Here is a 72,089-nt window from a genome sequence, read left to right as displayed (position 1 = left end):
GGTGCTCACGCTTTGGTCTGTTTTTTTTTTTTTTTTTTCGTTCTGTTTTGTTCTGTTTCGTTTTGTCTGCTTTGTTCTCGTTTCATGAAACATCACAACAGGACGATACAGTACGTGTCCCTTTAGAAGGAACTCCTCCTCCTCCTCTTTAGAAGCTGTAGCCTGTAGAGGAGGAGCCTTTATGACTCATTAGAGCTTAAATATTTCAGTCCCTTTCATTAGTATTGACTGGATGCAGGTATTACTGGGTCTGGCTGGAGGCTTGCGTAAGCTCGACGGCGTCAATTAAAATTTCACGTCCCGCTCATGAAGACTGCATTAGGCCTGGATCCTACGAGAGCCGGAACAAACCAGCTGACGCGGTGGATGATTATATACGCGGAGAGCGCGGCAAGCAGGAGCGTCTGGTTAGCATTAATACGCGGTGGTTAATGACTCGGCCGACAGTCGGCGTGGAGCAATTTGTTTGGAGAACGAGGGACATTAGGCACTGTGACGTAGGAAATTCGTTATCCTGACGGATACGGTTCCCATTGGAGACGACGCTCTTCGGGCCTCTTCGGGGTTTCGCGGCTTTGTATTTATTTTTCTGTTTTTTTGTGTTTCCAGTGCTAATTTTCCTCTCAATCACCGCACTGTAGGTGGACGGAAGCAGAACAAAATGGACAAGTATTTACATAAAAAGGCTTCATTAGAAGGGAATAACATTTGGAGGGCTTTTGTGAGTGTCTGACAAGAGCGCGCCAGGATTTATGTGGCGGCGCTAATGAAAAAGATAGCACGAGTGTCATCCAGTCCGCCACTGCAATGATCCAATAATACAGTATGTGTTAAGCAGCCTGGCGAAAAGCTGCTTCTAATAGCCATGATCACACTGAAGGGCCATTATGGGGTTATCAACACCGCATTAATTCCCCACATGGCCGCCGAGATTTACGCCGCCGCCACTCGCCGTCTTATTAAGTCCAGAAGAGGTGCTTCTGCCGATTTGCGCACGAGTGCAAACATTTGGAGGAGGCCGAATTAGCCAGACGTTCGCGGATTTGGAATCGGCCCGAGGGAGGGTGGAATGTCTTGGCTGCGTTTCTGCCGTCTCACAGCCTTTTCTTCCGCCTATGCTTAAAGGCATTTCAGACGAAAAAAATAAAAAGAAGAAGAAGAAGAAGAAGAAGAGGCAAAACCGCTATGCTAATGGTGAGACAGCAAACAAAAATAAATAAATAAAAAAAGAGAAGTGGAGCACATCTGCGGACATGGAACGGTCCCTTATGGTTAGCTAATGGGCCAGAAATAATGGCACGCCCTCGACAAGTAGAAAACAATAAGATCCATTGAGTTGGCGACACGAACAAGAGAGAAAATTCAAACTTTCTAAACATATGAGCCATATATGGGGAATACAGGCTTTTCCCATTGTTAGCTTTGGAAGTTGCAGTGTGGTTTAAGAAAAACAATTAAATGGTGATGATGAATAATTAAATGGGTGTGTTTAATATCATTGATTAATTGAGTTGCTAATTGGTCAAGAAATGTTGGATATCTATTGCTTATGTAGCTAATGTAGCTAATATAGCTAGCAAAACAATAAGCTTACTTAGCCTGTTACCAATCTACCAATGTCAAAAACAAACGTTAAGTTAAACAAACCAAAATACTCAAATACATACTGGTTTCTGAGGCTGGTAACTCTGATAAAAAAAACTTTCTTTCCTGGGGTGGTCCTGATGAGTGCCATATTCATCATTATAATGTTTTTCAAGGTTTTTGCAGTGACTGCACTTGAGGATAAGTTCAGAGTATCGTTCAAAGGCATAATATGGATTAAAGATTAGAGCATTACTCAAATAAAGAAGTAGAGCTATTCACTGTATACCTGTAACTCTACCTCTTCACTACTTTACTTAAACTGATGCTCTCAAACACTTTATTAAGAGACAAGAAATTCAAGTAATTAACTCTTGATGAGTTCAGCACAGCTGTTAACTGAAAGCCTGAATTCCAGGTGACTCTACCTCATGAAGCTGACTGAGAAAATCCAGTAGAGATGTGTAAAACTGATCATCTAAGCAAGAGAACCTAAAATACTGTATAAAAACATATTCTGGTTTATTTAACACCGTCTTTGTTTGCTAAATAATTCCATAAGTTTTTCTTCATAAAAGAAAAAGTACATGTCAAAAAATTTTTAATTTTAAATTAAAAAATGCATCAAAATTCTATAGAGTGCTAGTCCACTTTCAAACTGGACCACAATGCATGGGCCTGGGTTTGGGTCCAGTCTTGGTTCTGTCACTTAAGCTAAAACTGAAACTGTGTTTTTATTTGGGTGAAAACTCCCACTTTATGGTTTTAAATCCACTTTCAAACTGGAACACAATGACTTAAGTGTAATTCATGGTCCTGGGTCGCAGGTTCGATACTTGCTCTAGCCTCTCTCTGTCTTTAAGGAACTTGGTGGAATTTGGGTTTCCTGTACGTTTGGGTTTTCTCCAGGTATATCGGTTTCTTCCCACCAAACAAAACCAAACCAGTAGGTTAATTGGCTTTGCTAAATTGGCCCTTGAAAAGGGTGATACCCTAAAATGGACAATTGCTCTTTTTGTGGTGTATTCTTCCCTTACACTCGTCTCCAGATGCTGTATTTCTACCAACAGAGATAGAATCTTATTGTACATATAACCAACATGCTAGGTCTATTAAACACTAGCAATATAATAATTAGACTAAGTTGTTAACTATAATGTTAGACTAAGACTCCTCTTTTTAAGGATTTAAGGCTTAAACCAGGTTGTAGATGTCCAAAACACAATGTATAAGATCTTAGAATATGGTTATCATAAGAAATACAGAAGATAGAGGCGTATTTTTAAGCTAATAATGGGAAAAAAAAGAAAAAATGCCTGGTTTTTCTCCTATTAGCAGAAAAACAGGGCCAAGCATTCTTGTGGCAGCAAGCGCAATTTAAGGGGAGAGTTGAAAGCAATTCACAGCCATTAAGGATTGCAGTGCTCAGTTCTCCAAAGGAATGAGAGAGCACCAGGGAAAAAAGACCCCGAGCCTGTTAATTCCTTTTTAAATCACCACTATTTCATCCGGCCCCCTCTTCATGCGGCGAGAGCCTTTACAACGATCATGTCCCTAAATCAAACAGCATCGGCTATAAACCTCAATTTCACCCAACACGGATTTGATTTGCATTCGCCTTTTATGTCTGCGGCATACAAACGTCAGGAGACGTGTCTATACGTTCCCCGAGATACGTCCTCTGAAAGCGCGTGGACCCGTCTATTAACCCCTTTTAATCCGTTCACAACGGGACTTTTCTTTCTGACGGTGCGTTTTTATCATCTTCTTTGTTTCTGCTATTGGAAGCGAGACTGTGGATCAATAATACAGAGCAAAACTGTAACAAGTACAATTGATTTGCGTCATTCACTCCCTTTGAAATAAAGGCACAGCGAGGGGCTAAACTGGCTCTTAAATCTTAAAAAATGATGGGCAATTAATGCACGTCAAAATTTTTATTTTAAAAGATAAATTGAGATGGTGCTTTAGAGTCATTGCACTACAAAGTAATGCAACAGAATTTGACTCAATTGCAACTACAGTTTTATCAGTATTAACACAATAAGTTTCATTGGTCCTACAGTAAAACCCTGTGGAACACCACACTACAGTTTCTGCACTACAGTTAATTCTGTGGATAAATAAGCTATTGAGTTCACTGATCGGCTCTCTTTTTGTTTATTTTCCTCTGTTTAAATCCTGTAGGATAAAATACTGCATTTTGAAGAGAAAGATATGATATGTGATTGTTGTATTTGTATATGTTTGGATTATAAGTCTATCTTACTGTGTATATACAGTAAATAATGGCTTGTTTCAGTCTTATTATTGAAAAGTTTGAAAACATCTATGCTTAAGACCTCCTTAAAAATCATTAATAATCAGTTATAACACATACTTAGAAAGAGCATCAATGACCTGTTGTTTGCCAAATAGTGAACCCACAGCCGTCTATACTGTTGGCCTTTCTACATATGTGTTATAACTGATTATTAATGCTTTTTAAGGCATTTAAAACCTAATTAGTAACCATTTATAAACTAATTGTAAACCATTTATAAACCCTTTATAAAGGTAGTCTTATTTTGAAGTGGTACCGATATATCTCATCCGTACAGTCATCATCTCCAAACAGCAGATTGAGCTTTTGAGAGAAAAAACTGGCTCTCCAACAAAATCCAGACACTAATTAGACATGTTCGGGATTTCCAGAAGCACAACTGAGCAGATTTCTACAATGTCACCACAATTTATTACAAACCAGAACTTGGGAAGATGCTCTGCCACGTACTCAACACACCGCTGTCACAACTCCAGAATGCTAATTTACACAAGAGACAATCAATTTACGAGCTTTCACATATGGTCCACAGACCCTCAACTACTGGAGCCATAGTGAAAAAAAAAGTAGATTAAAGTATCATAAGCATTAATATGCTATAGTGCACTAAAGTGTTCTTGCAGCCACATTATTATTAATCAGTATATATATATATATATATATATATATATATATTTGTACTTATTATACTGTAATTACAGTATAAAAATAGTAGAAGAAGCGTACCTAAATTGTGCTAAGTGTACTTAACTATACTAAAACAGAACTATTTTAAATATACTTTAAAGTATATTTTAAAATATATTTAAAATATATTTTTTTAAACATACATAAATTACTTCATGTATGTAACCCCATATACTAAATATACTTAATATACTAAATATATATATACTAAATATACTAAATATATATATATATATATATATATATATATATATATATATATATAATACATTTAATGATTAGAGTATTACAGCTCAAGTATCACTATTATTATAGACCAGGTTTATTAGGAATGTACTAAGAATTGATTGATGTTAAATATATGTGATCCATTTACATTACAGTACAAATATACATGCTTCTTGTTCCTGTCTTTTGTAAGTAGCACACTTCTAGTATACATTGTTGGGTATAAAAGTATATTTTATTTTATTTTATTTTATTATACTGCACTACAATGTTTACCTGTTACAAATTTTAATTTTAATTTACTTTTAAAAAAGTTACGATACATTGTATTTTAAGTGAACTACTGTAACAGTTGTTTTTACACACTTTGCTTAAAAATATATAAAAGTATATTTAGAAATAAGTATTTTAGAAGTATATTTTTATTTAAAATACACTATATTGTTTATTTTTAAACATTTGACGAGAGCATAATATTAATGTACTTTTAATATATTTAGGTAAGTACATAAATCATTTCTCAATATATTTTAAGTACAAATAAGTTATTTTTCCATCCTGTAGACGTTTCAGATCATCTTAAGCTGAAGACGTCTGTCATCCAGTGTCGACTGCGGGTGAAACGTGCACAAAAGCAAGTCCAAATGTACGATCGTAAACTAAACCCATACCAGAACCTTGAGGAACGCCGCTTTGGATTTCAGCTGTGTTACGCGGAATAAATCCCGCCCCCACTAAAGCACAGAGCCAGAGAAGCTGCGCTTGATGTTTGACAGCTGTGTGCTCAGGAGTGCCACATAAAACAAAAAGTGCTGCTTTCTTTTATTTAGCCTTGGAATTTCTTCAGAGGAAAAGTGCTGAAAAAAAGATTGTTGTTTTCTAGTTTGTTTAAGTGCTCCCTATTGAGGCTGTCATTTCTAGGGCATGAACCGAGACTCCAAGCATGCATTTTAGAGATGTTAACAGGTTCTACTTTGAATGTGGCTTTGTTCTCAGCTCTGATTTTTCTGAAATATAGACTCTTCACAGGTTTTGCTGTGAATACAAATTAGTCCCAGCGCTTTTAGCTCAACGGTTCGGCGTAAACGGTTAGTATTCACAGAAGCGTGGAGTTGAATTGGATTCTCCTGGGTTCTTATGGGTTTCTCACACATGGATTAGTGTAGGGCTAAACTGGGCTTTGCTGGTTCGGAACAAGCCATCAGCATGTGATTAGTCGGGAGGAGACTGAGGAGTGGGGAGGGAACTTGGAGAACTTTCTGGCTGGAGCTCTGAGTGATGCAGCTTGACATGCATCTTGCCATCAGCTGCTGGAGCCCTGAGAGAGAGCACAATCAGCCTTGCTCTCTCTGGATGGGCTGGGTGGGTACAGTACAGTACAGTAGATGGCGCTCTTCTTTCCCCTTATCACTCCTAGGGTGATGTGGATCAGCACAAGGTTGCGTCTGTGAGCTGATGTATCAGAACCCAGTCGCTGTGCTTTTCTCTGAGCGTCCAACATATTGAACTCTTAGTTATGTTGCCTGGGAAACGACACTGTGAATTTGCAGGTCTTTTAGAGCAATAAGAAACCCAAATCCCCATCGCTGGTCCATGGTTAGTCCCCCTCAGACCACCGTAGGTAGGTGATACAACGGTGTCTTTCCGTTAAAAGATGCACAGACACAACTGTCTGGTCATGTAATTGACACATGCACAATTCCAATTGGCTCCAGCCAATTCTCATACTATACTCAGCAACCGGGGCGTTGGCATAAGTGAATTGTCAGTTCCTGTAGATGATGTTCTGGACATATTTGTTGGAAAATTTGGCAAGCGCTGAAATCTCAACTACTTTGACAAAGGCTAGACGACTGATTTAGTGATTATGGAGTGGTCAGTACCTACCAAAAGCCTGCAACACCCCGTTTGCCGAGTATATTATGCGAATCAGCCTGCGCTTCTTGTACCAATACCGCGGTTCCTGAGTACAATATGGGAATTGACTTAACACCTACTTGTCCCAAGACCCCGGCTGCAGAGTACAGTATGTGCTGCTTGTGCCAATACCTTGGTTGCTGAGTATAGTATGGGAATTCGCTCAAACCGTTGTGCCAATACCCCGGCTGCAGTGTATAATATGGGAATTGGCTCAAAATGCTTGTGCCAACACGGCAGTTGACAACTATAGTAAGGGAATCGGCCTACTCTACTTGCGCCAATACCCCGGCTGCTGAGTATAATATGGGAATTGGCTCAAAATGCTTGTGCCAATAGATTGGCTGCTGAGTATAATATGGTAATTGGCTCAAAATGCTTGTGCCAATACCCCAACTGCAGTGTATAATATGGGAATTGGCTCAAACCGCTTGTGCCAACACGCCAGTTGACAACTATAGTATGGGAATCAGCTGCGCTGCTTGTGCCAATACCCCGGCTGCTGAAGATAATATGGAAATCGGCTCAACACCTGCATTAGCTAATACCCTGATTGTTGAGTATAATATGGGAATCGGCTCAAACTGCTTGTGCCAATACATCAGCTGCTGGGTATAAGCCAAGGCTAGCAAACACCAATCACTTGAGCCCAGGCCGCTTGAGGATCTGTTGGATCTACACACTGCCAGCAGGAGAGGAAAAAGAGGATACAATTTTAAAACTAAGCATGGCCAGTTTCTGCTTAATCCCCCTGTTGTGTGCTGTAGGCTTGGAAGTAAAGCTCATCCATCCTAATACTCGTGGATACGTAAACAGTACACTCAGGAAAGAGGGCCATCTGTGAGTTTTGGTGGGGGATTGCTAAAAGACAGCTCGCCCTTAATCATCATATGCACTGAGAACCAGCGAGCGCCACGATCTGTAAACTATCACAAGGACGAACCGGGGAGGGACTGTGGGAGGGACGTCTCTCACATGAAGAGAAGCTTAAAAAGAAAAGGCCATAAAGAGGAAATTTAAAGGAGAACTCCAGAGTAAAATGGACTTTTGTTGTAGTAAAACATGATAAAAAAAAAGGTATAACCTTTGATGAATAACTAGCACACCTCCGTTCTCCCACAGCGTTCAGAGATCCAGAAATTTTAACAGTTTGTCCAACAAACACCCTTCAGACTGGGTGACATGGGGCATAATTTGCCCTGAAAAATTTGCCCCACTTTGCCTCCTTACTAGAATCCGAGAGGAGAGCCCTGACATTTAAAACGAGGCATTAATAACTTAAAAAAAGTGCACAAGAAGCTTATTAAAAACCACTGTTTTACATTCTATAACACTACTAGCTTCAGCTCCGAGCGCCGCCATCACTGTACTGATAATAACATAGACATAGACATATATATATACATAGACTCCGCATAGGTTAGCAGCCAGCGCCAGGAGTAATGGCGGTTTCTAATAAGCTTCTTCTGCACTTTTTGTTGAGTTATTAATGCCTCATTTTAAATATCTGGATTCTAGTAAGGAGGTGTGGAGCTACTTTGAGCTGGATAACGGTGTAAAAAGTGGGGCAAATTTATCGGGGTAAATTATGCCCCATGTCACCCAGTCTGTAGGGTGTTTGTTGGACAAACTGTTCAAATTTCTGGATCTCTGAACGCTGTGGGAGAGCGGAGGTGAGCTATTCATTAAAGGTAGAGCTGGGCGATTATGGCCAAAAAAAAAATTTGCGATTATTTCACAAAAAAAAAAAAAAAAAAGATTTTTGATTACGATTCGATTTTTCGGATGCTCACCATACAGCGATGACGCTGCAGTTTTTAGAAACGGTAGGATCAGGAATTCCACACCGCTGAGGTAATATTTCCACTGTTTTTTTGTACAAGCTCGGTATGCTTGTCTGTGGGAGGTGATGGTAACCAGGGTAAGATGAAAAAACATTTAAGAATTGAGTAGCGTTTTCGCATATTTTAAATAAGAAAAAAAAAAGTCTGTATATAAAGATGAAAAATCGCGAATACCATTTTAAAAATCGCATTAAAACTGCAATTCGAATAAATCGTGAAAATCGCCTAGCACCAGTGTTGGGCTCGTTACTTTGAAAAAGTAATTAGTTATAGTTACTAGTTACTTCTCCAAAAAACTTTTTAATTGAGTTACTCCACTATAAAAGTAACTAGTTACCAGTAAAAGTAACTATGGTGTTACTTTTGTGTTACTTGCCCCCGTAACTCCCAAGGGCACCCACCTACTCAGAGCTTGTTTCATAAGCCAGGTGTATAGAGTGCACGACAGCAAGGACAACAATCATAGCTTAGGCGGTTATCTCACCCTCCCCTCGCTTGTGACTCACACACACAAAGCGCCTACACACACACACACACACACACACACATTTGCACCATATCTGTATGCGCAAAGTTAAAAAAAATAATAATAATAATTAATTGAGCGGCTAAAATAATGTGCAGTAACAGGGTGTTGGAAATGGTAAAGGTGTTATAGTTACATTATTCCTATCACTGCTCACCAGCACTAATCAAAGGTAAGTACTTTTTGTCATCTTTTTACACCAGGGTTCTGCTTTAAAATAAACAAAATTCACCCAGGTCCAGGTTAGGCACGTACGTCCCAACAGCGATGAGCCGAGAATCCGAAACTGCTGAAGAAGCACCTCAATTAAGTTGGGTATCTCCCAGGACGTTCGCCTTTGAGTCTGCGAATCCTCCAGAGTCGCCCTGAGAGTTCTGCTCATCAACTCTGCCATTCGAGAGAGAGATACCGCCGCCGCCGCCGTCGCCGCCGCCTCAAACGGCTCTGAAATCTCCGCAGGAAGTGTTTGACGGAGTGCGTTCTTAACACCTACAATACTGTCCAAAAAAGGGGAAGAAAAAAGCCCACTACATTCACGTTCACAACAAAGAGCAGCGGGGACTTTTATCTTTCGCTCTGTTTGTTGGAAAAGAGGACACCCGCCCTCCGCAACGTCCTTATTTTACCATCCACACAAAGAAAGAGCACAGGTAGAAATGGTAATCAGTTCCTTTGAGGGGGTAAAGCGTCAGGGATCTTATTTGTGTGGTATGAAAGCAGAAGAAAGGCGAGGCCCCACTTCAGCTTCCCCACTGTTTAGGGGTTTCGAGGCAGGTTTGGGGAAGGTTTGATCTCATCTGGGGATCTGCACCACCTTCAAAAAGAGGAAAAAGTTGGAAACTCTCAGGGAAAAAAGGGAGTTACTGTATGGAAAGTTTATAATCATTCAGGACAACGAGGGACCTTCGAAAAAAAGGAGAGGTTATAATACTATAATGTATAATATATGTTTTATTATGATGTTTTAAGTATAGATGGTTTCTAGTAGGGATGTAATGATGCATCGCAATACAGTTAATAATCGGCACAAATATGCCACGACTAAAATCGATTGCAGGCAGATATAGAACTATACTACGGAATATTAATTTATATTTATATAAATGTATATATTTTTATTTATATATATATATATATATTTATGCATATTTATTTAATTATACAATTATTCACAATTTTATTTGGGATTTCTTTTGTGCATTTTTTTATTTTACGTACAAAAAGAAATGCGAAGCATTGTTTTTGCATAAATTGCATCCTACCTGAGAAATAAAAGAGGATTCTTTACTTTAATAAGAAAAAGAAAAGATGTGCAAACCACAGCATAATGTGTGTTCAGTTTGATTTTGTGAACAATTTACAACACAGCCGGACACAGCACCGCCCACTGTTAAGCATGGTGAAGGTAGCATCATGCTTGAGAAGGGCCTATCTATCTTTATTAACAAATATATAACTAAATGCATTATAATGCATGTATTTGTGATACTTGCAGCATTAGTTCAGCCTAGTTCATCTTTAGTGATGCAGTGTAGTGTATGATTGGCGTGTTGTTTAGTTAGTAATCCATGCAACAATTTTATTTAACTTTATGAAGATAACAACATTAGTGTTTATAGTTACTTAAACTTAGAAGTGTGTTTTTCTACAGGAAGTAAAAATATAAAAAAAAAATAGGTGCATTGATTCTATTACTAAAATATATGGAATTTGGCTCATAATTTGGGCAAATGTGTTTTTTTAGATTATCTTTTTGATTAGATAATGATGTAGATTTTAGATTTTTATTATTGTTCTACTAAAAAAAAAAAATAATTAAACCCTGGTCACATTGGGAGGGCCCAGATTTTAGTATCTATAAATAATAATTGTTAATGTTTGTAGATCTGTATGTGTAATATTCACAGCATATAAATACATAAATTATAAAAAAAAAAAAAAAAAAAAAAAAAAATTATATATATATACATATATGTGTGTGTAAAATGCCTAACAAAATTTTAATGCTATGAAAAAATTGGGTAAAAAAAAAAATATTGATTATACTGAACCTGAGATAAGAAACCGTTTTTATTTTTTATCTTTATTATTTTTTTTAAGGCTTAACTAATCATTTATCAAAAGGGAATGATTAAAAAGACAATTTCGAGTTTTTTTTTTTTTTTTTGCATTAACAACAACAACAACAAAAAAAAATCCTTTTAGGAGTCCTTGGGCAAGACTCCTAAAACACTAAAACAGGAATAACCTCGCGAGTCACTCTGGAAAAAAAAGAGCATCAGCTAAATGCCACACATATAAAATGTAAATATAAATGTTACTCTGATATAACACTGATTTTTTCTACTTTTTATGTCTAAATGCAATTTTTTCATGAACAAAGCCCCGCAGCAGGAAGCATCTGGCAACCATTAACACAGACGTTTTCTTTTTGTTGGTGAAAACACTTTTTTTAATACAAGATTCCAACATACAGTGTCTAGTGGCATAAATTAATCAATGCTATTGAACAATGAAAGAAAAACAAATGCATTTCGTATGCATTCTCCGTATTACTCCGCACTCGAGCGTTTATTCCACCCGCTCCTCTCGATCGTGAGCTGCGGTAATTAGCTGTAATTGTCGGGTTTCAGCAGAAGTGTGAACGAGCTTCCCGGTTCTGCTTTATTGTTCTGCGTTATCTCTGGTGCTTCGCTGTGCACTAGGGTCCAAACCTCCCACACAGCCCAGGTGTTAAGATTAAGTTTAAATCAACTTAAAACCAGCCGAAAACGAGCAGAACAGTGAAGAACCTCCCGTTTTATTATGCAACACAGGAAGAGAAAAATAAAATTAAAAAAGCAGAAAATAAAAAGCAGGGAAATAAAATGCAATTCCAGTCAATTTCCCTTAAAAAAAATATGATTACATTATAAAACAGACCATCTTTCTGTTTTTCAGTGATCAATTACTAATTTTGTTATCAATAGTACCAAGTTACCAAATTACAGATTTATGAATTCTTCTCCTTGTGTTTGTTTTGCTAAAATAAAAAAATAAAAATTAAAAGAAATGTAAAACATGATTTTAAACAAAAATAAAAGCAAAAACATAACAGAGAAATACAGCCATGAAAGCTGAAGAAGACACACATGGTTTGATTTGACACATTTTCTCATCACCACCATCAAATAAAAATTCAACTCCAGAGAAATTAGCTGAAAATATGATAAAAACAAAAATTTAAAACATTCAATATTTATTGCTGTATTGCAAAAATGAAAAGTTTAGTTGTCCTTTATTTTGTTTCAGTTTCAAAATGAACAGACCAATAGAAATGCTCTAAAATGGTTTAAAACAAAATCTTCAAAAAAGAAATAAATAATATATTTGTTTCTTTTCCAGTGAAAATACTAGGAATGCAAAAAAAAAAAAAAAAAAAAAAAAAAAAGAGCAAACAAAATTATTCAATCAAGAAATCAGATTAGAAAAATGGAGATCATTTTTGATTGCATGATCAAATCAAATTGATAAATATCTTACATTTATTTTGTCTAGCTTTTCATAGAAAAAGCAATTAAAACTACAATTTAGACACGTTTTATCTAATTTGTTGAACACTGAATGTTCCAGCAGACGTACCCACACATTTTTTTTGCTGTAGTTTTATTATTATTATTTTTTGTATTGTATGAAAAGCAAGACAAAATAAATTGAAGTTATTTAATTTAATTTATTTAATTAAGTCTGAAAACTTGCAAAAATAGAAATATATATTCTGCATTCAAAAAAGTATTTTAAATTTTGTTCAGTTTTCATTTTGATCAAAAATGTCTTTTGTGCATTCTAAAAAAAAAAAAAAGATTTTAAGGTTAAGTTTTTTTTTATCTCCTGCAAATTAGATTTTTGCATCACAGCAATACTTATCATTTGTTCTGTGATAAACAGGCATGTTAACGCTATTGTATTGTGTTTTATATTAGTTTCACACTGTTCCGTGCTACAACTCGTGAAAGTGAGGCAAAATAAAGCGTATAAATGAATAAATGAGTTGCATAAAACAAACAAACAAAAAAACCCACATCTGAACATTTTTTTTCGTTAGCTGCTGAACACCATTTCACATTTTGCATCTTTGGTTTTTTATCTAAAAGTAAATTTTGCCAGGCAGATTAAAATTACAGTAGAAGTTTGTAAGAGTGGAAAGACGAAGCTTCACTACATGAGACTGATTAGTACAGAGTGCGATTTTTTAAAAGAACAAAAAAAAATAATATGAACTTTTATTTATATATAAAAAAAAGGCCACTAAAGAAAAGGCAAAAATGAACTAAATTCTAAAATTTAAATCTACTTTTTTGATTGAAGCAATGAAAAAAAATTAATCCAACATTTTAAAAATGGAAATAACAAAAAATATATATATTTTTTTGTTATTCGTTATATTTCGTGATTTATGACTCTGAGGCTAAAAAAAAACAATGTAAATATGCATGTAAATTATTATGTAAAAATGTATGCAATTTATTAAATTATAAAAAAGGCCACAAAATAAAAGGGAAAAAAATCGAAAATGTAAATCTATTTTTTTTAAAATAATGTAACAAATTAACATAAAACTGAAGATTTTTACGCAGCGGTTGTAATTTTACGGATTACAGATTAGCTCATGGAGGTAGAGAAAATGATGACACTGCTGTTTTTTATTTGCTGTAATTTTTTGCCCGCATTCAATCAACCATGTAAAATAAGAGAACTAAAGTGAACTAAAACAAACGTACTAAATTCTATTATATATATTTCTCTTGTTCAAAGCAAAAAGGTGCTAAATATTAGTTATTAATTAAACCCATTGCAGGAGCTCAGTAGGCCTCACTGGTAAAACCAAAAATTTACATACATAAAAAATAACACATTAACCAGCTAATGTGAATTAATTTGCCGTCAGACACTTTATTACAAACAGAAACCAGTGAATTTCAACAGATGCAATCAATATATCGGGGTAAATGGAAGCATTCTGAAAGTCGATTACAATAAAAAGCAAATCCATCAAAAGAAAAAAATAAAATAAAATAAAATTCTAGGCTACATTTATAACATGCTGCGGCTAAAGCTTCAGAAACTAAAAGAGCTCACACAAAATAATCAAACAATCATTAAAAATAATGGAGTTTATCCACATTAGTGTTGATTGGGGTTGATTTCTTTCCTAAAATAAAAGTCCCCCCATGGAAAAAGTCAGTTTTTACTTACATTTCTGATCTGAATACTAAAAACTGTGCCGCATCTTATTATTATTATTATTATTATTATTATTATTGCAAAGGGTCACTTCAAAAAGCAAAATTCAGAATCAATTCGGTGAATAAATTATAAACGTGGCGTGACGCAGTTTGTGAAATAAATTTGGGAATATTTAGTGTAAATCGCTCATTCTTTTTATATGCATTTTAGAAAACCAAAAATTCAAATTATTATAAATGAACAAAACATGATTATTTTTTCCCTGTGTATGAATCTGAGGCTTTAAAAAAAGGTTGGTTTTTAATATGTTCAAAAATAGAAAACAAAAAATGGCACAATTTTTAAGTTTGCATTAATATATACTTTTAAAATTTACCTTTAAATTTTTTTTTTTTAACTAAAAAAAGTGATAAACGCTCTTTTTCAGACTTTACTTTTGAAAAACGTACTTCATCCCACGCTCTACATCACTGGTTGCAGCAATTTAGCAACATTTTGGAAGGAAAAAAATCGGCCACTTCAGCTCTTTAGGGCTCTTTAGAATAAGTACGATTTACGCAATAAATTATTTTCAGGAACTTTTATGTCAAAGCAACTTAAAAAAAAAAATTGTTTTTTTCTTAATTTACATTATTTAATTTTAGCATAAATGTACAGGAAAATGATGACAACCAACTTATTTAAAATTTTCCGCCTCAGTTTCATACGGAAAAATAAATTTTTAAAACTTTTTTTTTTTCTGATTTAGGATTATCAATTGAGTATGAAAAAAAAATAAACGATATACTAATTTTGCATCATTTTTGTCTGTATTTCTGTATTACTTTTTTTTTAGTTTTCTTTAGCACCGCTAACGTAATCGTTTCCAGACCCTCAAAAATTAAGGTATTAAAAACTAAAAAACTAAAAAAAAAAAAAAAAAAAACTAAAAATGAGAACGAATACTGTACACTAAAAAGATGAAGAAATGCCTAAGCTAAGCTCTTACAAATCGCAATACACTATTTATTTATTTATTTATTGTTCTTCTTAATAAAACAATTTTGAGGTTGTATCAAAAACTTCATAAAAAATTAGACTGTGATTTTTAATCAACCCTTTATTTTTTTTGTTCGTTTTTTGTATTTTATTTTTTTGTTTAATGAAATCAAAAATCTTCGACCTTTTTTCTTTTTAACCGTCTGACTTTTTCCCAGCCGTCTCAGCTCCGCCCACTGTATCGTTTCTGGTTCCCGGATTGTGAATTTTAGTACAGATATTTATTTTAATAATTATAGAATCTGATATATTTTTTCCACCTCTCTCCATAAACTTGAGATCGAGAGAGTCACTACATAAAAAAATAATTATACCCCTTCTTTAAAACAAACTGTAGCCCCGCCCCCGTCCCCGCCCCCTCCCGCTCCAACCCCTATATTTGATGTACACACTTCTTGGACTATAAATACAGAATTATATCCACAGGCAGAATATTATTTACAGAAGACACTTGCTGCATTACCACCAAGGCAAAAAATGGCATTCAACTGCAAATATAGTATGACCGATACATTTAATAAATGTTTAGAGGATGGTTTAGTTATCAAAATCTTCAGTCTTTATTTTCAGTTATTTTGTGTCAATCCAAGGCATACACTCCATAATCATTATTGAAGAGTTAAAAACAAAAAAAAAATAAAAATAAAGAACAATACAAACCAAAACATTTTAAAATAAGAAAAAATAAAAGTAATCTGAAAGCCTAGCTGAGATTGGGCCTTTTGAGCCTTTTAAATCATATGAGCAAAGCTGACTGAGCAGGTTCTGATTCTGACTGGTGCCGAATGCTTGCGGTGAAATTTGTTTTATATATATATATATATATATATATATATATATATATATATATATATATATATATATATATATATATATATATATGTTATGAGTTTGCCACATTTCTGATTCGCCTGATTAGCGTTCCCTTCAAACTAAAAACCAACATGTCATCTAACTACACACACAAAGCTCAAACTCTGGTTCCAGGCCTCTCTTTTCTTTGTTTTAGTTCAATTTTTCCGAATAAATGCAAAGTCAGAATACAACAGAAGCGTTTTTCTTTACAGTAGATCATCGCTCACGTACATATCGTACGTATCTGTGATTTCCCGTTAAGATCTCCAAAAATCTCCAGCTCCAAAAACGTTACAGGACCGAAACGAACGCTCTCTAAAAACAGCCAGAATTTACCCATCGACCCAAGTGACTTATTTTGATTATTATTCATATTATTATTATTTTTTTTATTATTCTTATTTCAGGGCACAACACCAAAAAGATTTGCTTCGTAGAATCTTTCAGATTTACTTTAAAACTTATGAAGAAAAAAACAAAAGCAGAACAAACCTTTCCAATATACAAAAAGGTTCTATCTCTCTCTCTTAATCGAGCTTTTTGGCTACCTCTTGTTATGCTCATCTTTACTAGACGTGAATAAAGATAAAAACAGTATAATTAAATGTTAAAAGGCGAACTGTATTGAATCGAAACAGACAGCCTGTAATCGTCTGCACGGCTGTTCAAGTTCCTCTAGGTCATCATCAGGTTTTTCTCCTCATTCATAGAATGTCCCTACGAAACACTCTCTCTCTCTCGCACCTGCAGTCAGTTTACTTATTGTCTTTATGTATTATTCAAAAACACAAGAACGGTTCAGTTCAGAAGATAAAAAGAGGGCTGTTAGGCAAGTAGTTTTGATTCTGAAGTCAGTCGGAAAGAAATAGAAAGAAACGATAAAACAACAAAAAAGCCCATCTAGACACAAAAGCGCTAGGATTGGAGGGCACATCTCCCAACTGTTCAGCAGTAGCCAGAGTAGTCAAGAGGCTGAGGTTGCTCTTGGTGTCCTTTGCAGACTACCTAGGTACATCCCCCACCCTCACCCTCATCCTCACCCTCATCCTCACCCTTTCCCCAAAAGTCCAGTCCAATTTTTTTGTTTCATTTTTTCGATTTTTTAAAGAAATTACTCCCAACCCTCCCGTCGCATTGTCCCAAACTGTGGAGCCCCTCCAACATCCAAAAATGCAAAGAGACAACAATGGAGTTGGAACTGCACAAGTTCCTAGTCCTCCACAACCGGAGGGATCAGCAAACATTAGGGTGGCACGTAAGGGGGTGGGGATCTGTAGGGGGTCATGTTCTTGGGGCGAGACCCTTTACCCTCCATGGGAGTGGAGAAGGGTGGAGGAGGCTGGTAAGGAGGTGCATTAGGGTCCTCATCTTGTAGGCCTGTGTACTCGCCCATCAGGTCCTGGTTTAGAGGCGTTGTCTCTGGAATGGGCATGTTTGGGTACTCAGGTGGCGGAAGAGGAGGCTTCTCCTCTTGAAGGATAAGGGGCATGCTGGACGATGGAGGGGGCTTGGAATCGTCAAGTTCATCCGCGAAAATGATGGGCACCCCTTTCTTGATGAACGTCGCCTGGTCTTCAATGGTAAGCTTGCCCTTGCGCTTCTTGCGATAGCAAATCATGGCAATGATGCCAGCGATCAGCAGAATTGCCGCAACAACCACAGCTGGTATGACCGTGTGAAGGTAAACGTCGTCGGTGCTCTGTCGCCCGGCTCCCACGGCAGGAGTAACTGCTGGAGGAAACGTGTCTGGGATCTCTCCTGGGGGAACGAACATGTAGTTGAGACAACTTCCGGTTCCTTTGATGGTGATGTTGATGGGTCTGAACTCCGGCTCCATGGCATTGTTGAACGTCTGCGACGGCCTTCCGTCAGCATCGGAGATCCGTCGACTCATGGCCTGGATCTGCTCCTTCGGGCACGGGTGCTGCTGGAGGCTGTTGTTGGTCCACTCCACTACAATTGAACCCTTGGTGATATTCCTCAGAGTGATTGAACTAGAATTGCGATCGCCAAACGAATAGGCCAGCTTCTTGACGAGAAGGATCTTCTTGTGGACGTCATTAGTAACAGAATGAGGTTCCCCTTGGAATCGGGCAGCGAACAGGACTGGTGACTTGAAGTTGTTTCCAAAGCGATTCACCCGGACCTCGAAGGCATCCGTCGTGTAAAGACCACCTTTGTCAGTTGCCTGCATGAAGTACTCATGTTTGCCTACATGCTGCCAGTCAGGTAATCCATAAAGCAACTGACTTGTGCTATTGAACTGAATCCAAGAGTCTTCTCCCACGACGTCGTTGTTTCTCCTCAAGGTTAGTCTCAACTTGTCCGTTGTACCATCTTCTTTGTCGAAGAATGTGTCCGATGGAATCTTCACTTCAAAGTACGTGCCGATGAATGCCTTCACCTGATCAATTGGGTTACGCAACTCTGGTCTCACATTATCACTTGGGAGAACAACTGAGGGGGTGGTGCGTCTGGGCGGCTTGGGTGTGGTCGTCTTAGGCTCTCTTGGCACTGGAGTGGTCTTGGGTTTCCTGGGCTTCTTGGTTGGTTTCCTTGTAGTTGGTGTTGCTGGAGTTACAGAAGGACCAACAACCACTGTTCTGGTCATTGTAGGCTGAATAGCAATTGTGCTGGTGGTGTCCATAATTTTTGTTGGTTGAGGGGGCCCAATTGTGGGAGTGTGGGCAATCGATTCTCTGGCACGTTGAGTAGGTCGCACAGGCAATGGTACAGGACCTCGCATAGGAGGTGCAGAAGTGTCCGAAGCTGGTCCAAACGATGGTGACGTAGGTGTGGGCACAATGCGGGTGGCCGGCTCAGGGTACGTTGTCGGAGGAAGCAAAGAGGGCACGGGTGTAGGAGTGTTGTTAAGCTGCCGCCGGACTCTTTTCGGTACGTGAGGCTTCTTGTTAGCAATGTGCCACCCAACAACAGGGTATCCCAACTGTGCTGACATTGTCCCTTCCTTTGCAGGAACCTGAACGCTGCTGATGTTGGGAATGTTGCTTTGATCCAGGGCACAACCCAGTTTCCAGGATAAGAGAGCACCGTTCTCCACTACCTTCTTGGCATTTCCTGGTCCAGCCATAAAAGCGGACATGTCAAACAAACGGTTGTTGACAACAGGCAAGATCTTCATGTGCTGGAGCCCCACCCCTGAGAACTTTTTCATCTTGGCCAAAAGCTCCACTCTCTGCTTGGAACTCATCTTGGTAAGATCCGCATCCAGGATGACGGTGAGCACGGTGACGGGCTCTTCGTTGCCGCAGACGAAAGGTTGAGAATCGTTGATGTCGGACTGGACTGCCAACTGAATGGGATCAGTGTCAGCATGTTCCTCTGGATGAACCTCAATGGAGAATACATCTGGGCTCTGGGATACACGACTTGAATTCGTAATGGAGATGGATATGTAATGGACACCCTTGTCTACCTCCAGAGGAAGTCCTTGAAGGGTGCTGCTCATTGGTTCCCAGTGTAACCATGCTGGTAGGGTGTCTTTGCCTGCTTCCGTAACCTAGAAAGAAATGAAAAGAAAGAAAAAAAGAAATCAATTACGACAAGATAACTATAAAAATGGACAGATACCAGAACTAAAACTAATACAAAGCTATAAAAAATAAGATTTTAATGAAATGTGTAAAGTGTGTAAGTTTTGAGTCTTTTCAACATAAGATGCACTAAAGCAGCTAAAGGGCACATAGTTACGCATCTATGGAGCATAAATTCTGAAAAACACATTACTTATAATCCAACCATGTTTACAAACGCTAGGTAATTAAAAGTGTGCTACTTCTCAGTAGTTTAGCCATCGCCGGTCACACTACTGAAGAGATGATGTTCAATGAGCCCTCACAGTCAGAAAATGCGTAATAATGAATCAATGTAAAGTGATGGTACATTAAAATAAACAAACTGCACTACAAATATAAAAACGTATCTTCTGCTTCCAGTGCCTTAATCTGGTGGCTAATAAATCCTGGATGATAAATAATGTAGAGACGATGCTCCCGAGACAGATCATTAACGCTCTAACCAGTACACTGCAGTCGCTGGGGGAGCGGCGGCGGCGACGGCGAAAGCAGCTGGGCTTTTTATTTCTGCCCTTAAGCTTTCGAGCTTCGAGAAGCGAAGCATCGTCCGACACGCCTTTCGGTGCCTCGTCGTTTACGGGGACGTTTTCATCATCCGTTGTGATCCTAAATGCTGTTTTCCAATCAGTGCACACCAGCGACTACCCACCAATTTGTTCACGTAGAAAGATATTAATAATTCAGGTGGGAGTCTAATTATAGGCTGATCCATAATCCAGTTGATGAATAGTGTGCTTAAAACACCAACATCGCTGCGCTGGGAAAAAAGGTTCAAGCCCTGTGCAGGTGCCATTTCCAAGGATTAAAAATAGACCGGAGACAGAGCTATCATTTAGAGGATCGTATTAAATCCGGGAACGCTGGGAGTTATTGTTTACGCTCCATTACAAAACAAACTACAGTTGAGTGTGCTATTTATTCTGATTTTTCTATTCGCTCAGTGATCCCTAGACACATTTTGAGTCACTACAATGACAGTGTTTCCACTCCATACTATATTTTACATGCTCAAAGTGTTATTCAATGCTTTAGAATTTTATGCCGTAAAATATATTTGCAAAACTCTGCAAAAAAACAGACAGAGAAACAAATGCAATGTCCCAAAATCCAAGTTTCCTCTGCTAACGGCCCTAGCCAGGCCTGAAAACACTGTGGAAAGACATTATTCCCCATTGCTATTTGGTCTCAGGTTTAAATATGTATAGTACTAGGTTAAGTTCAGAAATCAATATTTGGTGGAATAACCCTGGTTTTTAAAATCACAGTTTTCATGCATCTTGGCATCATATTCACCTCCACCAGTCTTACACACTGCTTTTGGATAACTTTATGCTGCTTTACTCCTGGTGTAAAAATTCAAGCAGTTCAGTTTGGTGGTTTGATGGTTTTTGATCATCCATCTTCCTCTTGATTATATTCCAGAGGTTTTTAATTTGGTAAAATCAAAGAAACTCATCATTTTTAGATGGTTTCATTTTATTTTTCCTGAGCTGTATGTCCTTAGATTCAGGTTTAAATTTAGAACTGCACCCTAATACTGTATACGCTCCTGAAACCAAGAGCAAGAAATCAGCATAAAAAGCGCATTGCCAAAACCCATAAACTCACTGACATTTAAGCTACCAGAGTTTCCACACTGATGATTCATGCAACCCACTCTGAAGAAAGCGAAGCCTCTGCCAAAGGCGAGCCTTTCTTGAATTAAACGAGAAAATGTTGAAAAATGAGAGGAGGAAAAAAAAAGTGAGAGTCAGAAAAACTAACATGGCGACGAAACAAAACATCTGGGTTTTAAACTCTTACAGGCCTTGCTTTTATTTTTAGATTCCAGCGGCTGTGATGGAAAGGGTTTGAGGAATGGGGCAGGGTGGGGGTTCCCTGAATATGTCCACTCTGTGGTCCTAACCTTCACAGTTCGATCTTAAAGAACATAGAGCTATATTGGGGCTGTAAGATGAATGATTGTATAGTCATGTCATTGCTATTATTATTATTGTTGTATGATAAACACACATTACCCAATTGAGGCAGAGGGAGGCAGAGCTGGCAGAGGAAGAGCAAGGTGGAGTAAGGTTAAGCAATATATAGCAAGCCAGAGGAAGGTAAAGTGAGGTAGAGCTAAACCAGAGGGAGGTAATAAAGACTTAGAGCATGGTAGAGGAAGGTAGAGTGAGGTAGAATGAGCCAAAGTGAGGTAGAGGGAGGCATAGGGTATAGAGTGGTATAGTTAGTAAGTATAGATAGGTAAAGTTAGGCAGAGTAAGGCAGAGTGAGCCAGAGGATGGTAAAGTGAGGTAGAGTAAGTAAGGCAGAGTGAGGTAAAGTAAGTTAGAGCGAGAAAGAGTAAGATAGATCGAGGTAGACTAAGGTAGCCAGAGCAAGGTGAAGCGAGGTAGAGTAAGGTAGAGCAAGGTAAATTAAGGCAGAGTGAGGTAAAGTAAGGTAGGTAGAGTAAGTTAGCCCGAGCAAGGTAGAGTGAGCCACAGGAATATATAGTAAGTCAAAGTAACAAAGAGGAAGGCAGAGTGAGGTAAAGTCAGGTAAAATAAGGTAGTGTAGGACAGATAAAAGTAAATTGAGATAAAGCAAAACGAGGTAGAGTGAGCCATAGGGAGATAATGAGTAATAGAGAGGAAGGAAGTGCGAGGTGGAATGAGTCAGAGTAAGGTAGAGGAAGGTAAAGCGAGGTAGAGTAAAGCAGAGCGAGGTAGAGTAAAGCAGAGTGGGGTAGAGTAAGTAAGGCAGAGTGAAGTAAATTGAGATAAAGCAAAACGAGGTAGAGTGAGCCATAGGGAGATAATGAGTCAGAGTAATAGAGGAAGGTAGTGTGAGACGGAATGATCCAGTGTAAGGTAGAGGAAGGTAAAGCGAGGTAGAGTAAAGCAGAGCGAGGTAGAGTGAGCCATAGGGAGATCTAGTGAGTCAGAGTAAGGTAGAGAAAGGCAGAGTGAGGTATAGTGAGCCAGAGCGAGGTAGAGTGAGCCATAGGGAGATCTAGTGAGTCAGAGTAAGGTAGAGTAAGGCAGAGTGAGGTATAGTGAGCCAGAGCAAGGTAGAGTGAGCTATAGGGTGATCTACTGAGCCAGGGCAAAGTAGAGGAAGGTAGAGCGAGGTAGAGTAAGTAAGGCAGAGTGAGGTACAGCGAGGTAGAGTGACTACTTCTCATCCTCACCAAATGACGAAAAAACCTTCTAAAATCTTAACCTGATTTACAGTCTTTATTTATCAATATCAGAATACATCCAACAGCATTCCTGCTCCAGCTGAACTACAGGACCGTCCTGTGATCTCCTGAGAGAACCTCCGTATCGCCGCCCAGCGAAGAGCGAGGAGAAGAACAGAACGTTCCCCCGACATGAAGGAATTAAATGGCAAGAAATGAAAACTCCTTCGTGAAAGATGAAGAAAGGACTCCATTGTTAGCATGTTCTTGTGAAGGAGCCCAGCAGAAAAAAGGCCCCATTGTTGTGGTGTGAAGACAGCTGAGGAGATAAGATTGAGAGTTTTGAAGGAGTGGGCTCAGGCATGTCGTGGAGATATGAGAGTGAAATGGAGACTGAGGAGACTCGGGGGGGGGGAATTGGCAGAGCAAAGTCTTTCCAGTGGAAAATTTCAGGAGGCCTGACGTTTTTGCCTGAAGCTGCTGTTTACTTGCAGTCTACTTTTTACTGTTGAATAAATTACATTTAATTACAGTTCGGGTTTTTTAAATTTTCTACATATAGATTAAAGAAGCTAGCACTGATTTAAATTTTTCTTTTAAACTGAAATTAGTAGAATTGCTGAGATGGAAATGACAAAATACAGTAATTAATGCCATTAAAGTTCTGTAAAGCTGCAACGATTAGTCGATATAATCGATAACGATGCTGATTATTTAAATTAGTTGACTACAAATTAAATCATTTTCGATTAATTGTTAATTTGTGACAGTACCGCATTACACAAAGAGCTGGAGACAGAAACACAATGGGAGAGAAATGGGGTAAATGGCTCAATCACACAGTTTACACTCAGTTTACACTTAGTCTACAACAGATGACATATTTAATCACTAAATAAACAAAATTCAGACATTTAAAAGCCCTTTAAATCTCACGCTCATCTGTTTCTGTCATCATTAGAAGTGGAGGACATGGTAGAAATAATCGTCGACTAATCGACTAATCGAAAAAATAATCATCAGATTAGTCGACTACAAAAAAAAAAAAAAAAATCATGACCTAAATTATGATTAATCACAGAATTGTTGTGCGACTTTTTTTTTTTTGTATTTTCACTTGTATTTAAATTGAACTCATTTATGTCCATTTAGTACTTGTTTATTTTGCGATTAAAAATCGGTTGTTATACAGGTGTTTCAATAATAATAAAAAATTAAGGCTCTCGAGCACCTTAATGTAATATCTCGAGATATTCTAATACAGTAAAACTACCATGAGATACTATTAAGTAAAAAAAAAAAATGTAGTCTAAATCTAGTCTGTCAGCCTTCATAAACTACAATACACTGTTATTATTATTATTATTATTTTTATCCCCCTCCAAAAAAACCCCACAACTATTAGCATTTTAACAAATTTATCATGATCTTAATTATGATTAATCACATAACTGTTGTTGTGTGACATGTTTTAGTTTGTTTATTTAAGGAAAGATTTATATTTAAATGAAAATTATTTGACAATTTAGTACTTGTTTATTTTGTGATTAAAAGTGGCTGTTTTGATACTGTTGTTTCAATAATAATAATAATAATAATAATAATAATAATAATAATAATAATAATAATAATAATAATAATTAACCTTAATGGACAACTTGCATGTGTTCTTTCTTTTTCTTTTTTTTTTTTTTTTTTTACTATTGAGACTTTCCAGTAGGCCTGCATCTCTAAATAGACAGAAAAATAAATTCATGATTAAAATGGCACTGCTCAGGGAATTTTATAACGAAAACATCTCCACTGAGAAAAAAAATGTATGATAAAATAGCATTTTTGAGGTAAAATCGAGATTAAAATTGCACAGCAGAGGTAAATTTATAATTAAAGTATAATTTCTTAAATATAAAAAAATAAATAAAAATCCAAACAGGCATTAAATGGCTTCCACCCACATATTTCTATTCGCTTTATAAAAGTAAACCCTGGCTGTCGAATGACTGTTGCTTGTGTCCCGGTATTTCTCCTCCACAAAGGTAAAGTAATAAAGCGTCTCTGGGAGAAAAAATAGCAGCAGTTAAAGCAGTTTAAACTGTATTTAACAGAAGGGGGGGGAAATGGATGGTGCTGTTTTTTTGTTTTTTTTTTCTTGCCGGATATGAGAAAGTCATGTATTAGCAGGAGAAATCGTTCAGAGGTAAGAAGAAAAACACAAACATGTATCTGCAGGCGCTGGACTTTGGACAGACCGGATGAATTTAAAGCTCTTTTAATACCTAAACTAACAAACATCAGCAAATCTGCTCGTCCAAACGTCCACTGAGGAATCGGTCAACCGATAAGTGTTCAGCAGCGTCCAAGGGGTCACGTCTTTGTACACAAACATGACTACAAACAGGACGCACTGAATATTTGGCAACCAAAATGATCTAGCTAAGAACGGCACAACAAATAAATAAATAAATAAATAAATAAAAATATATGTATACTGAACGATTACTCATTTATCATTTATCTTACTGCAGTGTTTCCTCTAAAGTTAGGATTTTTTTTTTTTTTTTTTTAAAGCAGCAGCAGGTCTCCCACCCGAGCCAAAAACAGTTTAAGTTTAATCATTTTTATGCTCTACTCTCATAAATAAAGCAAATTAAACAGTTCATCACCATTTCACTATTTGTTTGTTTTTTTTTATTATCAAAAGAGTGGCTGCCTTTTTCTGTAATTGTACATTTCACTGAAATGCAACTTGAATACCACTGCTGATGTAAATACACAAACTAAAATAAGCACAGCAGAGGTACAGTCGTGATTAGACTAGCATTGCTGAGGTAAGTTCATAGATAAAACTGCTCTACTGAGAAAAAAAAAACATGATTAAACTAGCATTGCTGAGGTAAATGCACAACTAAAACTGCTTCACTGAGGTAAATTCATAATTGAAATAGAATTGCTGAGGTAAATTCACGATAGAACTAGCATTGCTGAGGTAAAACCATCACTAAAACTGTTCCACTGAGGTAAATGTATGATTAAAATAGCATTTCTGAGGTAAAATCATGATTAAAATTGCACTGCCTGAGACAAATTTATAATTAAAATAGCACAGCAGAGGTAAATGTATAATTAAAGTATAATTTCTGAGGTAAATTCATTACTGAAATGTCTCCATTGACATAAATTTATGATTAAACTAACATTTATGAGGTAAATTCACTGCAGGGACAAATTTATAATTAAAACATTTCTTCTAAAGTACAAGTATTTTATGCATTGTTGGTTTGCCTACTGGGATAATAAAAGGTTTCAGTGTTTAATAGGGGTTTTTAAATTGTACTTTTGTCATTGCTTTTTTTCTGAGGACAACTCAATTACATGCAACCTATTTCCCTTATTAAACAGTGAATAACTTGAATTACACATGAAGGAAAAAAAAACTGTTTAATATTCAGTACACAGTATTTGGCTTTCAGTTTGGCCAAAATAAAAATGCTGATTATGGTGCATCTCTAATCTCTAAAGGGGTTGAGGGCTATAGGTAATTTATAGATTATTTATTTATTTTTTATTTTTTTTGTTTGTTTTCTACTGATGAGCCATCTGTGAGCTACAGTATATGGGCGTGCTGCAAACTAGGGACACTGAAAGAGACGAGGTAAATACAAAAAACGAGGTAAATAAATATCTTTATCTGTAGCCACTAAAAATAAATAAATGAACAAACAAAATACAAAAAAAAAATATATATATATATATATATATATATATATATATGAAGGACAGAAGAGACACTCCTTAACCAGCTTATTCAGCTCTCGGCACTGCCCTCTTGTGGACACGGAGGGAATAATAAGTGAATACATGAGCAGAAGGGTAAATCTGGGTTGTTCTCTTTTCCTGCCTCGTTTCTCGTTTCCACAGCTCGCCGTTTGTGTGTCGAGCTAAAAAGCTAAAAAGCTAAAAAGCTAAAAAGCTGTACACGAATGAAACCAGCTTCCAAAAATGACAGGCCAGTCAGAGCTCCAGAAATGTTCCTCAAAAGGGCACTGAAGCATGAGGGTAATGCTAGCCTGCCACTCGACACCGGCACCACAGAGCTGGTTGCTATGCACAGGGTATATCACAACACAAACACGGGGAAGAACCCCGTAACTCCACTGCTCGAACCCGCCGTGATTTATTTTAGGCCGTAAACGCAGGATGACTCAGATTTCCAAGTCGTTTCTTCTCCTCCTTTCCTTTTCTCCTCCAGGCTGCTGGAGTACGGAGCTATCTGCTACCCGCCGCTGCTGCTGCTGCACGGCCGCCGAGGCTAATTAGATTTCAGCCCCAGTCTTTGTGTTGAAAAAGGGAGGGGCTGGGGAATGAAGAAGGATCCTGCCGTCACGGGCGAATGTGAAGGCATGGGAGGAGTGGAATACAGACGCAGGGAAAGTGGGGATTGGACGGTGGGTGATGGTGGTGGTGGTGGAGGATGAGATTCATGAGAATTTACATTTCCAGTAAAGCAAACAAACAGACAATGGCAAAATATAATAAACTAAATTAAATAATCTGTCGCTACTCCATGAAGAATTCGACACTAGCCTACTGATAGATAGACTAGTCAACTAGTCAACGCATAGCTAAAACTGCTCCACTGAGGTAAATATATGATTAAAACTAGCACTGCAGAGGTAAATTCATGCTCGAACTAGCATTGCTGAGGTAAACCCAATACTAAAAAACTGCTCCACTGAGGTAAATTCATGATCAAACTAGAACTGCTAAAAGAAATGCATAGCTAAAACTGCTCCACTGAGGTAAATGTATGATCAAAATAGCACTGCTGAGGTAAATTCATGATCGAACTAGCATTGCTGAGGTAAACCCAATACTAAAAAACTGCTCCACTGAGGTAAATGTATGATTAAACTAGCATTGCTGAAGTCAATTCATGATCAAACTAGCATTACTGAGGTAAACCAATCACTGAAAAACTGCTCCACTGAGGTAAATGTATGATAAAAATAGCACTGCAGAGGTAAATTCATAATCGAAATAGCTTTGCTGAGGGAAACACATAGCTAAAACTGCTCCACTGTGGTAAATTTATGAGTAAAATAGCATTTCTGAGATTAAATCATGTACACTTCTACACTATTCACTACTACAAAGAGTTAATAAAAACTACATTATTTAGACTTCTACATCTCGCAGACTACAACTTTTGGTATAAAGTTTGGTATAAATGAAGCAGATCACTTCCAAATCAAAAACTCAATTCAAACTCAATTCTAAAATCAGAGCATTTCCCCACGTTGGAGCACAGTCTATCCGAGAGGACACACCTGAAGGACAGGAAACCAGACACCTGCCTTATTAAATCATATCATATTATTAGCCTACACGACTAAAGGGTCGACTCGAACAGCTCCTCGTCTCAGTAGAAGAGAGGAAAATGGGAAAGAAAGTAAAGCTTCAGCTTGACGTGACTAAATTAATACTGTCGATCAAACCTAGCAGCTTTCATTAAGCTGGCCTTCGTTTAGCCCGTTCTGATGCTTCGAAATGAAAAGAAGAATTCCTTTATGTTTGGCGTAAAAAACTGCCAGCAGACGGCCGATTCGTCTCGTCGGAGGTGAGAATGGCAGTGCAGAATCGGTTCAGGGTGGAGCACCAGAGACAACAGCTGTACCCTGTTGGGTCTTAGCGTTCTTTGGCACAGCTGTCAAGGGGAGATTTTCCAAATATGCACAAAGGGGCTCGGGGTTCCAACTTAAAAATGCGCTTGACAGGGCAGAAACGATCCTGTGAATGTGGGATTACACGGCAGGCTTGGGAAAGGCTCCTAACGTTGACATGGGACGGAGGAACACAATGACGAGATATGCGCCAGGGTCATGCTTTTACAACAGTTGACATGGGCTGGTTGAACGGGAAGAGTGGAGAAAAAAAACGAGAAAATGAGAAAACAACCAACAACTGTTGGGTAGTTGCTTGGAAAATTTGTCGAAAAACATCTGGCTAAGGATTCCACTGCATAGGTAAACAACTAGGCCCGTCACTGTAAAAGATTTTTTGCGAACTGTATTTTGTCCCAAGAAAATTATTGCGATAAACGCTATTGTTGGCATTTTTAGACCACGAATTTGGCAGTAATAAATAATAACATAATAATACTGTAACAAATGAATTAACCCTTTTAAAGACAATACAATTTGGATAAATTTGGAACCTAAAAACACGCAGCCCCGGTCTGTCCCAGCTAGCCCGCGTTGAACCATTGTAAAAACCCTGCCTCAGCCTTCACGACTCGAGATACGCTTATTTGAGTTAAGCTTTAAAACGATTGGTCATTTATTGAACGATAAATCGATAATGAAGCTATTGTAACCGGCCTATATACAACAAGTCAAGCGTTACATTATGACCATCTCTTAGTTTGGAGTCTATAGAGACTAGAATGTGTCCACTTCTCACTATCGACATCAAGTATCGGACACTCCTACCTAGCTGGTTCAACTTGTAGATAGTTGTTGAAGTCAGAAACAGACTAAAGTTACTGACAGTTTGTTTTTGATGGTCATCCTTTAGTCAAACAGTGACAATAAACCAAATCAAATTTGGACGGGATTAGTTTCTCAGGGGGTCCTGGGGTAATTTTGTCTTTCATGGAAGGTCCTCTTAGATTTTATTCCCATTCAGAACAACCATATGTGTGTTGTTCTTAGATGTCCTCTGAGAAAACAACTACCATTACTTCTATGTGATCATAGAAGTAGCTGATAGAAAAAATCTATACAAAATATAATGGAATAAGAAGCAAGAAGGTGGTCATAATGTTACGCTTCAAATATGTATTTCACAAAATCTGAAAATCTGCAAAATATGGACGCAATCGAGCCTCAGTACACTGACTGAACAAGTTGAGCTGTCTGCTGTACGGAGTGGATAAAGGGGAAGAGCAGACAGTTCTATACATAGACTCATCCACCAAGGCTGCAGACAGACAGTCGCCTCTGGTGCTGATAATGTATTAAAAAGCACCATCACCAAGTGCCATCAGCAACCAAGAGTGTACTTTAAACAACAGCTGTCTGCACACTGCAACACAGAAAAACAGATCGTGCGAGACGGATCCAGTAGTTGGAGGGCAGTTTACAAAAGCAGGATTCCCCTTTCGCAAGATAACCCACGGCAAACGCCTTGTTAAATCGTCATACTTCACATTCAAGTTTCAATGAACCAGAAGGTTTTTGAACATTACCAGTTGTAGTGAACATTAGCTGGACTTATAATGGGTAATGTCCAAGCAAGGCCATGTTTGAATAGAGTAGGTGGTTTCGGGAGAAATTACATTGGGTAATGTCAAGGGTAATGTTGTGTCTCCTGCATGCACAAAACAGGCACCACCCCTTGTCTAAACCACATGGAACATGGAACAATCTCTGGCTGTACCCTACATCTGCGATAAAGAAGCTTAGGGTAAAGTCTACAAACATTTGTTTTGTAGATTTCGAATGCAAACATGGCTACAGATAAAGTCCCAGACAGACATCCTTTACTTTGGGCTCAACTCAAAAGAAAAAACCTTGCCTGTTTTAATAACCAACCAACCCTCCCTCCCTTCCCCTCACTCTTCTTGATCTGCATGCAGGGTGGCTTTACACCCAGCGAATTCTTTAAGAGCCTTGGCCCTTGGTGTGCACGAGTCTCGTGGTAAGGCTTATAAGTGGTGTTCTGTTATTACAGGGACTGCTGTCTTTTATGGGCCATCACTCAGAAAGGGAAGCGTGGAGTAAGTTTCGCTGAGAAGCAGCGCTAGAGGCAATGTCACTTCTCGAGCTAAGTACACTGGCTGGGGGAACGTAGCCTAATGCAGAAGCGTCTGATATGCAAAGCGGGGAACGAGGGAGGGGGGATGAATAAAAGTGGGTAAATTCCACTTAAATGCTTTTGCATACATTTGCAACTTCATTTTTTTTTTTAAATTGGGGGTATGGAGGATATATGGTACTGCATGAACGAAGGAAATGGAAACAGAAGGACTCACCTTGACTATGCTACTCGAGTCCTTGGCTTTGGTGGGGATTCGCATCTGGAACACCCGTCCCACCACGGCGGAGGAGTCCGGGAACCCGCTTGGTTGCGATGCTTCGGTTGCCGTCGCTACAGCCGCTTCTGCTTCCTTGAGGTCGGAGAGTACCGCTGAGTGCATGGAAGCCTCCAACTGCCCGATGTCCCCCAGTACTTCCACAGGCCCTTGCGGCCATGACGCTTGGGCCCCTGCTAGCATTACCGTCAGCAGGAGCAAAGCTGGCGTAGTCCTGCCCCCAAAACTCAGCGTGGGGTGGCAGCAGCAGGATCCCGCATCCCGGAACTCTCTTAGTTTATTGAGCATACTTGCTTTTGTTTTCTTGCGCTGGCACAAAAGAGGATGTCCAGTTGAGGGGGCAGCATGCACACCCCCTGCCGGGCCCGAAAGGACTGATCCCCTTTTGAAAAGTGCCTCCAGCTTCCCTGCAACCCTTTCCTTTTGTTCTCCTGACTTGCTCTCTTCCCTCGTCTTTTGTCGCAGACTCTTCAGTACTTCTGAAATCCCATTGTTAGAGGTTGCCTCCGAGACCTGTTGAAAGAGACGGGAATTCATTAGTGTGCATTTCAATACCAAAGGAGACACTGCAAATGTCTAGTTGAGGGACCTAAACAGCACGCACAATAATGGCGCTGCGACTTGCATTCGGGTAACGGTCCGGGCGATTCCCCTCACTGCTTATTCCTTATTGCTTATTGCCTATTCCTTATTCCACCCCCTCCTACAGGCCGAGCGACGGGCGCTCACTCTCAAACACTTACTCTTGGCTCCACACACACTGTTCACACAGGTGGATAAGCCTAATCTGATTAACATTCACAGCTTTCTCTCTCTCTGGCCCGGCAAACTCGCTCAGCCATTACCAAACATGTCCCCTGAAAAAGCAAAAGCACCCTTTCGCAGAGTCGAGCAGCAGGCCTTCTACGTGCCGACAGAAATGTGTTGAGACAGAGGGGTCAGTCCGCAGTGACCAAACGAATACTGAATCACTTCTGAGGGGGTGGCCAGAATGAATGCACGCTTTCTCCCCCACTATTGTCCCTCGACTATCCCTCTCGTGGGGGAGGCAGAGAGAGAGAGACAGAGAGAGACCACTGAACTCTGGGAGCTGGGAGTTTGTTATTCATACAGGTCCTTTCATGAGAGTAGAGGGTGGAGAAAGAAAAAAAAAGGAAAAGCTCCGACCAAGAGAGAGAACGGGTGGTATAAAAGAAGGGGAGTGGCCAGCAGCAAGGCTTATGCGTTGGAAGGGGAGTTGGAGAGGGGGGGGTTGCTGTTACAGCTTCAAACAATACAGCTGATTTCCCAAGAGGCCGTCCCCTCAGTGCCACTCTGGCCGGGGTTCAGCCTATGAACGGGTGAGGCGAAGAGACCGAGGCAAGAGAGGAGTTGGCTCTCACGCTCCTGTCGGAGATGTTCATCCCCAGCGAGAACAGAGGACAGCTTCTTTAGCGCTTAAAAAAAAAAAGAGAAAAGAAAAAGAAAAACACTCCTGTACGTCAAGCATCAAGCTCCCCCCACTGATACCTTGTTGTGTTTCATTCTAGATGCCAAAAAGCCTGTTAGTTCTAAGCAAGATAAAATAATCATAAATCTTTATATAAAATTTTATATAAAATAAAATAATCTTTGAAGTCTGCTTCTTGTTAGCCTGCAACCAGACACCTGCACAAGGCAGGTCTGGAGTGTTGTTGAATCAAAGCGATATGAGCGGAAGAAAAACAGGATTACTACTGGGATGCTGCGTGGAATAACAACAGTGTTCTTCATGTTTCGGAACCCTGCGGAGGTTCCAGATTAGGAGCTGATGGAACATGATTGTCATATTGTTGCTCATGCAGGGTTACGTAACAGCTCACGGAGCCAAAGGGCCGCCAATGGCCAATGGCCAATGGCCAGGCATTATCCTACTATTATGCTGCTGCTGCTGGTACTGCTACTGCCGCCGTCGCCACTGCTATCTCTGCAGTGGGTTCCTGTTCAGATTTGAACCCGTTTTAACCCCAATGTCAACCTGCCTGCCAAAGCCTTTCTACTCCTTCCAGGACAGTGAACATATCGGTCACTGAAGAGCCACAACAAATACAAAGACTTTTTTTTTTTTTTTAAAGTAAAAAAAGTTCTGGACTTGTTCTCTTCTTGACTTCTCTGAAATCAGGAAAACACAAGTATAACAAGTATGTCAGCATTTACCAATGTCTCGCCAGCAGCTCAGCAAACTTCTTGTTTTTACCACAAATAAAAAGAAAAGCTTGTGGTGTAGAGAGTAAAGAGTAAAGAGGAACTGAAACATATAGTGCTGGAGTTGCATGCAAAAAATAAACAAACAAAAATAACGAGTACAAATTAAGACTATTAGTTCCTCTTTTCAGCTTCATTTTATACATGATGTTTTCAAACGGAACAAAAAGCTATTTTTTATTAACTCCTAGTCCTAAAATGTGCAAGTCACTATGCCTCTAAAGCAGCAGTGACTAACTGTGGTCCTGGAGGGCCAGAATCAAACAGTTCGGCTGAAAAAAAGAGGTTGAATTTCTCGTAACACAAAATAAAATATCGTGAAAACACCAAACTGTGCATGAGTCAAGCCCTCTAGAACTAGAGTTTACAACCATGGAGCTGCTGTATTCATCCTTGTTCTGTTTCTCGATGGCCTTGCAGTAGATGAAGGTAGATGTTCCTTCTTTCCCAGTTTCCCAGACAGGGATTAAGTCTAGTGTTGGACTAGTAAATAGCCTTTCAAATTGAGATTTTCCACTATGAGGAAAATAGTCTAAATAGTCTATAACTGAATCAGCTTGTTAGATTTTGCTATGTATACGTAGATGCTTGAGTAAACTGAACATGAAAAAAATTGAGAAATGACTGAAATAACAAAAAAGATGCAGAGCTTTCAAACCTCAAATAATGCAAACAAAACAAGTTCATATTCATTAAGTTTTAGAAAAAAGTTCAGAAATCATCGAAAGTTCAATATTTGGTGGAATAACCCTGTTTTTTTAAATCACAGTTTTTAATCATGCATCTTGGCATCATGTTCTCCTCCACCAGTCTTACACACTGCTTTTGGATAACTTTATGCTGTTTCACTCCTGGTGCAAAAATTCAAGCAGTTCAGCTTTGAGGTTTGATGGCTTGTGGTCATCCATCTTCCTCTTGATTATATTTTTTATCACTTGGTTTTCATCATCATTTTTAAGTTTCTACCTTAATAAAACAGCTTTTAATGATCAAAATGATCCAATTCCCACTAGAACTCAAAGAAGCTTATGGACCAAAGCCTGACCAAGCCAATTCATGGTCAACTGCCCTAAAAAAAAGGCTTTGCAATGAAAAGTCAGAATGGAAAGTTAGAGTAGAATGGAAAAGCTGAATGATGGCAGTCCAGTCAAAACCACTCCACCCCACAGCAAAGAAAACAAGACCGCCCTGTCGATTTAAAGACACGGACAGGTTTTAAGTGGACAGCGCTAGGAGAACATTCGCAGTCACGCCGTTTCAGCAAGAGTGTCCGATTGAAAAACTGGCTGGCGAATCTATTGATTAACAAATAGCAGTGATTCCAGGGGAAGGGATGGTAAAAGGAAGGGAGGTAGGGATAACCTGGGACCAATCTTTGCAGAAAACTGCCATCATTTTGTTCTGCCATCGTTCATTCTTTCCCTTCCATCCGGAAACTCGAGTCTTATCAGACATCATCGAGATTGACAGGGTTGGGCAGCGGTACAGTAACTGCCATGGCCCTTTTTCACCCCGTCCCCTCCGCACCCTGGAGAGCCCCAGTTTCCAGCATTAACAATAAGCCTGATGGAATTGGAAGTACATGAAAGGAGTTTAAAGCCATCTCCGGTTGCAGATAAAGACATCCTTTCAGCACTCCACTCAAGAATTGAGGGCTACTCACAAAAGGCAAAAAAGGCACAAAAAGAGGAGAAAAAAAAAATGCACCCATAACTGCATTCCTCTCCTGATCGGCCTGGCTCAAGAGGCTGCGGCTGTTCAGAAGAGTCCGAAATTTGTGTTTTTCTATGTAGTCAAACACAACTGTGCAAACATATTGCAATTGTACAATTGTACAACCGTATCTGATCTGCTGTCTGATTTTGAAGAGGAAGACACTTAAAACGTTTCTAAACCCCCTGATTTTTGCTGACTTCACCCTCTGCTCAAATAATGGGAGGGGCACTGGGTTATGTATGGGTTTAGGGGTGGGGCAGCAGGGACAGCTGATTAATCTTACAACACAAAACAACAATTCATGCTTCCCTCTGCTGACAACAACCTTCATGAAGATGCAGATTTCATTTTCCAGCAGGACTTTTTAAGGCTGCCCAAATATTTAAACTTTGAGACACTGACTTTTGAGTTTTCATTGGCTGTAAGCCATAATCATCAACAATAAAAGATAAAAATAAACACTTAAAATAGATCAATCTGTGTGGAACACATCTATATTATATATGAGTTCTTTACATAAGCAAAAATGGTATACAGCTGGGGATGGTTGTGCAAGTAAACTTATAAACTATAATGTATAAGTCATAAGATTTTGCCCCTACCAACTGAGAAATACTACTGATTTTAATGTAAAAACAACAAAAGAAAACAATTCAAGGGTCTGCTTCCCTAATAGAAAAAAAAAAAAAACAGCCAGGGAAAAAGGAGGCCTAAAGCAGGTCCAGGTCCAGCAGGCGCTGCATGTTCCGACAGAGAGCTATTGTGCAGGGGGACTGAGGCGGTCTGCAGGGAGATTAAGATTTAAGAGGGAGGAAGGAAGATTTCAGGGAGCAAGGTCTGGAAAGACGGCTGCTGGAAACAGGAGCGCTGACAGGGAGCGAACTCTTTCCTCCTGGCACCGCTGCGACACCCTTTGTCCCGCAACGCTTTCGGGAGAGCTCACGCGCCATTGGACGGGATTATAAAGGCGGAGAGTGAGTCACACTCCCGTCTACAGACACATTCCACTCTGAGGGACTCACTGGACCAGTGAAGCTCGGAGCCTTCATTTCAGGAAACCAAGGAGAGGCGAGGCGAGGCGAGGCAAGAAATGCCTTGTTGAACAAATCTGGCACGCTCGCTCCCTATTAGATGGTACGGAAAAAAGAAGGAAAGAAAAAGAAAGAAAGAAAAGGAAAAGAAAGGAGAGGAAAGTCCTCGCCGCTTAATTCATCATTATTTCTAGTCTTGTTAAACACGGCAACCAGCGTCGGTAATTGGAGAGGAACAAATGTTTAATCTCAGTGCGGCTAAATTGCAGAAAACGGTAGTAGCATGTAAATTGTTAAATCAGGCTCGAGTAAGAAGACCCAAGTCTTTACCGATAAGACTCACGTATATAAAAAAATAAAAAATAAAGCTTATTAAATAAGGCCTCTTCTCTCTGGAGAATGTTTCAGGGACACAATACTGCTACTATAATAATGCTACATGATAATATTGGCAACATTTTTAAATATCGCAAACGATATTATACCTTAAAATATCGTGCTATATCACCCACCTGTAATTATCACATCAGGCTACTATTTTTTGCTTTTTTTTGTTTGTTTTTAGTAAAAGAAAAATTTACACTGTTCTCATTTCCCATTGTATATATATAAGAGACAGATTATATCTGTCCAGTATCATTTATTTCACTCTAATTCTGGATATATGGAGATATTTGGAGTGCATTATTAATTTCAGATCATTCTGGATAATTGACCGTTTCAAATCTGATAAAATTTTAGGTGATATTATTTTAGGTCCATATCGCCCACCCCTAACTGCTACTGCCATCCCTGCTACTGCTAATACTCCCAACAACATTTCTGTCACAGTTTACAAAGATAAGAAGATAAAAATGCCCTTTTCTGAATGACCAAACGCAAGAAAGAAAGAAAAGACAAGAAATAAAGAAAAGGAAAAGAAAGGAGAGGAAAGACCTTCGCCGCTTAATTCGTCATTATTTCTAGTCTTGATAAACGTGGCAACCAGCGTCGGTAATTGTGTGTGTGTATATATATATATATATAAATATAAACCTGGCCTCTTCCCTCTGGAGAATGTTTCAGGCACACAATACTGCTACTGCTATTACTCCCAACAGCATTTCTGTCACAGTTTAAAAAGATAAGAAGATAAAAATGCCCTTTTCTGAATGACCAAGTGCAAACACTACAGTAAAACTGCAGCTACTTAAGTCATATTGAACAGCAAAGGCAGTCCAGCAACTAAACATAAATACACACCCAAGATATAGATTTCTTTAAAAGCATATTCCCCAGTGTGGAACAGAAAGACATTTCCAGCACTCTCTGTTTTACCTTTTTTTAATTAATGGGATTGCTTTAAAAAAATGCTGAAAAGGTGGAAAGGACTGATAAAACTGGGCAGAGACCCACTTAGCACTTAGGACATTACAGTGACCTAAAAGCAATTATTAGAAGTTAATTTTATCAGCGCTGCATCAGTGCAGCCACATTTATTTAAAAAGTACTGGAAAGGATTAAAGTTACAGGTCGTTCTGGCTGCTTTAAGTGTTTTTGGGGTTCCAGAGATATGAGCACGCATACAAACCCACTATGTGAGCATGCATTTTTTTTATAATTTCCTATTAATTGATGTAATTATCAGAGCAATGCATACACTCACGCATATGATGGGAAAATGTGATTTCAGTGCTTGTTGGTGTCAGAAGTGCTGGTTTGAGTTTGGAGAACTGTCGATATTCTGAGATCTGAGATCATGTCACTCAAAAGTAACCCAAAATTGTATGCACTTCTACAATAAAAGATGCTACAAAGGGTTATTGGAGTGATGGTTTGACATGAGAACCATTTTTGTTGGTGAAAAAAACAAACAAACAAAAAAAAAGCAATAGGAATAACCTTTTAAAAGGTTAAAGCAGTGGATGAAAATGTTTTCTGCTTTATAAAAAAATGGTTATTTACATAACCAAAAACGCTTAAAAAAACGCTTGACAACACATATAAAACTTGACCATTAAGGTCAGCAGAGAGTGGCAAGACCGGTTGAAGCTGACAGAAATGCTACCATAACTCAAAAATCACCTACACAAAAAAAAAAAAACACCTACACTCAATCTCTGCTGTGTTCCACTCCTGTCAACTTTACAACTGACAACCAATAAAAATGCCAGAACAAATTCATTTACAGCCTGAACAATTACACAATGGTGTCCAAATTAGCCACCCCAAGGGACCAATTGCCTGACTCAAGGGAGCCAAATCAACAGCTTTAAAAACTAGTTTGGATTTCTTCAACAACAGTCTAAGTTCTGGTCCGAATCAAGATTTTACAAGAAACAAAAAACTAAATTCAGCTAATAATGGAAAATAATATATATATATATATATATATATATATATATATATATATATATATATATATATATATATATATATATATATATATAGTTTAGTGTTTAGTGACTCTTTAAATGTTGCTAGCATTCATAGAATTCTCTTCCTTGTTTATATATATATTTTTTTTTTTACTTTTCCCACCTTTAAAGTAGAAAAAAAAGAGAAAAGCGCAGCCTAATTCTTTCATAAGATGCAGCATTCAACAGAGGTCAAGATTCATCAGCTGTGACACGGCCTGCTTAATTGAGTGCCATGTTGTCAGCCGCAATCTCGCCCCGGCTCTCGTCTGCGACGCGACGTGGTGCATGCACTCCGCCGCTCTGAGCCACGAGCTAAATAACCGCGAGTTAAATAAAGAAAGTGCCACCAAACAAAGACACGCTGACGTGCCTTTAGTGACGGGTCTAATATTACCGAAACCGTTTCATCTTTTCCGTTGTTTCCGTGCCGACCGGCTTACTTGGGTTAGGGGTTGTCACCACACTCCTAATTTGGCGAGCGTGAAGAAGCCGGGCGGCTCTGGCGTCTGGAACAGGGAGAACGATGATGATTAATGACTCTGTGACAGATCTGTTAACGGTGCGGAGAAAACGTGCGAGCGCCGTGCCCCGGATGTTCACCGCCCTGGAACACCTCCGGCGACCAATGAGAGGCCTCGCCGCTGCGGCCCGAGCCCCGGTCGGCTCACCGCCGGCCTTCTCGGCTTCGCACCCACCCCCTGCAGACGCCGCTGATCCTTCTATTAATGGCAGCGACAAGGCATGAAGACAAGGGGATACAGGGAGGCTAAAACAGTCGCATTCTTGACTGGAAGCCTCCAACAGCCTGGCGACAGCCCGGAGCGACCAATAAGCAGGCAGCCAGCGTCTGAAAGGAGAGTGTTTACTGCAGGGCGGTCTCCAGAGATTTAGGGGTCATTGAGACACTTAAACCTATGAAGTACAGAACGTCTGGTGAAGACCTCTGGTTGGAAACCTCAAAGCCACAAAGCTCGGCAACACTTTTCAGAGAGCGCTCGCTTCTATTATTAGTTTTAAAAGGCAACGCAATTACCTTTAATTACCTTTAATCAGACCGACACCTTATTAGCAATAGCGAACAGCTTCATCTGTGCTAACATTTTTATTCATTAGCACGTTTTTATCCGGTTCTTGTTTTCACAGTTCAAATGTTCTGTGCACATCTATTTAACACGGATGTAATTTCTGTAATTTCAGAAATGCTTGTGGCTTCTTTTCTGTTCGCATGGACAATTCTAGCCAGATGCCACCGGCCACAATCATTAGCACCCACTGCACTGCACTGCACTGTGATATTCACACAGTGGGTGGGAATGCCTTCTATGATGAATCCCTTGTATATAAGGGACACTGTGCATCAAGGAATGTTATTAGTTAATGTTGTATCTATAAATACTTTTGACATGACAAGAAACTCCCCATTTATACAAAACAGAAAAAAACCAATTTCTAAATATATTTACTCTGGCAGTAGTTTTGCAAATTATATATTTTTAGTGGATAGAAGGCCAAAACATACAAACAAAGCTACTATTTTATATATATATATATATATATATATATGGGCAAAATTCATATCTATCCAACAATCCATTTCTTAATATCAATTGATATATAATGAACAATATAATTCGGATACTTCTATCTGAGCCCGTCGCAATAACTGTTTTGATCAACAAAAACAAAATAAAAAAACAAAAAAAAGTACTGCTATAAAGATTACACTGAATTAGAATGCACTACAAATATCTCCATATATCCTGGATTAAAGTAAGGTAAAATAAATTATACTGGAGGTTTCTCTGATTTTGCTATATACATTTTTTTTATATTTGATTAAAACGAACATTGTTGTTTTATTCTATAAAATATGTACAATATTTCTCCCGAATTCCCAATAAAAAATATCGTCATTTAGGACATTTATTTGCAGAAAATTAGAAACGGCTGAAATAACAAAAAGATGCAGAGCTTTCAGACCTCAAATAATGCAAAGAAAAAAAAAACATAATTAAGAGTTTAGAAATTAATATTTGGTGGAATAATGCTGGTTGGTTTTTGGATCACTTTTTTTTTTTCATGCATCTTGGCATCATGTTCTCCTTCTCCACCAGTCTTACACACTGCTTTTGGATAACTTTATGCTGCTTCACTCCTGGTGCAAAAAAAAAAAAAATCAAGCAGTTCAGCTTGATTATATATATATATATATTCCAGAGGTTTTCAATTTGGTAAAATCAAAGAAACTCCTATAAACAGGGAGAAAGCTTCCCCCTCTTGCGATGGCAATGCAGGAGATAATAGGCTTTAAGTGTGAGTACAGCAGCAGAACATATGGCAGGATGTGTCACTGTCCCACAGCCTGACGAAGCAAAATCTCTAACATGTGGCCACGCCTTGATACGAGCAGCATTTTAAAAAAAAAACAAAAAAAAAAACAGAGCAGAACAGGAAGCAGCAGAAGGTGCCGGCTCCCCGTACGGAATATATATGATGAAATAAGTGAAAGAGACAACAAATATGAGAAGCCTCCTCAGAGCGAGAGCAGCGTGGGCCGGGAAATCGCGCCCGGCCTGCTTTTAAATTGAAAGTGCCCTCGCAAACATGCAGGTCCTCACAAGCCCGCCAAGCAAACATGAACCGGGGGGCTGGGGGGCGACGCCGATACTCCAGCGAGGGGTGTGGCGGCCGTCCTGACCTCTCGCGCATTCCTGCAACAATGGGAAGCTTTTACTCTCCCAAGATCTTGTGTTACAAAGCCCACCTGTGGGCAGAAGCAAATATTAAAAAACTCCTCTCCAAACAGATCCAGTTACAGCCCGGAGAACCCACACATTCCTCCACCGAACTCCTTACAGAGAAACAGATACTGCAGTTACGCAAGAAAATCACTGTGACTACAGTTCATAAGGTGGTTGATAAGGTGTTGTTGTTGACTGCTCGCTAAGATCTCCGCATTTGGTTGCTTAGGTGTTTTTTTACGTGAATCAGTATGTGCTTTCTAAAGCAATGCTATTTTATGCTGCTGTTCTGGTATAGGCGGCGGTGGTTAATAAGGTGTTACTAGCTTGCTGATAAGGTGTTGCCAGGTGGTTAATATAAGGTGCTTAAATAATGCAGTATGTGGTTGCTAAGGCACTGTTATGCTGTAGTTGTGGTAAAGGTGGTGATTGATAAGGCTGTGCTAGTTCACTGCAAAGATGTTGCTACATGGTTGTTAATATGTTGCTGTGGTATTGGAGTTGGTTGCTTAACTGTTGTTGGCTACTCGCTAAGGTGTTGCCAAGTGGTTGTTACACAGTTTCTTAGGTGTTTATATTAGTCATGTCGCATATTGTTGCATATAGGCATGACTTCACGGTTTCTCTATATAGGTCTAGGTTCTCGAGGTTTTGCTAGGTGGCTGCTAAGGTATTCCTGTGGTTCAGGAGTCAGTTGCTAAGCTGCACCTGGTGTAGGTGCTGGGTGCTAAGATGTTTGTAGGCAGTTGCGAACATATAGATGTTGGTTATTAAGGTTTCGCCAGGTGGTTGCTATGGTGTTACTATGGAATAACTCTTGGCAGGTTTGCCACGGTGGTTGCTAAGATGCTGGTAGGCGGTTGCTATGGCATACTGTACATGCTGGCAGCTTAGGGGTTGCTTGTGGACCCTAAGCTGTTGCTCATGGCTTACTGTGGTAAACGGTTGGTTTCTAAGGTGGTGCAACCTGGTCCTATGATAATAGATTGATTGATAATGTTTTACTGAGGGCTTGCTAGGTGGTTGCTAAGGTGTTGCAAATACAAATACGTGTGGCAAGTAGAGCAAATAAAGCCAATGGCTAAATTATGGGGTGCCGAAACTTTTTTTTATATTATCTCTTTGTTCAGAAATGAATGATATACAATTGTTATAGTCTGGTTAGTCTAAAAACTAGGACAAAATATGTTGCAATAAATACGTTTACGTAGAGATAAAAGGTGAAACCAACCTTGGGAGACAATTCTGGGAACAGCGTTCCATCTCAACACCACAAAACACGGGTTCACTATGATTATCATTTTGTAAAATCAGATGTAAACTCGGTCGTCAGCTCTTTTTTTTCTAAAGAAAAACGACATACAGCTCGTATGGGGCTCGACTGAGCTCCTCTGCCAGGCCTCCTCAGATCTCTGTAATTATATCACTGCACTGCTGCCAGCGAGGTGGGAGGGGCATTAATACGGAGAGACCAGGGAGAGAAGGAGGGGAGGAATGCAATTATTGTTAAACCCCTTGAAATCTGTAGGTATCTGGGATAATTACATTTGACTAAATTTAGAAACCTTTAGGTTTTCGTCCAGATCCGACTCTCTGGGGTGCTTATTAAGGCGATGCCGTTACCGAGCCTGACGTCTCGGCCAGATTAGGACACTGGAAACGATTAAGGAAAACGAGCAGAGATCGGGGACGAGGTCTGAGCAGACGAATAGGAACGGCTACATCCGAGCAGTAGTCTGGGCTTTAGTAGATTTAGACGCTAAACTGCTTTGCCAGTCGTCCAAACGCTTCTTGAAATAACTAAGCGGCTGCCCCGCGGGATACGGAGATCCTGGCGGTCAGCTTCTGAAGAGAAGAGAGACGAACATAATGTTCTTAAAGCTTCTTGAACAAAAAAATAAATAAAACAAAAAGGTACAAATGGGGTTTGAATACTATTCTGGGGCGAAATAATCTCAGGTGGATAGAAGACAAAAAATAAAAATACACGGACTGAAAACAAGAACAGTAACACGTCTTCTTAGGTTTCCTTTCTGGACGTTTTGTCAAAACAGATCACGGTTACCTCTGAGAAGATCACAAGGCATGCATGCATGCTCTGACCTTTATAATTATGGATAATAATGAGATAACTACCATATTTTTGCACTTAAAATCCTTTAAATTTCTCCAAAAATCAACTTATCCTTATGTAAAAAATTGAACAATCAGGTATTAAGGAGCATTAAAGCCACTATAATGCTGAAGTACAGAGTTATACAGGAGTTTCAGTAAATTTCTCCAGCACTAAGGCTGGAGCATTATTAGCATTAGCTGCTAACAACGCTAAGCGCTAAGCTCTTTGGCCATTCAGAGGTGAGTATTAATCAGTATTATCGGCCTGTAGCCTGCTGCTAACACTGGCTGGCACTGCTGGATCATCATTAGCATTACCGCTAGCAGTTAGCTGCTCCAGCTTTAGTGAAAATCATTAAAGCATTAAAACTCATCCAAATAAACATGTTTTCAGGAGATAAACTTGTAAAGATTGACATCCAGCACTCGTTTGACTTGTCTGAGGAATTACAGTTTTGTTTACATAACTTAGCTTAGCTTAACAGTAAAACATTGGTTTCCTGGCTCTTTAAAAAAAAAAATGTGTGGGACGCTTTTGGACGTGTGATAAACACCTCCTTCTGGATGCACCGATTTAAACAGTGATACTAACACTGATTATAAACATGCCACAAGCCCCATATATATAAAAACAAAAGCCACAGAAGAACTGTAAACTGCCACAACAGATGTCTGTGCTTATAAAGGTCTCACAAATAAATTCGACAACTTAATGTGCTTCACAATGAACAGTAATTAAAGATATTTGCTGAAAACTGAACTTTCAATGGAAGTCAATGTAAAAAGAGTTTATTTCAGGTAATTCTGAAGAGTTTCTATTGGGCCGTTCATCAAGACATTTTTGTACAGTGTAAGGGACAGATTGTCTGTTCATAGGACAGTGACGATATACACCATTCATTGTTTCTTCCAAAGTGCAGGTGAAGGACCCTATGCTGTACTCAGACTCTGGTATCAGTGGTTAGAGCGAAAAATACACTTAAATCACACCTGTTTTGGTACATAAACCTGGTAAGACATTCTATAGTGGAACCCATGGTAGAACATGGAACACAGACTTTGTTTTCACACCTACTTTGTTTGGTCAGGAGCTTCGGACTTCTCAGTTTGGTCTGAACTAAAACAACAGGTGTGAAAGGTGCCACAAAATCCACAGACCTAAAACTGGACCTAAAAACGGATCAACCAAAAGAAGAGGTCTTGATACAGATCGACTAAAGTACGGGTTATTGGGAGGGTTTCCTCAGGGAAATGAAAAAGAATTATTGAACCCCCTTTTTTAATCTTGTGTGACCAGATATGTGTTTTGTGAATCAAATTGGGACCTTTTTGATTCGGATTCAAATCAATTTAGGAAATCAATCAGTGATTATACGTATCCCTATACTACCAAACCATGGGTTGGTTCTTCTACAGTGGGAAATAACTATTATTAGATTTTGATGGTTTGGACTTTTAGACTAATTACAAAAAAACATAGATGAAATGTTCTTTAACATCAACAATGCAGCAAAAACATGAACCATGGTCCAGACTCCAATCTGAACTTTCACGTGTGGAAAACGCCCACACGGTAAAATTTAAAGACGGAAAATTCACTCAAGTACTGAGAGTTGGAGAGTTCCTTGCTTAGTCTTTGGCGAAAACCTTTATCAGCTTCTCTAGGTGTAAAAATGTCCCCAAATTTAACTGCATTGCTTTAAAATATGAACGTAATAGAAGCATAAACTGCCGTATTTGGTTTTGGATGTTTCTGAACATTTACATTTATGGCATTTAGCTGATGCTCTTATCTAGAGCGCCTTACAAGGTTATTCCAGTTACAGAGCTGAGCCAATGTATTGTTAGGAGTCTAGCCCAAGGACTCTTATTGGTGTAGCACTGCATTCAGTAGTCACCCAGACCTGGAATTGAACCTCAGTCTTCCACACAATGTGGTGGTTAGCTCACCGGCAGCTGGTGGTGTTATCCACTGCACCACACATTTGGTTGCCTTGTTTAGCATTTCAGCAGCTTCTCTACGTCACAGATAGACAGACAGACAGATAGACAGACAGATTTACAGGCAAACGGACAGACAGATCGACAGGTGGAGGCAGTAGTGACAGCTGGCACACCGGGGCTGCTAACATATCATCACAGTCACAGACACACCCCAACTGCTGCCTAATGCAGCCCACCCCGGCTGACACCAGCCATGACAAACAACCTTCACGTCGGGGTAATCTCCTGCTTCGCTTTTGCTTTTTTTAGCTCGTCTGCAAGACAAAAAAAAAAGACAAAGAAGCGAAGAACACAAACATCTGCTAGCTTAGAAGTGTGGTTTACGTGCAAGAAGGGGGTTATTTGGAGCAACCTGGTGATGGGGGATGTGCTCTGGGTACTGTCGTGTCTTGTCGTGTCTTGTCGTGTCTTGCTTTGTCCTGACCTGACTTGACCAGTCCACAGGAGTGTGTTCCACGTAGATAGACAAACAAATATCTATATAGATAGATAAATACATAAACAGAGACGAGCAGATGAACCGGCGGTTGATAGATGCTCCGTATCACCTCGTCTCCAGGCTGGCTGGTGTCGCCGAAGTCTCATCTCACTTCCTTATCATCGATGGGTCTATAAATAACCCGGCCACCCCCACCTTCCCCCCCAAAACCACAGCGCCGTCTGAACCACGTATCTTCGACAAAAATAGTCCCGGCAAGGTCGAAGCTACTGAAAAAATAGAGCCCACCAGACAGCAGGAGACACCTTATCTCTGCAATAATATCTAAAAAAAAAAACAAGATGAACGAAGCAAAAAGCGACATATTGCAGCGGCTAATACGTTTACCCAGGGTGGATGGAGGTTGGGGGGTGTCTGGAAGGATGGTGGGGGGGTGTAGGGAACTTTAAAGAAGCTACACCTCCGTTCAAGGACGAAGCTGGCTCTAATATCCAGGACAAACACATCTTCAATCACAGGCTGAAATTATCAGCCAGGAAAATCTCGCTCAGGCTAGAGGCTCCCTGTTTTTAATCGTAAGATGGACTCCCTAACACTCTCGCTCGCTCACACACTCGCTACACACACACACACACACACACACACACACACATATATCCATGCTGGATCTGTACCAAGCGGCTGCAGAGAGAGAGAGTGAATCCCTGATCCTGTGAATGAGCAGTTCAGCTCAGACTGAGGCGATGCCAGAGTGTTAAAGGCATTAAAAGGGGAGCGACTACACACTGAAGAGAAGACCCATCCACCTTTTTTTTCCCATAACCCCCTCCTTTAGACTCTTCATTCAGAAGAATGACCCAGAATAGGGCTGCAGCTATCGATTATTAATGGAGTACTCTACTCAAAAAATCGATTCGATTAATCGAGTAATCGGATAAAACATAAAATAAGATATTTCATAAGATAAGAAATTTTACTTAATAATGAATTACTAATTGGTTTAAAATAAGACTACCTTTATAAAGGGTTTATAAATGGTTTATAATTAGTTTAATGGTTACTAACAAGGTTGTAAATGCCTTAAAAATCATTAATAATCAGTTATAACACATACTTAGAAAGGGCAACAATATAGATGGCTGTGTAATATAGTTCACTATTTAGCAAACAACAGGTCACTGTTGCCCTTTCTACGTATGTTTGTTATAACTGATTATTAAAGGCATTATTAAAGGCATTCACAACTTAATTAGTAACCATTTAAAAAATAAATATATTTATGTAAACTATTTATAAACCCTTTATAAAGGTAGTCATTTTTCATCATTTTCATGTCTTTGATATCAATCTACAATGTCTGCAAAGTAGAAAATCAGTTAAATAAAGAAATAAAGACTCTCCTCACATCACTCCCAGGGTGATGTCCGCAGCACAGGGCTGCGTCTGTGAGCTGGTGTATCAGAACCGAGTCGCTGCGCTTTTACTCTCCGAGCGTCAGCGCTGTGATGATGATACTCGGCAATGCTACAGCATCAGCAGCAGCTCAAAAAGAAGCGGTGGCTGACTTCACATGTATCAGAGGAGGCGTATGTGTTAGTCTTCACCCTCCTGGTGTGTTGGGGCATTACTAGTGATTACTAGGGGAGTCCTAATGATTGGGTTGGGTGATTGAATGTGCTAAAAATTTGAAATAAAATTATAAAAAAAAAGAAAAAAGAAATATAGAGAGTGAAAACAGTGAGTGAGGTGTTTTGAAGCTTTGAAAATGATTGGAATGCAGAAAATCATCTGCAGAAGGAAAGCAGTCGGCAGCTTCTCATACTTCCTTGGGGCGAGGAGACGCCGGGAGGAGGAGATAACTGGAAAAGTCCTGTTGGGTGTGGAACACCATAAAAACACACACCGCCACCAACACAATCGAAGCAGTAGTCATCACTGCTATGTGTGATAAAGTGCACGAGTGTGTCCGTGCTTGTGCTTGTGTGTGTGCATATAAGTGTTTGGTGTGAAACGGGTGAGGAGGGGGTGTAAGGAGGACACGATGCCACGGTGTGTGTGTGTAGACTGGGGCTGAAAGACAGCACTTCAAAGCAGATCAATGTTTGCTGAGAACAAACCGCAGTACAGTGCTGTGGAAGGAAGCGAATCTATTTTCACTCGCCGCATGTTCGACACACACGAATCAAAGCCGCCGTGCTCGGGGTGCGAGCGCGCCGCCGCGCTTCAAAAGCCGAAGGTGGGTTCCCAGCGTCGAGTGCGGCGTGGAGCCATCCTCCCGACAACCCCCCGCCCAAACCGTCCTCCCGGGAACCAGATGGCTCCACCGAGGTACGAAATTACAAAGCTATGCTAACTGCTAAACAGAAACACATCTGCTGAGCCATCCTGGACTGAAGACTTGAGTCAATAAACATCATCACAAGCTCAAACACAAACACAGCACAGCACAGCGAAGCACAGCGAAGCATAGCACAGCACAGCACACATCAACAACGCACTCGTTACGTGGCGTAAACTTGGGCGGCGCTGAGGAACTCGTTGGGTTTAGACAATAAAGCCAGCTGTCTGGAGCACACCCGTGGTTTAGCATCGAGCTGATTAAAACACACCCTCAGGATAAACACATTAGCATAAGGAGAAGTTATTATAGCCTCCAAGAAACTGAGGATGCACCAAGGAGACACTAAGGAGACATCACAGACTGGTTAATGTAGGCTTCAAAGAAAATAATTATAACAAGTTAGAATTAAATCTGTGTATTAAATGTGGATTCAATGCGATTCTGACGATTCTGTCACGAGTCGCTAGTCGGTTTGACTCAAATTTATTCGCAGACAATTCTAGACAGATGCTGCTGATCACGATCATTTCCAATAGCAGAATTTTCCATTGCTGGTCTATTTTCATACATATGGAGCACTGGAATATAAGGTGCATTTTAAGCTACACTAGTAAGGAACAACGGCTGTGGGTAGAAGCACTTAGCGCTAGTAAACGCCGCCCGACAGCGCTACACTGAGGAACCTAGTGTGTTCCAGTAAGCCAGGCCGCTATCAGCTAACGGTTTGTAGCGGTCCCATGTAGCTTGTTTTATAACAGGGTAAACAATCATACTGAACAGCTCTGAACACTTAAAGAGCTAGCGCTATGGTTAGCAGCTAATGCTAACACTACTCCAGCCTTGGTGCTGGAGAAACTTCATTGTACAGCGTACAGCATTATAAGGGTGAGTTTTCAGTGAAGCGGCTTTACTGTTCCTTACAACCCGACTGGGAAAATTCCTAAAAATATAAGGCGCACCAGGTTATAAAAGGTGCAAGGTCAATTTTTGGAAAAATTTAAAGGATTTTAAGTGCGAAAAAAGATCTTATAGTGCGAGAAAATACAGTAATTAATGCTTTATGTAATCTATAATCCTGGTACACACATTTCAAAACTAGTCTAGACCTATGGGCAAGGATTCTTGGCTCTTGGCTAGAACACAGTGGTAAAAACAAAGGATCAGAACTACAGAATTGAGCTACTGAAACCATTAAAATACATATTAATGTACAGTAAATTGATCATTCCTTTTTTGTTTTTACCTCGGGGAATGGCTTGGAAACCACAACCCACATTTGGAAGATTTTTGCACCAGGAGTAAAGCAGTGTAAAGTTATCCAAAAGCAGTGTGTAAGACTGGTGGAGGAGAACATGATGCCAAGAGTTTTTCCACCAAATATTGATTTCTGAACTCTTAAAACTTTATGAGTATGACAATGCTCACTCATTCTTCTAAACTAGCACTTTTAACCTACACTTTAGGCTTTTATAAACGATAATACAGGCCCAGAGATCAGATTAATATTCAGATATTCAGGCCATCTGACCAAATCAGATGGAAAAAAATCAAATAAAATTCAGATGTTAATCCAAAAAAGCAAGAGCAACATTAAGCCGGTCAGTCAGAAATGAAATTCCTGCTCCTTTTGTGGAAGTCGTCTCCAGGTGATTCTGAAACAGCGCTGCTCCCGCTGCTCCGAGTGTATAGCGCTATGCTAAAACCACAGGTCTCCACTCCAGACATGAAAGCAGTGGCAAATTACAGAGCTCCAACATAGCAAATAGCTGACAAATTGTAGCTTACAATGGGACAGTGATGTGGATCCACATTTGCTGCTGTACGTATGCATCGCTGATAAGGCTGCATGTTGTTTGCCATCATACATCATTCATCGGCTCGACGGCGAACAAACGCAGCTGTATTTCCACTGGAAGCTGCTCGCAATTCCAAGAAGCAAATGGTACTTGGATATAGAGAGAGAGCAGATGCAACCACACCCATTTTTCCAGGCGTTTCTGGAATACGCGAGCCTAGGGTTCCATGCAGTTCATCATCCACATTTCATTAAAGGACCATGCATGGGAACAACACATTAAATATTTTTACGTCTCTCTCATGCAACCATTTATTTTTATAAATATTCTATAAATACAAGCTATATTTATAAATATATACATTACTGTGCTCTTTTTACTCCACAAGAACATCACAGAGCAGAATCAGACGCAGCAGTGCTGCTGGAGGTTTAAAACAGTGCATTTACCGCATTTTTCAAACTATAAAGCGCATTTAAAATCCTTTAATTTTCCCAAAAATCGCCAAAGGCCCCCTAATGTATAAATTCTTATCAGCTTACCAGCTAACCACGCTAAGCTTTAGCCAGCTCTTTTGCCATTCAGAGGCGAGAATATTGAACTGTGGCTTGCAGCTAACCCTGGCTAGCACTGCTGGAGCAGCATTAGCATTACCTGATAACTGTGCTAAGCACTACTTATCTCATTTGCCATTCAGAGGCGAGTATATCGGCCTGTAGCTTGCTCCTAACCTCGGCTAGCACTGCTGGAGCAGCATTAGCATTACCTGCCTACCACACTAACCGCTAGTTGTCTCTTTTACCTTTTCAGAGGCGAGTATATTGGAGTGTAGCCTTATCTGAATCTAGAAATCTGGAAATATAAGCTTACAGCAAATAAACAAAAGCGCTTTAGTCACTTAAATAAAGAGTTTTCAGGAGAAAAACTGTGTAGATTAGCATGCAGCACTTGTTCGACTTTAAAAATAATGTGAATTATAATCCTGTGCGCCCTACAGTGTGAAAAATACGGTACTCGATGCCCAGAGGATGGTGCCCATAGAGGAAATCACTAAATAACTTGTGAACAGGAGGCCAAGACAAGGACAGGGCCTAAAAAACTAAGGGCATTTTCCCAACTATAGTTGGTTTCTCTGGTCTGGATCAGTTGATAAGTTCATTTATTTAGAGCATGGTTCATTATTTAGCACCATGGTTTGGTTTGTTTTCACACAGGCACAAACCTAAACGCACCCTAATACGCACAGATAAAACAACGCAATACTGTTGAGTTCTCTGATTGGTCTCTAAGGTTTTTCCTCCATTGAATCACCAATAAATCTTTAAAAAACACTCAAATCAAGCATTACACAACTGAGATCTGAGGTTTTTAGCTCACCCCAGAAACCCTCACTCTCTGACCATCTCGCACCGCCTCACCTGAGCTGACTCTCTGCCCCAGAAATCAAAATCAAATCGAATCAGAAACTCCGACGGCAAAGCGTGCAAGATTGACTCATAAAAGATCTCGGGCTAGAAGCTAATCTGCTCCTCCAGTCAGCCCCGACTGAGCCTTCGGGAGGAGATGCTCAGCCCCATCCTGAAGATCTGTCAGAAGAGGCAAATCGAGGATAAAATCGGACAAGAAATCCTACACCGCTCACTCAGCTTAACGCCTTCAACCAGAGCAAAGCTTTCTTTATTTCTTTTTTCTCTCTCTTCGTTACGCAGACTCCTACATCTCGTCCTGCCCGGTTTCACCACGATGACAATCTGTGGTTTGCTGTCTTTCTGTGATGCAGCACATTCTGTTCAGGGTGAAGCCTTCCCATGATCTTCACTCGACCCAAAGTGCTGCTGATCCATGTAGTCTTAAACAGTCTTAAAACAGACTCAGACAACAGTTTAAAAACAGGGGAGCTACAGAAAATACTGGGGAAATAATTAAAACGACATATAATGCAACAATTTATATATATAAAGCAATGATATCTCAATGATCCAACATGTAGTAATATTAATAATGGCATAGTAATGCAATTATTATTACATTATTATCATAATTATTATTTAATGGTTGACAGTATATATATATTTAAACTGCTATTTATTGTTAAATCTGGAAAATTAAATAAGAGACCATTTCAAAATGATGGGTTTCTTTGATTTTACCAAATTAAAATACTCTGGAATATAATCACGCCACCAAACCAAGCTGAACTGCTTGAATTTTTGCACCAGGAGTGAATCAGGATAAAGTTATCCAAAAGCAGTGTGTAAGACTGGTGGAGGAGGAGATGATGCCAAGATGCATGAAAAAAAAAATGTGATGAAAAACCAGGGCGGTTATTCCACCGAATATCGATTTTCTTTGCATTATTTGAGGTCTGAAAGCTCTGCATCTTTTTCCTTTGTTATTTTAGCAATTTTTCACTTTCTGCAAGTTTTATAAATGCTCTAAATGACAATATTTCTATTTGTAATTTCGGAGAAATGTTGTCTGTAGTTTATAGAATAAAACAACGATGTTCATTTTACTCAAACATAAACCTATAAATAGCAAAATCAGAGAAACTGATTTTGAAACTGAAGTGGACTTTTTATTAATTTTTGTTCCAGAGCTGTATATGCATTTCTTGCATTTTTTATGTATTATTTAATTCTTGACATTTCTGTCCTGTCCTCTAGGCTGCTGCAATACTGCAAATTTCCTCGCTGGGGGATTAATAAAGGATTATCTTATCTCTTATCTTTTCTTAAATGATATATTGTGCAGCCCTATTTAGGACTGTGATTTGACTTTGGATGTGTAGGGATTTGAGCGTATTAAAATAATGTAAATATGCTAATTTTAGGAGCACTTTCAGAATAAGAGTCAAAAAATAAAGCTTGCTATAGTGGCTGGCAGCGTGCAGTCAAAACAAATCGCAATATATAGTGAAATATTGAATTGAAAGCCCTGTATTTTGATGTGCATCATGTTGCCGAGTTCTTGCCAATACAAAGCCCTACTGTATTTGAACACATTTACAGTTGGGAAAGAGGAAGAAGAAAAAAGGAAGGAGGAAATCACTAAGCCAAAATGCAAAAAGACAAAATCAATACTAGACGTATACTAAAACGCCTAAGGCCGTTTTCACACCTGTAGTTGGTTTCTCTGGTCTGAATCAGTTGATAAATTTGTTTAATTGGAGAGTTTCCTCTTCTGTTTGGTTTGTTTTCACACAGGCACAAGCATAAACGTGCCAAAATGCTCATCAAAAAAAACATGTGAGAACGTTGACTTCTGTTCGAGAGAAGCGTTTTTAAAACAGTGTTTCCAATGGGATGTCCCTTAATAAACGGATTGGTGCCATATCTTGTCGTACCCAATAATATCGGCAACATTTTTACATATGGTGCACGATACTATACCCTGAAATATCGTGCTATATCACCCCGTGCCATATATATATGTTGCAGTTGAGTATTCTTAAAATAATTTCTGTAATTCAGTGTTTTGTCATATTGCCAAGAGTATTGTTATCGCAAAAAAAAAAAAAACATGAAATATCAAGATATTTCCAGTTGCAGCTGAATTCAGATATTTAATCCCAGAAATACGCTCTTATTTACTTTTTTTAAAAGCCATTTAAACGCCTGATTAAAGGGCAGATTACTGTTGTTTTGCTGTTTTCCTCGGGTTTTGAGAGCTCTGCGCTGACTCAGCTCTTTATGGGTGACATCATGGCGATCAATGTGTTTTCTTTATTTTCATGACTATTTACATTGTAGATTCTCACTGAAGCATCAAAACTATGAATGAACACATGTGGAGTTTTATGTACTTAACAAAAAAAAAAGGTGAAATAACTAAAAAAAATTGTTCTATATATTCTAGTTTCTTCAAAATAGCCCCCTTTGCTCTGATTACTGCTTTGCACACTCTTGGCATCATTCTCTCAATGAGCTTCTTCAAGAGGTGGCCACCTGAAATTAAAAAAAAGTTTTCCAACAGTCTTGAAGGAAGGAAGGAGTTCCCAGAGGTGTTTATTAGCACTTGTTGCTCCTTTGCCTTCTTCACTCTGTGCTCCAGCTCACCCCAAACCATCTGGATTGGGTTCAGGTCCGGTGACTGTGGAGGTTCAGCTCATTTTTTGTTAAGTACATAAAACTCCACGTGTGTTCATTCATAGTTTTGATGCCTTTAGTGAAAAACGCATTAAATGAGTAGGTATGTCCAAACTTTTGGCCTGTACTGTATATCGTCAAAAAAAAAAAGAACATTTGCAATGGAAATTTTTTCCCAATATGGTGCAGCTTTAGTTTTAATCGAACCAATCCAGCTCCAGTAGACAAACCACAACCATCCCCCAACCCAAATATCCAACCCAACCAACCCCACCATGCGTATGCAGAGCCACCGGTCGGTGTGAAGAGCAGCGGTTGGTGTTTAAGTGTGAGAAGTAGCACGGTCCTGCTCTCCGGCTGCCTCGTCTCCAGCGCCGACCGGCTGTATTTACTGGGTCAGCGCTCACAGATCTGAGGGCCAGGTGGAAGATTTCATTGTTTGCTGGCGCCAAACACAACCTGGTCTACCACTTCCACTCTCTCTCTCTTTCTTTCTTTCTCTTTCTTTCTCTTTCTCCTTCTCTACAATAGGCCTTATCAGCAGCAGCATCGTGTCTCCGGCGGGCTGTGTGAACGCCTGGTGCGCGCTCCAGCCGGAAAGATTTCGATGTCAAGGTTGTTTAACATTTTGAGGGCTGCCGGGGTAGATGAGCCCTATCTAATGATTACCTCTTCTAGGCTAATAACGCCGCTCTCTCTCTCTCTCGGCTCTCTCCTCGTTTCCGCGAGCACAGCGAGCTGCATCGGCCTGGAAACAATACAAGTTCCTTCGACTTTATGAGCACTCCCAGTCCCCACTTTCATTCATAATTAGTGCTAGGAAGCCTACAGCACGGAGAACCATCGACGAAACCTCCGGAGAACATCCTGAACCCGCGACCAGACACCTAGATTGAAAGTAATGAAGGGTAAAACAATTTTAACAAAAACAAATTTTAACTAGTCTGCGTTTTTATATGTAATATCTAGTGGCATTGCTTGGAGTGTCCTATCGTACTGTAGACACTAACACAACCATAATTAAATAATTGCGACGATATTTAGGCCTGTCACAATAAGAATGTTTTGTGAACGTGCAAGAAATGATTGCGATTAACAGTAGTATTGTCATTTTAAGACCATTCCCACTGAAATAATGATAATAGAATTGCATAAGAATGCAGTTATACCCTATCAAACACAACACAATTTGTAATTCATCAAATCAAAGTTTGGGAAATGTAGCTCTGAAACAAAATTAACACACCACTTCAGTTTCCAAATCAGTTCTGAGAATCTGACTTTGCTATTTATAGGTATATAAAATGTTGTGTTTGGTGGAATAACCCTGGTTTTTAATCACAGTTTTAAATCATGCATCTTGGCATCATGTTCTCCTCCACCAGTCTTACACACTGCTTTTGGATAACTTTATCAGTATTATGACATTCTGGATTATTGACTTAGGTTACAAATCTGATAAAACTCTTGTATTTCTATTTTTGTCTCTCAATTAGGGGTGTGCCATATCATATTGTATGCAAAAAATACATATTAAATATATATTATTCAGTGTTTTGTCATATCACCAAAAGTATCGTTATCTTTATCGTGAAAATACCATGAAACATTGTGATATTTTAGGGCCATATTGCCCACTCCTACCTCAGTTTACATATTTACTCACACAAGTATTAGAATTTAAACATCTAAGCATCTTCTAGGCGTTTAAAGCTCATGTTCATACTCATAGATAATAGAGAGTATGGCGAAAAAATTAATAAATCAGTGAATAAAAAAACAACTAATCCAAAAAACAATGGTCAGTCGATGTGTATTGTGTGTGTAAAGTGCATTTTCGATTGCAACAACTAATGCAACGCAGCTCTACGCCCGACAGCCGAGCCGGGGCCATTCCTTAAGGAGCTCTATCTACATTTTCTTGAGGTCCTCATTATGAGCGCCTCTGTTCCGAGTCAGTCAGAAGGGGCTTCGCTGTAAAAAGCCTCCATCAGCACTCCCAATAATTCCTTAAGTATTATTCTACAACGCGCTGTGCGAGCATTTGTCTGTGGGGAGCGTCTCTGCAGAGCGGCAGCAGCAGCAATTGCGGCGTTCTCAGAAAAAATTAAATCGACAGCTTTCAGATTTGTCAGGAGTGGCCAATACACGGGCTTGTTACATGCCCTGAATTTCAAACCAAACAAAATGTCTTGTTCGCTTCTCGACTGAACTGCGGAGTTTAATTGCCAATAAAATGCCTCGCCAGGAGACCCAGGTCCGCACGGAACACATCAAAGTCACATTTCTAAGAGACTTACACTCGGCGGCGCCACTTCAAAAGCAGGATTTCGGGATTTCAGCATTAAGGTTATTCATTAATTGTCCTTCCCTCTACATAATCTTGTAGAAAACTAAAGCCAGGTCCAATCTGATCAGCTCTGTGGACTGAGATGATGACACTATGGCCGACACGGAAGATCACGAGCTTGAATACTAGGCCATGCTACTAGGGCTGCAACGATTAGTCGATATAATCGATACCAATGTCGATTATTAAATTTGTCGACTACAAATTTCATAGTCGACTAATCGTTAATTTGTAATAGTACCACATTACACAAAGTGCTGGGGACAAAAGGGCAATGGGAGACTAAGTTTGTGTCTCCAAAAGTGCCCAAACACAACAGACTACATATTAAAAATCACTAAATATCAGTAATTTAAAGGTCATTTAAACCTCATGTTCTGCTGTTTCTATCATTTTTAGAGATGGCAGAAATAATCGCTGACTAAATCGACTAATCGGGGAAAAAAATAAAAATAAATAATCGTCAGATTAGTTGACTACCAAAATAATTATTAGTTGCAGCCCTACATGCTACCTCTTCAAGCCTAAATTAGCTTAGCTTTTGGTAATGGTTATTAATACTATTATTATTACGTTGATTCCCTTTACATAAAAGGCTGCAGCTTCAGACAATCAAGAAGATAACTTTTTTTTTTGTTTGTTTGACCAAATGTTAGACATTTTAAGCAGGATGAGTTATAAGGGTCCATTGCAGTTCGACACAATAATTCCACCCTCCAATACCCATCCCAACGACACCCCACCCCACCTTCAAATGGCCAGATCAACACATAAAAATGAGCAAAAGTGACAAAGAATAAGAGTTAGAATAATAATTGAAGGTATGAACTTCATACTTCAGACGTTGGTGCTCTCTTCCCACTGTCTGCATGCAATCACGCCATTGTTTTTTTTTGTTTTAGGGTGTGTTCATGTCTATGTTACCTTCTGGCTCTCTCATTTTCTATACTTTATAAAAGATTAAATCACCCGTTCGGCTCTAGTTTTAAAAGTTTGGACCATTGGCATCTCCTGCAACCCAGTTTAGTCTTGCTACTGCTAGCTTGGACTGCCTTGGACTTGTCGCTACCGCCCATTAATTAATCTAGTATTACTTTTATATTAAAATTATTAAAACATTAATTAATCATCATTAGTGCTTCCATGATCAATAATCTTGCTTGAACAGAACAGCAGTCTTATGTGATCGTAGAGTGGCTTTTTATCAGTAATATTCATTTCAAAAGTCATTCAGACCAAAGGAGGATGGGTCCCCTCCCCCTTGGGAGTCTTTGGCACCTGTGAGATTTATATTTTATTCACATTTTTTACGAAGCTGCTTTGCGCAGTCAGTTCCTAAAAGCGCTATACAATTAGGCTACTACTAAGTGTTTGATTTGATTAGATTGCAGGATGATTTTAAGCTTTTTTTAAGCTACATTTACATGTAAACCTTAAAGATGAGACGTGCTCTCTCTCTCAGTTCAAACCGAGATCAGTGTCAAGGACGCCCAGCCCAAACGGATATCGGAGAACAATCAGGTCAAGGAGCTTGCAGAGGGACTCGCACATGGTCTAGACGGTTATTTTCTTTATCTGCCGAGATAAGGACACCTTTTGAATCTGTTTAGCGGGCTTAGCGCTCGCCATTCTTTTTGAGGACGTGACTGGCCCAATCTTTCACAGCGTCTACAGAGTCTACAGAATCTGCCCTTCAGGCAACTGATGATTAACAGCCTGTTGTAGGCTAATCTTTAGGGCGAATGTACTTTAGACCAAACCCGTGCATTCTCTCCTCAGTCTGTTCAGTCCTGTAAACCTGGTATTTGCATTTAAATGTAAGGGAAGCTAATCTTGAGGGTTAGTAGGTTATCAATTAGCCCAAGCACTTGCAAATTATTTCCACTGAGGTCATTTCCAAAGGAGCCCACGAGGAAACCGCATGCCATTCATATGACTACGCCTTTTGTGAGGGAACAGGTGGGCATGAATAGGCAGCCTCGAATCCTAATGGCATTTCCCTGAATGACCACCCTCACTTTCCCCTGCTGTTCACTGGGCCTAATCTGTTAAGTAATTGCAGGTGGTCCCTTTCTTTCACTGGGCGAGTCTGGGGGGCAGCGGCAGTGCCGGCCGCGGGCTTTGTCGGTTCACCGAGCTCAGCGTAAGCAACTCAACAATTACCCTTCTCCAGAGCACTCCAGCTAGATCACACCAAACACACACTTACAGTCACACACATATTCACACTCTCTCGCTCGCTCTCTCACTTCAGGAAAACCTGGGCAATTTGCGGAGAGGTCAAAGAGCACCTCGACCTGGCTGGGGGTAAAAAGCGAAGGGAGGGAAACTCCTCCTCTCCATTCACGAGGCTGCTGAACACAAACTGGTTCCGACAAACATTAATTGGCACCGTCTACAACGGTGGTCTCAAATCACAGCGGTCTAACTCCTGTAGTCTAAAGCTCGGAGAATATAAAAAAAGAAAAGAAAAAAGAAAATAAGAGAAAGTTGAAAACCTACAGGATGATCACAAGCCATCAAACCAAGCTGAACTGCTTGCATGTTATCCAAAAGCAGTGTGCAAGACTGGTGGAGGAGAACATGATGCCAAGATGCATGAAAAAAAAAACTGATTAAAAACCAACCAGGTTTATTCCACCAAATATTGATTTCTGAACTCTTCTGAAAACTTTTTTTTTGCATTAATTGAGGTCTGACAGCTTTGCATTTTTTGTTTGTTTTTCAGCCATTCCTTTTTTTCTGTAGTTTTTATAGAATAAAACAAAAATGTTCATTTTACACTATACAAGCATAAACCTATAAATAGAAAAACCAGAGAAACTGATTCAGAAACTGAAATGTTTTTTTTTTTTTTTTACAGAGCTGTATACATTTTATTTAATTTTTATTTTGTTGCAGTGGTGTAATCTTGAAATATTTTTCAAATGTTGTTAATCGCAATAAAAAGTATCGTTATCGCAAAAATACCATGAAAGATCATGATACTATTTTAGAGCCATATTGCCCACCCCCTGGTATCAATACCACTAAAATTCTACGATCTTTTATACTAATGAAAAAAATCTAATAAAAATGTGTGTTTTTAGAATTTTGGCATTGACCTGTTACCAGTATTACCAGTGTTTCTCACGACATCCTTAATATATGAGTGTATAAATAAAGAAAAAAAAACCCCAGCAAAAACAGTGAATCAAACCTCCTCTGCTAATTCTTCCGATATTTAGATTTAGATATATCCCACTGATGTTTAACTGCAGAAATAAATAAACATGCAGTTCAGGAGCAGGAAAACAGAAATAATACGAGAAAAAATAAATAAATAAATAAAAAAAGAATCAGTGGGTGAGACCAATGCCTCTTCCCACACCAAGCCTGGCATTCTCGCTGCTGAAAGGCGGTTTTATCATAGCATTGCTGCAATGCTTCACGGAGGCGAAACAGCAAGGTCATATGTCTACTCACAGCTGCTTTTCTCTCCAAATGTCAGAGCTTAAGGTTCGGACAAAAGCAGAGCAGCTTCTGATGCAGCATGAAGCCTCCCTCCCCCTGACCAACACCAACCAACTACAACAGTACAGCGGTTGTTGTAGCCAGCGCTGGCTGGGTTTAACCAATTACACAGCTCATTTTTGCTCATTACAGGCCTACATAGATGTTCCGGTAGGCAGCAGAGAGTGGGTGAGTCTAAATAATTAGGAGAACATTTCTTGAAGTTGAACAAATTCATGAGTGAATAAACAAACCTTTAATTTAAGATAATTCAAGAACTGCAGCATCCAACTCGGGGCGTTCAGAGAAGGTCAAATTCATATGTTTTCAGTGGTTAAAATACCGTGCCATTCCCTGCAAGTATGTAAGAAAATCTCTACAAATGTATGTAAATCTGAATTAATTGAATATCTAAGTGTGTGTGTCTTAACATGATATTAAGGGGCATTAAACAAAAGTTATTTCTGCCTGTTATTTAAGGGGGTGTTAAAAATATTGCTATCGTATCGCAATACTGTATTGATCTCAAAAGCGTTTTTTAGTCTTCGATTTTTCATTAACATAGTTTACATGTTCACATTGGTGTCAGAAGTGCTTTATTCTGTCCATTATCGGTCTTTTATCATGTTTAAACCCGATACCAAACATAGATAGCAGTGCTCTGTAGTAAGATTCCACTCTTCGGATTGCCTAAAAAGTAAACTTATTTACAGCTCTGGAAAAAAATAAAGAGAGTACTTCAGTTACTGAATCAGTTTCTCTGATTTTGCTATTTATAGGTTTATGTTTGAGTAAAATAAACATTGTTGTTTTATTCTATAAACTACAGACAACATTTCTCCCAAATTCCAAATAAAAATATTGTTTTAAGCTTTCAAAAATCAATATTTGGTGGAAAAATCCTGGTTTTTAATCACAGTTTTTTTCATGCATCTTGGCATCATGTTCTCCTCCACCAGTCTTACACACTGCTTTTGGATGAAGCTGTTCAGTTTGGTTTGATGGTTTGTGATCATCCATCTTCCTTTTGATTATATAATCAATGAAACCCATCATTTTTAAGTGGTCTCTTTTTTTTATTTCCAGAACTGTATATTAGTGTGTTATAATCACAATATATCGCCTTGCTTACAGTTCCCCAATATATCACAACATATTGAATCGTAACTGCTTTATCATGATGCATTACGTAACATCACGTTCTTGTCAATCCACAGTGCTACTATTCCTAAATGGATTGTAGTGTTTACCCTGTTCTATGGGTGTTTTCACACCTGCATTTTTAGTCCATTAAAGCAGATCCTGGTTCGTTTACACCGTTGGTGCGATTTGTTTGAGCAGGTGTAAACACACTGTAGTGCGAATCCAAACAATTACACTTCAGAGACCCATGAGAGGAGATGGTCTTGGCCTGGTCCAAATCTCTGGAGATTTGAGCTAAACGGCTAATTCAGCATTTCTAAATAAGTACTACCGCTGTGAAATTGTGGCTCGAAAAAAAAAAACAAGCGGATGGATACGGAAATATATTTTCCCTGTTTGAAAACAAACCAAACCAAAACAATTCAATTCAATGGGAAAAAGGCAAAAAGGCTTCCCATTCACCATGGTTGAATCAAGCGTGTTGGGCTCAAATCTTGTAACTTTGTAAAAATACTACTTACCCTTAAATTAAAAGTAGGAGTGTGCCAAATTGTATTGTACACAATAATAAATCGGCAACATTTTTTTTTATATTGTGAACGATTTTATCCCTAATTTCCACATCAGGGTACTACTTTTTTCTGTTTTTAGTAAAAGAAAAAATTCACATTGTTCTCATAATTTCTCATTATATATCTACTAGAGACAGATTTTATCTGTCCAGTGTCATTTATTTTACTTTAATCCTGTACATATATGGAGATATTTGGAGTGCATTAGTAATGCTGTAGAATTTCTGATGCTTTTTCTATTTCTATTGGCAGAATATATAATAATACTTACTTTTGACCTCAATCCCAGAGACTTAAGTAACAAAGAGAGCCCATGATTGTAAATAAATCAGTTTAAGATATTAATTTGGGTTACATTTTTCTAATTCAATCCATTCAATGACTGAGTAATCTTGATAAATAAAGTGCATTGCTCTTTTTTAACCATTGTCTACCCTAAAAAAGCCCATTTTACCTTATCTTAATTCCAGTTTGCCATTGTACGCCTCCTCCTACCAAAGGTGACCAACCGCCTTCCTTACCCTCTTCTAAGGCAGCGAATGATGCAGCGGTTATGCTGCTGTTATCGTACAGTGTATAGGATGAGACGCCCGTGCCCCTCCTCCCGTTCCTTTAAAACAGAACCTCGGGTTATTTACAAGCGCTACTACAGGAATCTAGGTTAGGCTGCAATTGAAGTGTGAACTACTGCACAGCGCCGCGCTGCAGCAGATGCTGCCTCAAAAGACTGGAGCGGCTCACAGGAAAATAAACAAGAGCTGTGTGAGGAAAGAACCAGCTTCTCGAGCTGCCGAGCGACGATACCGCGTGTACCACCGTGCACCGCCCGCACCGTCTAATCTCAAATCCAATCATGACTCCGGCTTACATGTTTGATTATGAAACAACGAGGCTGAGTGAGTAAAGGGGGTGGGTGGGTGGGAGTTGGGTTATGACTCGGTGGAAAAAAGTGCGTTTCTCCGACAGCTACGGAACTCTGAGGACCTTGCCTCGAGGTCAGAACCGTAATCCCAGTCATTTCTGAAAGATTTGGCTGAGGGGGGACGATGCTACACTTCAGGCTTGTGGGATTGTGTGACTAGAGCATGCCATCACCGTGCTAGCCTACATGAAACTCACCTGTACTGTACTGCAGGAAGTTGTGGCTCGTTTTTTTTTTTTTCCTCCCCTCTCCGTTCTATTTTTAACAGCAAGTGGGGCAACATGCCACATGGCTAACATTAGCTTTATATGGGGGGAGAGGAGGGGAAAGAGAGGAAAAAAATAAAAAAAAGAGGTCACAGATTGCCAACGCCCACTTCCACTGCATCAAGAGTTTTTAGTTGCATATGTACTGTAAAAAACACAGGTTTTACAGCATTTATATCCTTAATAGAAATAAAAAAATGATCTTTATCTCAAAAAAATCTAATTCCTCAATGCTCTCCCACAATGATCTTTACACCTCTACATCATATAATGATCAATAAATACAAAGCAATTAATTATATAATTTACAAAGCTTCCAAAAACTGAACATTTTATTAAATCAAAATATTGACTACCAAATATTACAGTGATATAAAGAAAATGAAGGAATTGTGACCACATATCTCCAGAAGTCAATGATCCAACATTAATATTTCGCAATGCTACAAAAAAAAAGATATGTATAGTTAACATACACTTCATGTAAATCATAAGTAATATATAAATGGGATTTTTTTTTAGATGTTTATTGGTGTTGTATACTCATTAGTTCATACCCAAACCAACTAACACACAAAATGTATATAGACTGTTATAGATAGAAAATGTAGGCACCAGGCCAAACCATGAATTGCGGGAAATCTTGAAATATACAGGAACGTATAACCAAATATATGTCTTAATCATGTCTACACACAGGCACACAGAGATAAACTGACACCAGAATGATCTGTAATCTAATGCATCAAGACAACAGGAAGGCCATAGTGATGGAATGAGGAACAAAAATGACACAAAAGCAAAAAACACCTCATCTGTGAAACATGGTGGCGGTGGAACTGGACGTTTTATAATTGATAAACCTTGAAGCTTGAATTTCAATTCCTCAACAGTCAGTAGAATCACTTCATTTAGTTGCAGCAGGACAATGAACAGCCTGAACCACAAAACTAACAAAACCATGGGATTTTACAGGGCCACAGTGGAAGGCTTGTAGACTAAATGGTGAGGTCACTTGAGCCACTTGAGCTGATCCCAAAAGGGAAAGGATATAAATATAGGCTTGACATTTAATAAAAGCATCACACAACACTGATCTACACAGATATTACCAGTGCAACTACACTGTTTTATAGAGAAACACAAAATAACAAAATAGCAGTGTCACTAAACTGCAACAGAGGCATAACCAATGGAAAAACAATCATTTTGCAATTCAATACTAGTATTCAGTAAAAAAAAATAAAAAAAAGTCCTGTAAATGACTACACCCACACTGAACAGATTTAAACACAAGCCTAAGTGCACAAAAAATGAAAAACAAGTGCATTCCAGGCCTGTCAAATCACCACCAATAAATACACCCAACAGCTGGTAGGTGGAAGCTGGTACTTACTGACTGCAACAGACGTGCAACCAAGTGCTAAACTGTTAAAACTGCTCCCAATCCTAATCCCAATACAGAATGCCTGCTTTGTGTGCATTACCAATTATTATTGACTTTAATTTGACTATAAAGTTAATTTGACTATATTGACTATATTATTGACTATAATTTCAAGCCTTTCATGGGTTCAACAGACTAGAGCAAACATAATGCACTTTATACTGACTGTACTTCATAACATAAGGCTGCACAAATTGGACAAATGATAAATTAAATTAGAAATTGCATCATTTTTTTGTGGCGATATATACTGCAATATAAAAGAATTAGTAGATTTTTTTTTTTAACCAGTTAATGATCAAACATGCTAACACACTTAATATATCCTAAACAGCAGAAAATCTAACATATCAGGAAGATTACTATTACCTCAGTACTGGTAGATATATGATTTATATGATTGCGTTCAACATTTTAGCTATGTAGCTACTGCACAACTACATATTACATTGCATTGCAATGCTCAATCATAATGGGTAACAACAAAACAGTGGCTCACTTGCCATAGACATTATTACAACTAGTATTAAGAAACTATATATATACACACACTGAAATGAGGCATTACTTTTTTCACACTGAAACGACATAATGCATTTTGTGAATGGTTACACCCACACTATTATTAAAAGGTGATATTCTGCATATTTGGTTCATAGTCACTGGATTTGAATGCAATTTAAAAAGCATGTAAAATGTGATGGAATCCAGAGTTAAAACAAGCAAAAATATCCTATATCACTGCCCAAACTCTTACAGACTGCACTGTAGGCACTGCAAATACAGTGCAAATACAGTGCAAATACGCTGTGACGATGCTGCTGCAAACAATGATTGTCTTTAGCCTATCTGTTCCCTTGCATTGCCTCAAGCTGTGTCCTAGCCGAAGACGGTGCCACTATCAGGACTGTGTGAAAAAGGAGCATGCATATAAAATGCACATAATGTTTGCTATGCTATAGCACAGCTGAGAGAAGCTGAAGCGCTCACTGTGCCACAGGAATTCATAAATGAATATGAGGCCATGCATTATTCTTGATCATCTACGGTATTATTCCGCACAATAGGGCTTGATTTATAATTCGGTGGCGCTCTCCGTATGCATTACAGCGCTAATAGAAATTTAAAACAAGGGAAAACCCATGAACGAGCAAGCAATTACAGTCAAACAAAGACAGTTGCTCTCCAGACAAAAACAATCAATATTACTGAATATCTGCTAGAGTACAACACACCACAACAGACTGGCCTCAAGGGCATCGATGATAGCCCACCTTGTTGTGATTGTACTGAAGACACAACCGTGGCAAATTAAACCTTGTTCACACCACCTTGCGCCACCAAACAGCTTGCCGGGGTGTTGGTGCAAGAATGAGCCCGTGCCAGAGGAATGGGCACGGCCTTCACAGAGCATTTTACAGCAACGGGAAAAAGCAGTATGTTGAAATGCAATCTGTTAGTGGCGTCATAGAGCAGACCTGAGAGCTGAAATAAAAAAAAAATAAAAAAAAGACATTAGGAAACTTATGCCTGTCTTCTAATTTTATCCCACCTCCTCTAGTTTTCCCCTGAGGGGGGAAAAGAGGGAGTTGGCAGAAAATAGCCTGTGTGCATGCCAACATGGAGCAGCAGCCTACATGCCAAGACTCAACTACTGCACAGCAACATATAGGCCAGGCCAACGTCGCCTACAGGCAGAGGCAGAAAACAATAGATGCTGCTCTTCTCAGTGATTCACCCCTTCAGCAGAACTATCCTTTCCAAACTGGATTTTAATGTGTACTGTAAAACACACCTGAACCAACAAAAAAAATACCCTGTCTTGATTTACAAACAATAGTTGCTATTTTCTTGCGAAAGAGAACATTGAAACAACTAGATCTTAGCTAAATCAACTTAAACTATTCTTTAGGTATCCAAACACTTGCATTGCTCCAATGTTTCAACAGTACAAAGAAAAACAAAGTTACATTTCTTCAGCAGTACAGTCTTTGTCTCTTTTTCCTAAACTAAAAACATTAACTATAAAACTGTAGTCAACCCAAATCTATCATTTAGCTATTTAAACAAATGCAAAAGGACAACTTGTGCTCGGCCTAGTCGACTTGAATAACCTGAATTCTAACCTGTTCTGTTATTAATTCATATGCATGCTGAACATAAACAGCCAAAAAATGTGAATAATTACTCAATGACTCAATCCTGAGTCAAGTGGAGTCCTGTAATGCAAATATAGTCAACCTACTGTACTGAACATTCATTCAAACGTATGCAAAAGACAAAAACATGACTAGCCTGATTTAATTCATGATGAATTTATGATTTTCCAAACTGCAATCTAAATAAATAAAATACTAATTTGAATGGGAGTGCACACTTAATATAATACAAATATAAAACTCATATATAATAAATTAACTCATGATTGATTCCTTCATAGCAGTTGATATGTTTCTTAAACTGGGAACCTGTAATATGGCAAAAATAGTCAGTCATTCAACCACACTGGTTGGTACATTCACTCAAACCAATGGAGTGGACATAAACATGACTAGCTTGACCTTGGCCTATTAGGTTTAAACTATAATAAATTAAATCCTAACCCTTTTACATTGAGTTCACATTGAATATAAAATCCAAATAACTAAATGATCCATTCCTTTATAAATGCTAAAAATGCTGTGATGTTAAAAAACTAAAATAAAGAAATTCTGCATAATTCAGGCTGTAATGATGGAAACCTTTCCTCAACATTCCTGTTACATCTAAATCAGTGCCCTGACATTTAGCTAGCAGATTTAAGGACGGGCCACACAACACAAGAAGGGTCTGAAAGGGGGTTTAAAACGTCTCCATAGAGAGTCGGACGTGCTGAACATAATAACGACGCCAACAACAGCAACTCACGTTAGATTAACGTTAGATTAAACCCGAACTTACATACCGACCATTAAAGGCTGTGTTCTCCCTCTCTCTCAGCAGTCCGGACTAAGTAGCCTGCTACTGAATATACTGTTTCTCCACACACACACACACACACGACCATAAAACATCTAAATGTCAAGCCAAATACGAGGAAGGGCGCTAGTAGGGTCAGTGTAACGTTCTTTGAGGCCAATTTCAACATTAAATGTGTGTTAAACCTCATTATTTAATTTTGCCCATTTAGTATTAAAAAATTAAATTGGTTTTCATCATTTTTTTTGCATTTTCCTTTTCTGTTTATTAATTTATGACCATCATAATCAGAATTAGGAAAATTATAAAATGTATCTTTACTCAATTATCTGATTTTTCCATGTTTGCATATTGTAACATTGGATTATACAATCAGATTTTTCTATTTCTCTCTTTTTTTTTAGCTAATATTCTAAATAGACAGAATCCAACAATAGTGTTTTCCACCAAAAGTTTCTCGCTTTTATTTAGAATTTGGCCTCAAAAAATAAACTGATACACTCACCTAGCAGCAATTTGCACCAAAAAAAAGGCTAAATGAGAAACAAAGCTTGAATAAAACCATCTAAAAAAATGCAAACGACCAAGTTAGCGAGCCAAAATTACAGAAAAAGATGTAAATGAGTTAATAACTCATTTTAAACCCATACATCACCGTTTATCACAGTTTACCACAGCAGCCTGAGGCGGTGCTGCAATTGAGGATATCTGTTAGCCTGAGTTGCTGAGTTAATATAACTTAGCTGGTTAGTTAGCTAGTTAGCTTAGCTAAATAACTAGCCAGCTAAGTTAGCTAAGTTACATAAGTTAAGTAAGCATTAGCTAGAGTTAGGCGAGGTAAACTAACCGACCAGCCTCCCCAAAACTGCTCAAAACGTTGCTAACATCTACCTAACCTACCTAGCTAGAGAAGTTTACATCAGGTGAGGTAATTTAGCCATAATTAGCTAGGTGAGTGAATTCTGGCTAACGTTATAACCTAGCTAGGTCAGCAAATTAACGTAGCCAACCAAGCCAGCTCTCTACCAAACACCTAAATAGATAAATTTACGTCAGCTGAGGTAACTTTACGTTAACGTTAGTAAACCGACCAGCCTTCCCAAATAGCTAAAAACATTGCTAACATCTAAGTTTATTAATCTACCTAGTTAGAGCTAACGTTAGTAAACCAATCTGCCTCCATAAAACTGCCTTAAAACATTGCTAACATCTACCTAACGCCACCCAACCTACATAGCTAGAGAAGTTTACGTTAGATGAGATAACATAACGTTAACGTTAGCTAGACGAGGTAACGCTGGCTAACGTTAGTAAACCGACCAGCCTTCCCTGAACTGCTGAAAACATTGCTAACATCTAACTTAACGTTACCTAACGCTACCTAACCTATCTAGCTAAAGACGTTTACGTTAGGTGAGTTAACGTAGCGTTGACGTTAGCTAGACGAGGTATAACCCAGCTAGCTATCTAAACTAGAGAAGTTTACGTTAGGTGAGGTAACATAACGTAGCGTTAACGTTGGTTAGCCAGGTGAGGTAACGCTAACACTGGCTAACGTTTGTAAACCGACCAGCCTTCCAAAATATAACCTAGCTAGGTCAGCAAACTAACGTTAGCTGACCTAGCTAAGCTAAAAACAGAAGCAAGTTGTCTCGTTAGCTAACGTTAACGTTCACCCGACGTTGTCCTGGTTCATCAGGCTAGCTAACCATGCTAACAACAACACCAACACCTGTTCGGGAACCTGGACAGTGCATACATGCAATGTGTTTGCGGGGATATAACGTTAACCTAGCTAGCGTTAGGTAAGTTAGCCACGTTTGCTAAGCTCACAAAACGCTGGGGCTTCTGAAATAGTGTAACGTTACAAGCTTAGAGACCACCAGAGCTATTAATAAAAATAAAGACCCTTGGGCTGTTAAGAAGGCTGGGGTTGTAACGTTTACAAGACGTTAAAATCCGTCAGTGACGGAAGGACTGAAGTCAGTGGTTGTAGCTGGCTTTGACATCTAAAAGATCTGTTTTAGCTTGGTTGCATAGCTGTATATAGATTATTTATGGTGTTGATCTGTGTTTTTATGTATCCCCCTCTCTCTCTCTTTCTTTTCGTTCATTGGTTCATTATTTCTTTCTTTCCGTCTTCCTTTTTCTCCTTTCTCTGTTTGATGACACCCATGCCAGTCATCTAACGTTAACCTAACTAGGTTAAATATAGCTGCTGGTGAAATTATGTTGTTATGTTAACCTAATGTTTTAATAACGTTAAAAAAATTCTATTTGAAGTCGCTTTCTTTCAGCAACCTAAATCAGACACTTTCATTGACAGGCGTGTCCAAAAAAACGTTCAACTGTATCAAAAAAAAAAAAAAAAAAAAAAATATAAAATATTAGATACATAGGCTAATGTATACATTAGATACGCTGGCCAAGAAAAGAATAATGTTCAAGCTGGATGCTGATTGGTTATTTAGCTAGGTTAGTAAATTAGTTACGCTAATTAACGAACACCTTGTCCAAAGACACACATGTTCCATATCTCAAAAAGACATTATTGCATACAGAATGTATAACGTAAGCTATTATAAATTATAGGTTTAAACGAAAGTGAACCAAACGTCCAAGTTGAACACTGGATGACTAACTAACTAGCTAACGTTACCCAACACCGTGTCCAAAGACGTTGCCCGTATCAGAACATTAGAGAATAAAGGTAGAGAATAAAAGGTTAAATAAAGACACTAACCGTTCAAAAACTTGCTAAACATCCCTCTTCAGCAGCTGCAAGACAATAGCACAACCATCTAGCGACGATTAACCAGTAAGAAAGGCTTAGAACCGTGTCGACTGAGAGCCGTGACCGCTGTACACTTTAGGTAGGTAGTCTTCAATGTCTGGCTTCAGTGCCTGGTTCCCGTGCAAATAACGTAAATGGGTAAGGTACAAACTCCGTCCTGCAGCACTTTCCTCCTCTTCTTTCTTTCTCTTCCTTCTTTTCCTTCGCTTCACCCACCAAATTGTCAATAATCAATCCTTTCAGGGGAGGTCCAGGAATACAGGGAGATCTCCTGTCCACCTACTTTCACCTTCTGGTGCGTAGAAAACGAAACGAACCCAGGAAAAATGAACCGTCTACAGCCAAGCAGAGCTCCGTCCCCAGCTCTACTGAATGAAGCTCCAGATATTGATTCTGGTTCAGAGAAACCCTTGGAAATTCTCTATTTTCAGCAGAAGCAGCTTCAGTAGCAGCTCCTCCACCACCCAGCTAACTAATGCTGTGCTATCCGAGGCAGCTGGGCTTTGAATACTATGCTGTGAAGTCACTCAGCCCCCTCTGAGACAGGGTTGCCAGATCCAACAAACATATCCAGCCCAAAGTCAGCCTAAAACCCGCCCTTCAGAAGCTTAAATTAGCCCAAAATATACTGCTCTGGAAAAAAAATAAGAGACCACTTAAAATGTTTCTTTGATTTTACCAAATTAAAAACCTCTGGAATATAATCAAAAAGAAGATAGATGATCACAAGCCATCAAACCAAGCTGCATAAAGTTATCCAAAAGCAGTGTGTAAGACTGGTGGAGGAGGAGAACATGATAGATGCCAAGATGCATGAAAAAAAAACTTTGATTAAAAACCAACCAGGGTTATTCCACCAAATATTGATTATTTCTGAACTCTTAAAACTTTATTATGAATATGAACTTGTTTTCTTTGCATTATTTGAGGTCTGAAAGCTCTGTATCATTTTAGTTATTTCAAACATTTTACATTTTCTGCAAATAAATGCTCTAAATGGCAATATTTTTATTTGGAATTTGGGAGAAATGTTGTCTGTAGTTTATAGAATAAAACAACTATGATCATTTCCCTCAAACATAAACCTATAAATAGCAAAATCAGAGAAACTGATTCAGAAACTTAAGTGGTCTCTTAATATTTTTTAGAGCTGATTTATTATCAGTATTGCTATATATATCATTAATTATATTGTAACATTAGTGTTTTATTAGTTATGTGATTTCTGGTTACATTGTTGTTGTTTTGTTTTTTTGTTTGTTTGTTTGTTTGTTTGTTTTGTTTTTGTTACTTTTTTGTTATTTGGCGGCCGCGGTAATTTTTAAAAGTATCCCAAAAAAACGCACCCAGCCACCCCTAAATTTTCACCTGCGACTGGATTTTTTAAACAAGCCCAACTGGGCGGAAAAAACGCGAACCTGGCAACTCTGCTCTCAGAGAAGGAGAAGAAGGGAGAGAGGAGGCGGTTGTTTCTCCTTCACTCCACCCACTCCTCTGTAAGTTCTCGAGGTTGTATGAAATCACTGTATAGAGGTGGGTGGTAATCCAGGTCCAGATAGTGGAAATCCATCCCAGGATTTTGTTTCAACTGCCTCCAACTGCTCTGCTGCAACAAGGACTTTGTTCCAGCCACGTGGCAGTTGGAGCAAAAACCTGGCATGGATTTCTACTTTAGAAATCTTTAGAAATCAGATCCCCAAATACGGATTTTTACTTTTAAAATAATTTAGATTGTAAAAGCATCGTGGTCGCCCAGGTATTTTAAAAAAAATCCTGGGATTATTTCTTTTTTAAATCTGGACTTGAATTATCCAACTCTAGAAATCTGATTCTATAGTAAAAACAGTATACAGTAAATAGTAAAAATAGCTCCTTACTTTCCTTTGTATTAACCCTTTCAGACCTGAATTATTTTCCAATGATTTTTTTTTTACTAAAAACTAAAATTTAACATCTAATTGTAATATGCATGGTTAATTGTTTTACTCATATTTTCTTAATATCAACAATAAATAAATATATATATATATATATATATATATATATTATGTAATAACCAGAAAGGAAAAAAATGTTTCTTGAAATATACTGGTAATTGAGATGCGAGTAAATGCTGATTTGATGGCTTTACATAAATTTGTCCAGATTTTAACCCATATTGCCCATGTCATTG

At 38.9% G+C, this 72,089-nt stretch overlaps 1 protein-coding gene across 3 annotated transcripts; it reads right to left on the bottom strand.

Moving 5' to 3' along the window:
- Nucleotides 1–15,909: 15,909 nt before the first annotated feature.
- Nucleotides 15,910–70,424, bottom strand: dag1 (dystroglycan 1). 3 transcript variants are annotated; one of them, XM_049471881.1, is made up of 4 exons: nt 69,866–70,424; nt 67,109–67,176; nt 31,020–31,592; nt 15,910–19,748 (listed from the first exon to the last, which is right to left on the bottom strand). In XM_049471881.1, exons 3-4 carry the CDS (start codon nt 31,365–31,367, stop codon nt 17,472–17,474), a joined length of 2,625 nt encoding a protein of 874 aa, XP_049327838.1. In that variant the 5' UTR covers nt 31,368–31,592; nt 67,109–67,176; nt 69,866–70,424; the 3' UTR covers nt 15,910–17,471. The 3 variants fall into 3 exon arrangements, with proteins under 3 accessions (XP_049327838.1, XP_022537937.2, XP_049327837.1); XM_022682216.2 differs by having other exon boundaries at nt 67,113–67,176; XM_049471880.1 differs by lacking the exon at nt 67,109–67,176.
- Between the last annotated feature and the right edge of the window lie 1,665 nt (nt 70,425–72,089).

This window comes from Astyanax mexicanus, chromosome 24 (assembly GCF_023375975.1).
Source record: "Astyanax mexicanus isolate ESR-SI-001 chromosome 24, AstMex3_surface, whole genome shotgun sequence".
NCBI lineage: Eukaryota > Metazoa > Chordata > Actinopteri > Characiformes > Acestrorhamphidae > Astyanax > Astyanax mexicanus.
This window is presented reverse-complemented; position numbering and strand designations above follow the sequence as displayed.

Excerpts from the sequence above, each read along its gene's own strand:
- dag1 (XM_022682216.2), bottom strand. Across the intron at positions 19,749-31,019 it reads ACTCGAGTAGCATAGTCAAG|GTTACGGAAGCAGGCAAAGA; the intron begins GTGAGTCCTTCT and ends ATTTCTTTCTAG.